The sequence below is a fragment of the Tamandua tetradactyla genome, chromosome 14 (assembly GCF_023851605.1).
Source record: "Tamandua tetradactyla isolate mTamTet1 chromosome 14, mTamTet1.pri, whole genome shotgun sequence".
Taxonomy (NCBI): domain Eukaryota; kingdom Metazoa; phylum Chordata; class Mammalia; order Pilosa; family Myrmecophagidae; genus Tamandua; species Tamandua tetradactyla.
Genome location: NC_135340.1, coordinates 35568383 through 35636741, shown reverse-complemented (window position 1 = coordinate 35636741; position 68359 = coordinate 35568383). Strand labels below are relative to the sequence as shown.

General features: G+C 43.3%; 6 protein-coding genes and 1 non-coding gene across 27 annotated transcripts; 4 read left to right on the top strand and 3 right to left on the bottom strand.

Moving 5' to 3' along the window:
- The first annotated feature begins 14636 nt into the window (after positions 1-14636).
- Positions 14637-20586, top strand: METTL17 (methyltransferase like 17). Of its 3 annotated transcripts, none has more exons than XM_077127308.1 (14): positions 14638-14768; positions 14920-15073; positions 15159-15290; positions 16173-16254; positions 16564-16645; positions 16956-17029; positions 17486-17580; positions 17944-18014; positions 18203-18310; positions 18590-18658; positions 19322-19372; positions 19617-19709; positions 20032-20216; positions 20337-20586. In XM_077127308.1, exons 1-14 carry the CDS (start codon positions 14688-14690, stop codon positions 20440-20442), a joined length of 1383 nt encoding a protein of 460 aa, XP_076983423.1. In that variant the 5' UTR covers positions 14638-14687; the 3' UTR covers positions 20443-20586. The 3 variants fall into 3 exon arrangements, with proteins under 3 accessions (XP_076983424.1, XP_076983423.1, XP_076983422.1); XM_077127307.1 differs by having other exon boundaries at positions 20032-20225; XM_077127309.1 differs by lacking the exon at positions 19617-19709 and having other exon boundaries at positions 14637-14768; positions 20032-20225.
- A 95-nt stretch (positions 20587-20681) lies between these two features.
- Positions 20682-23906, top strand: SLC39A2 (solute carrier family 39 member 2). Its single transcript, XM_077127310.1, has 4 exons — positions 20682-21966; positions 22134-22264; positions 22496-22549; positions 22977-23906. Exons 1-4 carry the CDS (start codon positions 21852-21854, stop codon positions 23607-23609), a joined length of 933 nt encoding a protein of 310 aa, XP_076983425.1. The 5' UTR covers positions 20682-21851; the 3' UTR covers positions 23610-23906.
- Positions 23907-29962: 6056 nt separating this feature from the next.
- Positions 29963-38732, bottom strand: NDRG2 (NDRG family member 2). Of its 14 annotated transcripts, XM_077127293.1 has the most exons (18): positions 37997-38060; positions 37256-37286; positions 36987-37052; positions 36195-36275; positions 35817-35858; positions 35317-35422; positions 34964-35084; positions 34707-34769; positions 33692-33752; positions 33391-33477; positions 33107-33163; positions 32829-32932; positions 32309-32353; positions 31988-32039; positions 31684-31731; positions 31419-31454; positions 31202-31253; positions 29963-30959 (listed from the first exon to the last, which is right to left on the bottom strand). In XM_077127293.1, the coding sequence occupies exons 4-18, from the start codon at positions 36267-36269 to the stop codon at positions 30793-30795; spliced, it is 1116 nt and encodes a 371-aa protein (XP_076983408.1). In that variant the 5' UTR covers positions 36270-36275; positions 36987-37052; positions 37256-37286; positions 37997-38060; the 3' UTR covers positions 29963-30792. The 14 variants fall into 14 exon arrangements, with proteins under 14 accessions (XP_076983408.1, XP_076983409.1, XP_076983407.1 ...); XM_077127294.1 differs by lacking the exons at positions 37256-37286; positions 37997-38060 and adding an exon at positions 38646-38732; XM_077127292.1 differs by lacking the exon at positions 37256-37286 and having other exon boundaries at positions 37997-38094.
- TPPP2 (tubulin polymerization promoting protein family member 2) lies at positions 35823-43950 on the top strand. 2 transcript variants are annotated; one of them, XM_077127304.1, is made up of 7 exons: positions 35823-35938; positions 40031-40126; positions 41812-41946; positions 42077-42162; positions 42382-42622; positions 42896-43049; positions 43676-43950. In XM_077127304.1, exons 5-7 carry the CDS (start codon positions 42450-42452, stop codon positions 43859-43861), a joined length of 513 nt encoding a protein of 170 aa, XP_076983419.1. In that variant the 5' UTR covers positions 35823-35938; positions 40031-40126; positions 41812-41946; positions 42077-42162; positions 42382-42449; the 3' UTR covers positions 43862-43950. The 2 variants fall into 2 exon arrangements, with proteins under 2 accessions (XP_076983419.1, XP_076983420.1); XM_077127305.1 differs by lacking the exon at positions 35823-35938 and adding an exon at positions 38402-38490.
- Positions 43947-66860, bottom strand: RNASE13 (ribonuclease A family member 13 (inactive)). Of its 5 annotated transcripts, XR_013162272.1 has the most exons (7): positions 52773-52834; positions 52359-52469; positions 47742-47781; positions 46962-47221; positions 46740-46834; positions 44472-46085; positions 43947-44146 (listed from the first exon to the last, which is right to left on the bottom strand). XR_013162272.1 is itself a non-coding variant. In XM_077127303.1 (6 exons), exons 4-6 carry the CDS (start codon positions 47129-47131, stop codon positions 45619-45621), a joined length of 732 nt encoding a protein of 243 aa, XP_076983418.1. In that variant the 5' UTR covers positions 47132-47221; positions 56048-56227; positions 62763-63053; positions 66783-66860; the 3' UTR covers positions 44202-45618. The 5 variants fall into 5 exon arrangements, 1 of the variants encoding a protein (XP_076983418.1); XR_013162274.1 differs by lacking the exons at positions 47742-47781; positions 52359-52469; positions 52773-52834 and adding exons at positions 56048-56227; positions 58619-58652; XR_013162271.1 differs by lacking the exon at positions 47742-47781.
- LOC143655816 (ribonuclease 7-like) lies at positions 56454-58243 on the top strand. The gene is made up of 2 exons (XM_077127306.1): positions 56454-56707; positions 57222-58243. Exon 2 carries the CDS (start codon positions 57262-57264, stop codon positions 57733-57735), a length of 474 nt encoding a protein of 157 aa, XP_076983421.1. The 5' UTR covers positions 56454-56707; positions 57222-57261; the 3' UTR covers positions 57736-58243.
- LOC143656629 (U6 spliceosomal RNA) lies at positions 60195-60298 on the bottom strand. Its single transcript, XR_013162544.1, has one exon. It is a non-coding gene; the product is annotated as a U6 spliceosomal RNA (small nuclear RNA).
- Positions 66861-68359: the final 1499 nt, after the last annotated feature.

Genomic DNA, 68359 nt, shown 5'->3' with positions numbered 1-68359 from the left:
CTGGGTTTGGATGTCGGGATTTGCGCTGGTATTAGTTCTTTGGGGTTTCAGTTTGTGTTTGTCTTTTTGCTTACGTTCATATTATGTTGAAGTTAAGTTTAAGATGAGGTTTTTTCTGAAATATTGCAGTCATAGTAAAAAATCTTATGCTAGTTAATGGATCCAGGACCATTCTAAGTTTTCCAGACAAGTTTAGGTAATGGTTCATCTAGCTGTAGTTGAGTACTCTGGAGCAATGTTTTTTTTCACCAGCAAAATTGCTTGAAAGTGAATGGAGCTAGTAAGTCAATGAGCTCTCAAAACACACTTACAGAGCCCTCCTCTTCCTCTTTCTCCACCGGCGCTCCTGCCGCCATCCAGCCCTCCTCTTCCTCTTTCTCCACCGGCGCTCCCTAGCCATCCAGCCCTCCTCTTCCTCCTTCTCCACCAGTGGTGCTCCCGCTGCCATCCAGCCCTCCTCTTCCTCTTTTTCTGCTGGCGCTCCTGCCGCCATCCAGCCCTCCTCTTCCCCCTTCTCTGCCAGCGGCGCTCCCGCCGCCATCCAGCCCTCCTCTTCCCCCTTCTCCGCCGGCGCTCCTGCCGCCATCCAGCCCTCCTCTTCCTCTTTCTCGGCCGGGGGCACTCCCGCCGCCATCCAACCCTCCTCTTCCTCTTTCTCCGCTGGCGGCACTCCCGCCGCCATCTAGCCCTCCTCTTCCTCTTTCTCCGCCGGCGGCGCTCCCGCCACCATTCAGCCCTCTTCTTCCTCTTTCTCCCCCGGCGCTCCCGCCGCCATCTAGCCCTTCTCTTCCTCTTTCTCCGCCGGTGGTGCCCCTGCTGCCATCTTGTCCTTCTCTTTCCCTTTCTGCTCCAGCGGCGCTCCATCCGCCATCTTATCCTTCCCTTACTCCTTCTACTCCAGCGGCTCTCCAACCACCACCATGCCCTCTTCCGCCTTCACCGGCTCCTCCGCCACCATCCTCGACAGCCTTGCCACCCTCACCTTTCCTCCCCCAGAACTGCTACTAGGGGAGTTGAAACAATACAGAACAGCTCCCAGAGCCATGACAGAGATCAAAAAGACAGCGTACCCCATCCTGGAATGGCTGACTGTCTGGGAGAACCAGCTCCGGTGAGATCGCTGAGGGGCACGGGCTTTCCCGGGCAGGGCAGCAAGTGGCCGGAGTCCCTCCCTTCCTCCTTCCCAGGCCAGCTGGCAGAATTGGGCAGGCGGTCCCCTCAAGCCGCGGTGGCTGGCACTCCCACCACGTGAGGCCCTCCGGACCAACTGAGAGAATTGGATCAGAAATCCCCAGACCGCGGAAAACGGTGACCGGGGAGGTCCCTTCCAAATACATGACTCCCCAGGCCGGCTGGGAATGGTGCACTCTCCCGGGCTGTGGCGGCTGGTGCCCTCCCACCATGCTTGGCACCCCAGGCCGATTAGGAAATTCTGACGGGCACTCTCCCAGGCTGCGGCAGCCGGCGACCTTCCCCGCGTTCGGCCCCCGGGCCGGCTGCCACTCTTCCAAGCCACTTCGGCTGGCGAACCTCCCCCACAGCGAGAGTTTCCCAAAGTTAAAGGACCCACAGCACCTTTTATTGGTGGGACCCACAGACAAACGTGTGCCACGAGCGCCACCTACTGGGCAGGATAAGAAAAACAGAACCCAGAGATTTCACAGAAAAATCTTTCAACCTGTTGGGTCCAACACCCAGGGAAATCTGACTAAATGTCCAGACACCAGCAGAAGAAAACGGATCATGCTCAGAAAATTGAAAATATGGCCCAGTCAAAGGAACAAACCAATACTTCAAATGAGATACAGGAGCTGAGACAACTAATGCTGAATATACGAACAGAAATGGAAAACCTCTTCAAAAATGAAATCGATAAATTGAGGGAGGACATGAAGAAGACATGGGCTGAACAAAAAGAAAAAATAGAAAAACTGAAAAAACAAATCACAGAGCTTATGGAAGTGAAGGATAAAGTAGAAAAGATGGAAAAAACAATGGATACCTACAATGATAGATTTAAAGAGACAGAAGATAGAATTAGTGATTTGGAGGATGGAACATCTGAATTCCAAAAAGAAACAGAAACTATCAGGAAAAGAATGGAAAAATTTGAACAGAGTATCAGGGAACTCAAGGACAATATGAACCACACAAATATATGTGTTGTGGGTGTCCCAGAAAGAGAAGAGAAGGGAAAAGGAGGAGAAAAACTAATGGAAGAAATTATCACTGAAAATTTCCCAACTCTTATGAAAGACCTAAAATTACAGATCCAAGAAGTGCAGCGCACCCCAAAGAGATTAGACCCAAATAGGCATTCTCCAAGACACTTACTAGTTAGAATGTCAGAGGTCAAAGAGAAAGAGAGGATCTTGAAAGCAGCAAGAGAAAAACAATCCATCACATACAAGGGAAACCCAATAAGACTATGTGTAGATTTCTCAGCAGAAACCATGGAAGCTAGAAGACAGTGGGATGATATATTTAAATTACTAAAAGAGAAAAACTGCCAACCAAGACTCCTATATCCAGCAAAATTGTCCTTCAAAAATGAGGGGGAAATTAAAACATTTTCAGACAAAAAGTCACTGAGAGAATTTGTGACCAAGAGACCAGCTCTGCAAGAAATACTAAAGGAAGCACAAGAGTCAGATACAAAAAGACAGAAGAGAGAGGTGTGGAGAAGAGTGTAGAAAGAAGGAAAATTAGATATGATATGTATAATACAAAAGGCAAAATGGTAGAGGAAAATATTATCCAAACAGTAATAACACTAAATGTTAATGGACTGAATTCCCCAATCAAAAGACATAGACTGGCAGAATGGATTAAAAAACAGCATCCTTCTATATGCTGTCTACAGGAAACACATCTTAGACCCAAAGATAAACATAGGTTGAAAGTGAAAGGTTGGGAAAAGATATTTCATGCAAATAACAACCAGAAAAGAGCAGGAGTGGCTATACTAATATCCAACAAATTAGACTTCAATGTAAAACAGTTAAAAGAGACAAAGAAGGACACTATCTACTAATAAAAGGAACAATTAAACAAGAAGACATAACAATCATAAATATTTACGCACCGAACCAGAATGCCCCAAAATACGTGAGGAATACACTGCAAACACTGAAAAGGGAAATAGACACATCTACCATAATATTTGGAGACTTCAATTCACCACTCTCATCAATGGACAGAACATCTAGACAGAGGATCAATAAAGAAATAGAGAATCTGAATATTACTATAAATGAGCTAGACTTACCAGACATTTATAGGACATTACATCCCACAACAGCAGGATACACCTTTTTCTCAAGTGCTCATGGATCATTCTCAAAGATAGACCATATGCTGGGTCACAAAGCAAGTCTTAACAAATTTTAAAAGATTGAAATCATACACAACACTTTCTCGGATCATAAAGGAATGAAGTTGGAAATCAATAATAGGCAGAATGCCAGAAAATTCACAAATATGTGGAGGCTCAACAACACAGTCTTAAACAACGAGTGGGTCAAAGAAGAAATTGCAAGAGAAATAAGTAAATACCTCGAGGCGAATGAAAATGAAAACACAACATATCAAAACTTATGGGACGCAGCAAAGGCAGTGCTAAGAGGGAAATTTATTGCCCTAAATGCCTATATCAGAAAAGAAGAAAAGGCAAAAATGCAGGAATTAACTGTCCACTTGGAAGAACTGGAGAAAGAACAGCAAACTAATCCCAAAGCAAGCAAAAGGAAAGAAATAACAAAGATTAGAGCAGAAATAAATGAAATCGAAAACATGAAAACAATAGAGAAAATCAATAAGGCCAGAAGTTGGTTCTATGAGAAAATCAATAAGATTGATGGGCCCTTAGCAAGATTGACAAAAAGAAGAAGAGAGAGGATGCAAATAAATAAGATCAGAAATGGAAGAGGAGACATAACTACTGACCTCACAGAAATAAAGGAGGTAATAACAGGATACTATGAACAACTTTACGCTAATAAATACAACAATTTAGAGGAAATGGACGGGTTCCTGGAAAGACATGAACAACCAACTTTGACTCAAGAGGAAATAGACGACCTCAACAAACCAATCACAAGTAAAGAAATTGAATTAGTCATTCAAAAGCTTCCTAAAAAGAAAAGTCCAGCACCAGACGGCTTCACATGTGAATTCTATCAAACATTCCAGAAAGAATTAGTACCAACCCTGCTCAAACTCTTCAAAAAAATCGAAGTGGAGGGAAAACTACCTAATTCATTCTATGAAGCCAACATCAGCCTCATACCAAAACCAGGCAAAGATATTACAAAAAAAGAAAACTACAGACCAATCTCTCTAATGAATATAGATGCAAAAATCCTCAATAAAATTCTAGCAAATCGTAGCCAACAACACATTAAAAGAATTATACATCATGACCAAGTAGGATTCATCCCAGGTATGCAAGGATGGTTCAACACAAGAAAATCAATTAATGTAATACACCATATCAACAAATCAAAGCAGAAAAATCACATGATCATCTCAATTGATGCAGAGAAGGCATTTGACAAGATTCAACATCCTTTCCTGCTGAAAACACTTCAAAAGATAGGAATACAAGGGAACTTCCTTAAAATGATAGAGGGAATATATGAAAAACCCACAGCTAATATCATCCTCAATGGGGAAAAATTGAAAACTTTCCCCCTAAGATCAGGAACAAGACAAGGATGTCCACTATCACCACTATTATTCAACATTGTGTTGGAGGTTCTAGCCAGAGCAATTAGACAAGAAAAAGAAATACAAGGCATCAAAATTGGAAAGGAAGAAGTAAAACTATCACTGTTTGCAGATGAAATGATACTATATGTCGAAAACCTGGAAAAATCCACAACAAAACTACTAGAGCTAATAAATGAGTACAGCAAAGTAGTAGGTTACAAGATCAACATTCAAAAATCTGTAGCATTTCTATACACTAGTAATGAACAAGCTAAGGGGGAAATCAAGAAATGAATCCCATTTACAATTGCAACTAAAAGAATAAAATACTTAGGAATAAATTTAACTAAAGAGACAAAAACCTATACAAAGAAAACTACAAAAAACTGTTAAAAGAAATCACAGAAGACCTAAATAGATGGAAGGGCATACCGTGTTCATGGATTGGAAGACTAAATATAGTTAAGATGTCAATCCTACCTAAATTGATTTACAGATTCAATGCAATACCAATCAAAATTCCAACAACTTACTTTTCAGAAATAGAAAAACCAATAAGCAAATTTATCTGGAAGGGCAGGGTGCCCCGAATTGCTAAAAGTATCTTGAGGAAAAAAAATGAAGCTGGAGGTCTCACGCTGCTGGACTTTAAGGCATATTATGAAGCCACAGTGGTCGAAACAGCATGGTACTGGCATAAAGATAGATATATCGACCAATGGAATCGAATAGAGTGCTCAGATATAGACCCTCTCATCTATGGACATTTGATCTTTGATAAGGCAGTCAAGCCAACTCACCTGGGACAGAACAGTCTCTTCAATAAATGGTGCCTAGAGAACTGGATATACATTTGCAAAAGAATGAAAGAGGACCCATATCTCACACCCTATACAAAAGTTAACTCAAAATGGATCAAAGATCTAAACATTAGGTCTAAGACCATAAAACGGTTAGAGGAAAATGTAGGGAGATATCTTATGAAACTTACAATTGGAGGCGGTTTTATGGACCTTAAATCTAAAGCAAGAGCACTGAAGAAGGAAATAAATAAATGGGAGCTCCTCAAAATTAAACACTTTTGTGCATCAAAGATCTTCATCAAGAAAGTAGAAAGACAGCCTACACAATGGGAGACAATATTTGGAAATGATATATCAGATAAAGGTCTAGTATCCAGAATTTATAAAGAGATTGTTCAACTCAACAACAAAAAGACAACCAACCCAATTACAAAATGGGAAAAAGACTTGAACAGACACCTACCAGAAGAGGAAATACAAATGGCCAAAAGGCACATGAAGAGATGCTCAATGTGCCTGGCCATTAGGGAAATGCAAATCAAAACCACAATGAGATATCATCTCACACCCACCAGAATGGCCATTATCAACAAAACAGAAAATGACAAGTGCTGGAGAGGATGTGGAGAAAGAGGCACACTTATCCACTGTTGGTGGGAATGTCAAATGGTGCAACCACTGTGGAAGGCAGTTTGGCGGTTCCTCAAAAAGCTGAATATAGAATTGCCATATGACCCAGCAATACCATTGCTAGGTATCTATTCAGAGGACTTAAGGGCAAAGACACAAACTGACCTTTCCACACCAATGTTTATAGCAGTGTTATTTACAATTGCAAAGAGATGGAAACAGCCAAAATGTCCATCAACAGAAGAATGGCTAAACAAACTGTGATATATACATACTATGGAATATTATGCAGCTTTAAGGCAGGATAAACTTATGAAGCATGTAATAACATGGATGGACCTAGAGAACATTATGCTGAGTGAGTCTAGCCAAAAACTAAAGGACAAATACTGTATGGTCCCACTGATGTGAACGGACATTCGAGAATAAACTTGGAATATGTCATTGGTAACAGAGTCCAGCAGGAGTTAGAAACAGGGTAAGATAATGGGTAATTGAAGCTGAAGGGATACAGACTGTGCAACAGGACTAGATACAAAAACTCAAAAATGGACAGCACAATAATACCTAATTGTAAAGTAATCATGTTAAAACACTGAATGAGGCTGCATCTGAGCTATAGGGGTTTTTTTTACTATTATTATTACTTTTATTTCTTTTCTCTATATTAACATTCTATATCTTTTTCTGTTGTGTTGCTAGTTCTTCTAAACCGATGCAAATGTACTAAGAAATGATGATCATGCATCTATGTGATGATGTTAAGAATTACTGATTGCATATGTAGAATGTTATGATTTCTAAATGTTGGGTTAATTTCTTTTTTTCCATTAATTAGTAAAAAAAAGAGGAAAAAAACACACACTTACAAACTTTCTCACATTTTACTTGGAAACATTATATTGCAATGCTGTTTTTCATTAAACGTGCATGGAAATATGTGGAGATATTATTACTCCGTTTTTGAAACAGATTATGGTAATATTAGTGTTAGGCTCAGGGTTAGGTTTAGGGTTAATGTATTAATGGCATTGGTGTTAGGTTGTGGTTTAGGGTTAGGCTTAGGTTAGGGTTGGGATTTAGATTATGCTTAGGGTGGGATGAAGATTGGTGTGAAGCATCATGTTGATTTGAGTTTCTTGTTGGATTTAAGGTTGTCATAGGTTTAAGGGTCGTGTTAGTGATAGGTTTAGATTAGGTTTCGGTTAAGGATAGTGTTCTCTGCAGAAAGTATTTTCAGTCCAAAAAGTGCATGAAAGTGAGTGGATACTTTAAGTCTTTTAGCTTTCAAAACAGTATTAAGAAAGTGATTTGTATAGCAATTGCTGAGTTTTCTGTGAAAATGCTGGTTTTCACGCAAAACATACATCAAAATGAATGGAGCCAGTATGTCATTTAGTTCTCCCAACACATTCACAAATATTTTCAACTAGATTTAGGTGAGATTTGTTTGACAGGCTTGTTTTACACTCAAACTATATATGGACGTGTGTGAACCAAGTACATTACTCAGTTTCGGAAACAAATTATGTTAAGGCTAGCCTCAATGCTAGGGGTAGTGTTAGGTTAGGGTTAGGGCTAGGATTGGGTCTAGGGTTGGGTTTAAGCTTGGACTTGGGTGTAGGGTTGTTGTAAAATTTAGGGTTGTGTTTAGAGTTGGTGCTGGATTTGGGATTCGGTTTACATTTAGAGTTGGGGTTAGGGTTGGGGGTAGGGTTATGTTTAGGGTAAGGGTTAGGGTGAGTTTTGGCTTGAAGTTAGGCTTGGGGTTGATTTTGGGGACTGGGTTTGGAGGTGGGGATTAGTGATGGTATTGGTTCTTTGAGGTTGTTGTAGTTTTAAGGGTAGTGTTAGTGTTAGCTTTAGGTTAGGTTTAAGGTAAGGATAGTCTCTGAAGAAAGCACTTTCAGTCCAAAAAGTGCATGGAAATGAATGGATCCATTAAGTCTCGTCGCCTTCAAAACAGTATTAGTAAAGGGATTTGCATAGCAATTCCTGAGTTTTCTGTCAAAATACTAGTTTTCACGTAAGGCAAACATCCAAATGAATGGAACCAGTATGTCATTCAGTTCTCCAAATACATTCACAGATTTATTTCAAGTAAATTTAGGTGAGATTTGTTTGACAGTGTTGTTTTACTTTGAAAATATGTTTGGACATGTGTGGACCAAGAACATTACTCAGTTTCTGAAACAAATTATGTTAAGGCAAGTCTCAGTGCTAGGGTTAGGGTATAGTTATGGCTACGGTTAGGGTTAGGGTTAGGGTTACAGTTAGGTTTAGGGATAGGGTTGGGGCTAGAGTTAGGTCTAATGTTGGGGTTGACTGTAGGCTCAAGTTTATACTTGTGTTTAGGGTTGGAGCTGAGTTTGGGGTTATGGTTAGGGTTATGGTTGGGGTTAGGATTGGGATTAGGGTTAGGTTTAAGGATGGGATTTGATGTAGGATTGGATTCAAGTTTACGGATGTGTTTAGGGTTGGTGCTGGGTTTGGGGTTAGGGTTAGGATAGGGTTGGGTTAGGTATGGGGTGAGGGTTATTGTTAGCTTTTGGGTTAGGTTTATGGTAAGTGTAAGTGTTAGGGTTTGGGTTGAAGTTAGGCTTGGGTTGATTTTGGGACTGGGTTCAGAGGTGGGAAATGTGATGCTATTGGTTCTCTGGGGTTTCAGTTGGTGTCTGTGTGTGTGGTTGCATAAGCTTTATGTTGAAGTTACATTAAAGTGAGGGTTTTCTGAAATACTGCAGTTATAGTAAAAAATCTTACACCAGATATTGGAACCAAGACCATTCTAAGTTTTCAAAACAGCTTAGGTAATGGTTCACATAGCTGTAGTTGAGTGCTCTGCAGAAATGTTGTTTTTCACCAACAAAATTGCTTGCAAGTGAATGGAGCTGGTAAGTCAATGAGTTCTCCAAACACATGTACAAAGTGTTCTCCTATTTTGCTGGGAAACATTACTTTGCAATGCTGTTTTCCATTAAAAATGCATGGAAATGTGTGGAAATACTATTACTCCGTTTTTGAGACAGATTATGGTAATGTTAGTGTTGGGCTCAGGGTTAGGTTTACGGTTAATGTAAGGATAGCATTGGTGTTAGGTTGTGGGTTAGGGTTAGGCTTAGGCTAGGGTTAGGATTTGGATCATGCTTAGGGTGGGATAGAGATTGATGTGAAGCATAGGGTTAGTTTGTGTTTGTTAATGGTTATGAGGTGGTTGCAGGTTTAGGGGTAGTTTTAGCGTTAGGTTTCAGTTACATTTAGGTTAAGAATAATGTTCTCTGAAGAAAGTATTTTCAGTCCATTTTCAATGGAAGTGAATGGATCCATTAAGTCTCTTAGCTTTCAATATAGTATTAGGATAGGGTTTTCATAGCAATTGCTGAGTTTTCTGTGAAAATGCTAGTTTTCACGCAAGACATACATCATAATGAATGGAGTCAGTGTGTCACTCAATTCTCCAAACACATTCACAGATATTTTCAACTAGATTTAGGTGAGTGTTGTTTGACAGGGTTGTTTTATGCTAAAAACATGCATGGACCTGTGTGGACCAAGTACATTACTCTATTTCTGAAACAAATTATGTTAATGCTTGACTGAGTGTTAGGGCTAGAGTTAAGGATAGGGTTAGGGTTAGTGTTAAGGTTTGGTTTTGGTTTAGGATTGAGGATGGGATTAGGGTTGGTGCAAAGGTTAGGGTTGGTGCTCGGTTTAGGGTTAGGTTTTGGGTTAGGGTTGGGGTTAGTGTTGAACTAGGTTATGGTTAGGGTTTGAGTTGGGTTTACATTAAGGATTAGGGTGACGGTTTGGGTTGAACTTAGGCTTGGGGTTGATTTTGGGGCTGGGTTTGGAGGTGGGGATTTGTGCTGGTATTAGTTCTTTGGGGTTTCAGTTTGTGTTTGTGTTTATGGTGGCATTCTTGTTGTGATGAAGTTAAGTTTAAGGTGAGGGTTCTCTGTAATATTGCAGTTATAGTAAAAAATCTTACATCAGTTAATGGAACCAGGACCATTCTAAGTTTTCCACACGGGTTTACATAATGGTCCATGTAGCTGTAGTTGAGTGCTCTGGAGAAATGTGTTTTTCACCAACAAAATTCCTTGAAAGTGAATGCAGCTGGCAAGTCAATGAGCTCTAAAAACACATTACAAACTGTTCTCCGATTTTGCTTGGAAACATTACTTTGCAATGCAGTTTTCCATTAAAAATGCATGGAAATGTGTGGAGATATTTTTATTATACAGTTTTTGAAACAGATTATGTTAATTTTAGTGTTAGATTCAGGATTAGGTTTTGTGTTAATGTAGGGAGAGCATTAATATTAGGTTGTTGGTTAGGGTTAGCCTTAGGCTAGGGTTAGGATTTGGATTATGCTTAGGGTGGGATTAAGATTGGTGTGAATGGGTGGGCCACAGTGGCTCAGCAGACAAGAATGCTTGCCTGCCATGCCAGAGGACCCGGGTTCGATTCCAGGTGCCTGCCCATGTAAAAAAATAAATAAATAAATAAATAACACCTAAAAAAAAAAAGATTGGTGTGAAACTTCAGGTTGGTTTGGGTTTGTTGTTGGTTTTTAGGATGTTGTAAGTTTAGGGGTAGTGTTAGTGTGAGGTTTCGTTGAGGTTTAAGTTAAGGATAGTGTTCTCTGAAGAAAGTACTTTCATTACAAAAAGTGCATGGAAGTGAATGGATCCATCAAGTCTCTAAGCCTTCAAAACAGTATTAGGTAAGGGATTTGCACAACAATTTTTGAGTTTTCTGTGAAAATGCTAGCTTTCATGCAAGACATACATCCAAATGAATAGAGCCAACGTGTCACTCAGTTCTCAAAACACATTCACAGACTTTTTACAAATAGAATTAGGGAGATTTGTTTGACAATGCTGTTTTACGCTAAAAATATGTGTGGATGTATGTGGACCAGTTACATTACTCAATTTCGGAAACAAATTATGTTAATGCTAGGCTCAGAGTTAGGGTTAGTGTCAGGGTTAGGTTAGGGTTAGGTTGTGGTTAGTGATAGGTTTAAGGTTGGGTTTGGTTGTAGGTTTGGGATAAGTTTAGGGTTGGGCTTAGTGTTGGTGTTGGATTTGAGATTAGGGTTGAGGTTAGGGCTGGTGTTAAGTTAGGAACTCAGGTTAGAGTTAGAAAGAGTTAGATTTAGGGTTTGAGTTAAGGTGAGGGTTGGGGTTTAAATTAGGTTTGTGTTGGTTTTTGGACTGGGTTTGGAGGTTGGGATTTGTCCTGGTATTGGTTCTTGGGGTTTCGGTTTGTGTTTGTGGTTGCATTAGTGTTATGTTTACGTTAAGTTAATTTGAGGGTTCTCTGAAATATTGCAGTTTTTTGTGAAAAATCTTATTCCAGTTAATGGGACCAGGACAATTCTAAGTTTTCAAAATAGGTTTAAGTACTGGTTCGCATAGCTGTAGTTGAGCGCTCTGCAGAAATGCTGTTTTTCACTGACAAAATTGCTTGGAATTAAATGAAGCTGGTAAGCCAACAAGCTCTCAAAACACGTTTACAAACTCTTCTCCTATTTTGCTAGGAAACATTACTTCGCAATGCAGTTTTCCATTAAAAATGCATGGAATGTGTGGAGACTTTATTATTACATGATTTTTGAACCAGATTATGTTAATGGTTAGTGTTAGACTCAGGTTTAGGTTTAGGGTTAATGTACGGATAGCATTAGTGCTAGGTTGTGGGTTAGAGTTAGGCTTAGGCTAGGGTTAGGATTTGGATTATGCTCAGGGTGGGATGAAGATTGGTGTGAAGCTTCGGGTTGGTTTGGGTTTGTTGTCAGTTTTGAGGTTGTTGTAGGTTTAGAGGTAGTGTTACTGTTAGGTTTAGGTTAGGTTTAGGTTAAGGGTAGTGTTCTTTGAAGAAAGAAACTTCAGTCCCAACAGTGCATGGAATTGAATGGATCCATTAAGTTTCATTGCTCTCAAAACAGTATTAGGTAAGGGATTTGCATAGCAATTGTTGAGATTTCTGTGTAAATGCTCATTTTTATGCAAGATATACACGAAAATGAATAGCCAGTGTGTCACTCAGTTCTCAAAACACATTCACTGAGTTTTTCAAATAGAATTAATGATAATTGTTTGACAATGCTGTTTTACACTAAAAATAGTATGGATATGTGGACCAAGTACATTACTCAGTTTCTGAAACAAATTATGTTAAGGCTAGGCTCAGTGTTAGGGTTAGGGTTGTGGTTAGGGTTAGGTTTAGGGTTGGGGTTAGGTGTAGGGTTGATGTAAAGGTTAGGGTTCGGTTTTAGGTCAGTGTTGGGGTTGCAATAGGGTTAGGTTTGGGGTTTCTGTTGGGGCTAGGTTTAGGGCTAGAGTAGGTTTAGTTTTAGGGTTAGCGTTAGGGTGAGGGTTTGGGTTGAAGTTAGGCTTGGGGTTGATTTGGGGACTGGGTTTGGAGGTTGGGATTTGTGCAGGTCTTGATTCTTTGGGGTTTCAGTTTGTGTTTGTGGTTGTTTTAGTGTTATGTATAAGTTAAGTTTAAGGTGAGGGTTCTCTGAAATATTGCAGTTTTAGTAAAAAAAAATCCTAAGCTAGTTAATGGAACCAGGACAATTCTAAGGTTTCAAAACGGGTTTAAGTAATGGTTCACATGGCTGTAGTTGAGTGCTCTGCAGAAATTCTCTTTTCACCCACAAAATTGTTTGAAATGAGTGGAGGTGGTAAGCCAATGAGCTCTCAAAACACATTTCCAAACTGTTCTTATATTTTACTAGGAAACATTACTTTGCGATGCTGTTTTCCATTAAAATGCTTGGAAATGTGTGGAGATATTATTATTACTTGATTTTAAAACAGATTATATCCATGTTAGTGTTAGGCTCAGTGTTAAGTTTAGGGTTCATATAGGAATAGCATTAGTGTTAGGTTGTGGGTTAGATTTAGGCTTAGACCTAGGGCTACGATTTGGATTATGCTTAGGGTGGGATTAAGATTGATGTGAAGTTTTGGGTTGGTTTGGATTTTTAGTTCATTTTGAGGTTGTTGTAGGTTTAGGGTTAGTGTTAGTGTTAGGTTTAGGTTAAGGATAGTGTTCTCTGAAGAAAGTACTTTCAGTCCAAAAAGTGCATGGAAGTGAATGCATTAAGTCTCTTAGCCCTCAAAACAGTTTTACGTAAGGGATTTGCATAGCAATTGTTGAGTTTTTGTGAAAATGCTAGCTTTCACACAAGACATACATCAAAATTGATGGAGCCAGTATGTCCTCTGTGACTGTAAAACCAGCTACTCTCTTTCTCCACTCATTTTTTTAAGGAACTTGTAGGCTCCAATGCAAATGACGAATTTGAGTCAGCCATTAATCAGTTCCAACCCTTCATATTTGTACATTGTACCGGGAATACTATGCTATTGAAACGGTAACTTTGCCTCCCTTCCTTTCAACTTGCACGTGTGTGTGTGTGTGTGTGTGTGTGTGTGTGTGCACATGCGCGCGTGTCTGCTGCACGGCAGGGTCACATAACATTCTTTTTCCATGAGTATACTTCTATTGCAGCACCATTCGTTGAATTTTGTTTGGTTGGTTTTTTGTTTGCTTATTTGTTTTTTTGGGAAGAAGTGCGTGAGACGGGAATCAATTCAGGTCACCCACATGGCAGGTGACAATTGTACTATTGAACTACCCTCGCACCCCGTCAGCTTGAACTTTTGAAATGTCTCCCTTTCTGCTTAGATTTGATTATCTGAAACTGTAACGACTTCATCTCCCCTTGCTAAAATCCATAAAAACCTTAAACCCCCCAAATTCCGGGAGACAGACGTTGGGCCACCAACCCATGTAATCTCTTGCTTGTGCCTAGCAAAATAAATTCTCTCTCTTTAAAACCCGGTGTCCTTTTTAATTAATAAAAAAAAAAAAGTAGAAAATTATGAATATATTATGTTTACTATGCTGAAGATACATAAACTGACCTAATGATTTGATGCAATTCTAATAAAAATCCCAAGAGGCTTTTTAAAAAAAAAAAAAAAAAAAAAAAAAAAAACCCGGTGTCTTAGGAATTGGTCATCTGAGCACTGAGACAAAAGAATCTGCTGTTTTTGTCACCGTGGGTCACCTAAATCTGGTATTTAAGGTCGTCTTCCCAGCACTGCATTTTACCCTTTTCACAACCGGAAAAAAAAAAAAAAAAGACAAACAAGACTCAGAATTCTCTAGACAAGCAGTACAGATTGCTAACACATCCACAAATGGTCTTAGCTTGTCACTGCCACGTTTCTAGGGACCCCCTCCAAAGGACCCGCGCCCGGACGCACCCTCCATTTCCAGACCCCGCAGCAAGATTCTACGCAACCTCGCTTCTGGCTGTTTTCGCAGGAATTGCGGCCCAAGTCCCGCCTACGCACGGTTTCCGCCCCAAGAATATCATTTATTGGCTACTAGCAAGCACTCGCTCTCCTCATTGGCTGATACTGTCCCAGGCCGTCGTTACACGGCGGATGATCACCTCGGAGATGTGAACCCGAGTGTCACAAGCATCTGCAGTTCCGTTTCCGGTTCGCCTCCGGAGCCATGGCGACAGCTAGTGGATTGAGGGTCCTGCCGACTTTAGGCGGATGGAGCCACGGCCTTGGAGTAGCTCGCCAGTCCCGGGTGAGCGCCTATTTTCCTTGCTCTCCAGAGACCCCGTATCTCTAGAGAACAGCTCCGCTCGGAGGAGGTGTGCTCTCGGCACCCCCTCCCTTTCTGAGTGCCCACAATCTTCCCTTCTACCCTGTAATGAGCTTTTCTTTTCTGCCTGCAGGCGCTTGCCGTCCTCGTGCCTTGCGTTACCCAGGTGGATAACAAGTCCGATTTTTTGGGAAACAGGCCCCATCGCCAGCACCCGGGCATTCTGCAGCTACCGCGTGTGAGCCTGCCCCAAGCGCTGAGTGATGCTGCGCAGTTACTGTTGCGCAGTGAGTAATGGGGGAAAGGGAGACCCGAGAAAAAGCAGGGATGAGGCCCCCTCTCATGATTGCACTTTTAATTTTTGACGCAAAGCGAACTCGGTACCAAATATGGAAAAGCAAGTACAAACGCTGACCAATCATCTCTGGAGCAGACATGTACCTGTGGAGCCAGAGGAGTTGCAAAGACGGGCAGCAGATCTTGAGAAGAAACTGGGAAACGCAGGTAGAATTTAAGAATGTTTAAAGAAGAGACCAAATAGAAATGTCAGTGGAAAGTGAAAAGCGAGAAAGTACAGTCTCTCAAATAGGTACTGCAGCTTCTTTTTTTTTATTTTCTTGCCAGAGCAGTCATTACAAGAAAGCCTTTCTAAGAGAAAATAGATTATTCCAGAAATTGACCTTGGAGTTTGGGTAAAAGTCAGAGGGTGCGGCAGTATTCTGTCAAAATCTAGATCTTTGCTTTTTTCCTGCAAGTCCACTGAACTAGGACCGTCTATGTGTTTATTCTGGTGAAATAAAGTCCCTGTATGGTTCCCTGTCTACTATGGAAACACTCCTAGGGATAGGAGAAGTATAATTCATCAAGTTATTGGCATGAATTCTTTCATATTACAGACCTTCTTTTTATTCTTCTTGTATTCCCTGCACTTCCCACAGTACCTGGCTGCAGGGAGGCACTCAGTACATACTTGCCAAATAATACTGAACTGAACACAATTGTGAGACTTAGGATTTTTCAGTCCGTTATCTCCCCATAGGAACATAGGAAACGTCACAGTCTTAAGTTTCAGGGAAGTGGGAAAATCCACAAAATACAATCCTTATCCTATTCTTTAAATCTTTATCACATTTCACTTTAATGTAGAACAGAAACTGTGGGATAGGGTTGGTTAAGTTGGATAAAGCACTATTAGAGACATAATACTATCTGATATACTATGGCTGTTGTTATTGTTGTTCTTACCTGGGATTTTTCTCTAGGTTTGACTTCTTTCTTAAGCTTGGAGCCTGTGGGGACAGGGGGTAGGGGAGAAATGTATTCAGCTATTGGATCTGAGCCCTGCTTTCCCCAGGTTGTCACCTGCAGTCCTTATTCTTGCCCCAGACTCATCCCAGGCAGAGGAGAAACTTCGTGGAGCTGTGCTACGTGCCCTGCGCAAAACTACCTACCACTGGCAAAAACTGAGGTGAGAGGGACGAAAAGCCTACAAAAGAGAGAAAAGTTCAACTCTAGAAGGAGAGTTGGGGAAGTATAATTACACAGTATAGTTTTTAAAAAAGTTACCTGGAAAATAAAATAAAATAGTAAAATAGCAATATAAATTAATTAAAAAGTTACCTGAATTGGGAGGTTCCCCAGGACCCTTGTGTGGAAGAGTGAAAAGGGTGAGCTGGAAGAGCCTTTTGCAAAGATATCATTTCCTAAAAATCTAGAAATTAACTGTGAGATAGAGGTTATTTTCCTAGTGAATGTTACTCTCTAATTCTTCTGGCAGCTACAATGAGAGACTGAGCCTGGTGTATATGGCAGCAAGACTGGATGGTGGCTTTGCAGCGGTCTCCAGGGCATTCCATGAGGTGAACGTTCCTCAGTTTCCAACCTGGTCCCTTTTACCATTAGTTTCCTCGTTCCTAATGTAGTGTTCTTGGGAAATGATTCTTGGGACATTTCATGTGCATTTTTTGTGTGTTTGTTTTTGAAGCTTTTATCATAGAAAAGATTTCTGTGACTCAAGAAAAGTTCACAACCACTGTTTTAGGAGCTTCTTGTTCTCTTAAGAATTTTTATTAAATCTCGAAAGACATTCACATCTTACTTCCTCTAACATGATCCCTACTTCATATCTACCAAGGCCCTAAATGAGTAGAGTGTTATTTATTTCTTCAGATCCGAACTCGAATCCCAGAGTTCCAGCCACAAACCTTGATGGATTTTGGTTCGGGTACTGGTTCTGTCACATGGTAAGTAACTTTCTTCAGCCCTGTTTCTGCTCATTTTAACTCTAGGGAGTCATACTTGTACCATTCGGATATCAAGGGACTGGGGAAGCAGAGGGAGAACAGAACAGTTGGAAATTAGAATGCTTCTTCCCTCAGGTTGGGCAAAGCAGAAGAAAATATGTAGACTGGGACAAAAGAAATGTCAAGTGAAAAAAAGCCCATGTTTTGAAAGATTAAAAGAAAGAAGATTAGTATAGATCATTATTCAACTATCAATCAATTTTTTTCTGTTTACAAATTGTTTTTTGAGTCTGCCTTTTTTTTAAGGAGTTGTAAATGAAATAAACTAACTATTAGTTTTTCTAACCTTTTTAGCATAGTACTCTGTTTCTCAGGGGTTGGGGTGAGGGTAGAGAAGTCTCTTGTAGGAAGAATACTTTGTCATGAGATTTGGTGATTTACATTTTGCTATCTTAGGGCTGCGCATAATACTTGGGGTCAGAGCCTACGTGAATATATGTGTGTGGACAGTTCTGCAGCCATGTTGGGTTTGGCAGAAAGGTTACTGAAAGGTAAGGACAAGATATAAGAAAGGACTCTTACAAAGTTGAGAAAGTTAAGAAATTAAAGGGGTACTATGAAGGGTGTTTCATTGGGGTGTAATGGTAAGGGTAAAAAGTTAGGATGACCTTTCCAGTGTTATAGTCTATCATAGTAGGGTTGAGGCCTTTGCAAGACTGTGGATAAGTTGGGTGAGGTTAACAGGACAGGGGCCCCAGTATTCTCCTTGCTTCTGTAATACATGCTTAACTTATCATATTTCACTCTTATGTAATGTTTTTCTTTATTTTTGGACCATGTTTCTTATCTGGATATCACTTTAGTTTATGACTGTGGCAGTTAACTCACAGTTGCCTCATCTCTTTCTTCCACAGGTGGTTCAGAATCTGGGGACCCTTTTATTCCAGGTGTATTTTTCAGACAGTATCTACCTGTCTCACCCAAGGCAAGTGATAGTATTTAAAGTATTCTAAATGTGGAATGTAGCAGATGGAAAACTATGGCCTCAGCTTTGCAACCCAATATTGAGAAGATAATAGAAAGCACTAAAGAAGTTTAGAGGTCAGGATTTCTCTTGCACACTTGGAAGAGGGAGATGTCTTGGACTGTCACGTTCCTTGTGTTGGCTTTCAGGTACAGTTTGATGTCGTGGTATCAGCCTTTTCCCTAAGTGAGCTGCCTAGCAAGGCTGAGCGCACTGAGGTTATTCAGAATTTGTGGCGCAAGACAAGTAATTTTTTGGTGAGTCAAGATTCCTTTCCTTTTCCCCTTCAATTCTCAAAGATGCTTCATGAGTTTTCTGCCTTTCCTTCCCCCCCTAGATGCTTATGTTCATTTTTGACCATTTTCCTCTACTTAGGTCCCTTAATCCCACTTTAGGAGTTCCATCCACATGTTATTTATAATGCCCATTCCTTTTTAGAACCCCCTACTCCATCTGTGAGTGCTCTTATAGAATTGCTGACATTAATGTTTTCTTGTAATTCAGACCTCCTGCTTATTTTCCCCCTTTTCCAACAGATATTGTTAGAGAATGGAACAAAGGCTGGGCACCGCCTTCTCATGGATGCCAGAGACCTGGTCCTTAAGGTGAGGTTCATTCTCCTTCCTTCACTTCCCACCCATCTGTCACCAACTACTGGTGACAGTAAAAACTGAAAAGGCACTGCCATGTATTGGTAAGGATGACTCTTCAGAACTGGGCATATAGTCATTATTAGGTAGGATGGTGGTTGGCAGACTGGGGCCTAGGTGTCAAAAGGGCCCACCACCTGTTTTGGCATGAGCCATACTCGTTTATTTCGAAGTTGTCTGTGGCTGTTTTCACACTACACAGAGCAGAGTTGAGAGTTGGGACAGAGACAGATTTTGCCTAAAATATTTACTGTTTGGCCCTTTAAAAAAAGTTTGCTGACCCCTGATCTAGGACATCACTGAACCAAGAACCTTGTCTCTGTGGGACAATATGAGCCAGTCTAGAATCATAAATTCGGTTGTCCTGGAGTGGCATTTTTCTGAGAGGGGAGGTTGCTGACAAGGGAGCACACCATACTGTGTGCCAAGCCCTGCCTTTCTCTTGCTGCAAAGAGAAAGTTCTTTGTTCAGAGTATTAGAGAAGTAGCCAGATTAACTCAAAGGGCATAGTTAATAATGATCAGAATTGAATGTTAAAAGAGTCCTCAATTTACTAAGTGCAGAGAGTTAGTTATGAGAGTAGACCCCTTAGACCCAACTTTGTTTCTTTGGTTTCAGGGGAAAGAAAAATCACCTTTGGACCCTCAACCTGGTTTTGTCTTTGCCCCAGTGAGTATTATTTTTACCTTTCCCAGAATGCAAAAATCTGAATTCAGGGGTAGCCAAGAAAAGTAAAGATGAAACTAAGCCGCTTTCCCCTGCCTTGTTTTCCTATCCAATTTAACTTGGTGTTTCTCCTTGCTTTCACTATCCACTGCTCCTATGCTCCCTTCTTCCTAGCTCCTCTTGACTTTCTCAGTTTTGTGCTCTCTGGTTGTTTCATCTTATCTCATGTCTTCATCTGTGTTTACAGTGTCCCCATGAACTTCCTTGTCCCCAGTTGACAGCCTCTAAGTCCCTGGCCTGTAGCTTCTCCCAGGCTTATCATCCAATCCCCTTCAGCTGGGTATGTATTCTAGGAATATTTGGGCAAGGAGAAACTGGGAAAGCAGGAAGAAAAAGAATCAGAGGTGGGAGGAGAATTCAGAAAATAGACTGGAGATTTTAGGGTCTGCATGTGTATGATTTATAGAATAAAAAAGATTGATTGCAAAAGTAGGGGTCAGGGTGGCTCAACTGTGGCTCAGTGGTGGAATTCTCACCTGCCATTCCAGAGACACTCGGGTTCAGTTCCCAGAGCCTGTCCATGTAAAAAAATAATAATAGGGATCAAAAAGGTTTTTTCCCATATCTTTTTCCTCCAAACAGTCTCTGTATCCTTATCTTAGAACAAGAAGCCAAAGGAGGAAAAATTTTCTCTGGTAATCCTTGCCCGGGGCTTTCCAAGGGAGACTCATTGCTGGCCCCGTATCACTCAGCCTGTCCTTAAACGGCCACGCCATGTGCATTGTCACCTGTGCTGTCCAGATGGGCATATGCAGCATGCTGTGATCACTGCTCGCCAGCATGGCAGGTATAAGAGGTGCCTTATTATTTTTATTTAAATAATAAAAATAATTTATTATTATCAGAATAAATGGGGTAGGGGGGTTGGCTAGAGTATATGGTCCACATTGTCAACTCTTTTCCATAGGGATTTGTACCGCTGTGCTCGTGTCAGCTCCTGGGGAGATCTTTTACCTGTACTCACACAGTCTGAGCTTCCTCCATCCCCTGCTCAAGATCCCTCTGAGAATTGACAAGAATATGTAATAAGTATTTTCTTCTATCCTGCCTGCCAACGCTGAAGCTTCCTGGTATCTAGGATGAGAGTGCTGGTACCCCCATATATTGGAGTTTGAGGTTTTAATTTTAATAATAAAATGCTTTTTTAAGAACAGAAATGAATTTTGTGATTCTTAAAAAGTAAAAGGCCCATCCTATAATGAAGAGAATCTTCACATTTTCTTTTAGTGCCAGGTTTCCCTCACAAATCTCAAGCACACCTTATCCTCTAAGAATATTTCTGCTTCTGTCAGGGACCAGGATTTCTTCCCCAGTGAAGGTTATCTGGGAGTGAGGAAAGCCACCCCCAGCTCTCTGAGAACTGGCTCAACAGGTCTCAGAGTTGTTATGTGGGCCACTTAAATAGGGAAACCAGCAGCTGCCTAGCCTCTATTTTTCTCTACAACCCTCTCTTCCGTCCTTCCCAGGTACCCTCAGCTACTCTAAAATTTGCCCCATATGTGTCCCTCAGGAGTTGATCCCAGTCAGGACTGAATCTTCTTCCTCTCAATCCCTGTATTCCCAGGCAGGATCCTTCCATTTTTTTGGTTCCTTTCTCACTTTTCCCCTAGGCCTTGCTATTTTAGGGCTAGAGCAATTTCCTTTTGTCTTAAATCTCTCAGTTCCTCTCCCACAATTCTTATTAGGAAACAGAGACTCAGTCAGAAGTTGTGACAGTATCAGTGTTGTAACACTGAAATCTTGACTCACCACAAGACATTTCCATTCCTGCAGCTATTTTTTTCTGGGGTTACAGGAAAGGGAAGTCCTCTCACCAACCTAGTTTCTACTGAGTGGTAGCAGCAAGCCTCTCAGCCCCACCTCCTCATTACTCCCAGGTGGCCCCAAATCCCCTCTGAAAGCGTGCGGTTCAGGTGTCAGCGTAGCAAGCTGTGAGGCTTGGGATGGGGTGGAGAGAGTATGGAAGGCTTAGATCAAATGTCCTGAGTGAGGCAGGACCAGATTGTCCCCAACATAAAACAGCTGGGAGATAGTTAGCCATAGACTGCCCTGTTCTGGGTTAGACCAACCCGAGGCATGAACTAATACTGTCCACGGCCCTTGGATTAGTCATGGCATTGAAGAGGAGAAGGCACACAGTACTGGGCTATGCCTGGCAGGGAGTCTGGAGTTTCTGGTTTCAAGGCTCACGAAAGCAGGGGAGGAGCCTCCATGTAAGTGAAGGGCGGGAAGCTGGGGCAGGGCCCTAGTCAGTATGCAATTCTGTGCAAGCAGAGGCAACACAGAAAAGAAAGGATGCCAGCAGTCTCCTAAGACTCAGGAGTGAACGTTCCAGCTTTGGCCACCTAAAGTACCACTCCTGCTCCAAAAATTATAACTCCATTTGTCATTTTGGAGGTTCTGCTTGTCCTGCACCAGAGGGATGGAGCCACTACTAGGAGTAAAAATTGGCTGCCTATTTGCCCTCCTGGCTCTCACTCTGGTCTGTGGTCTTACTCCCATCTGCTTCAAATGGTTCCAGATTCGTGCAGCCACAGGTATCTATCCCCATAATTTAAATTTGACCTCAACCCTATCCTGATACCTTACTCTTAATTCTCTCACCATCCCCAAACTTGGAATCTTGGGTGCTTCCTGTTGTCCTTTAGTCACCTTTGTCTATCTCCTCATTGTCAACTGGAATGTAACTTCTGCTTTTTATTAGGTCATCACCGCCGGGTCCTTAGCCTTCTGGGCTGTACTTCTGCTGGTGTTTTTCTGGGAGCAGGGTTCATGCACATGACAGCTGAAGCCCTGGAGGGAATTGAATCAGAGATCCAGAGATTCCTGTTGCTGGTGAGCAGCAGAGATACTGAGCTGCAGGGCTGTGAGACCAGAACCAAGGGAAGAAAGGAATGGAGCCAAGGGCATGGGTGGAACTACAGAAAGATGGGAGTTCTTGTGCTGTGTGAAATGATGAAAGAAGATCAGATTTGACTTTAAGGAAAGCAGTGGAACTAAAGGGACAGGACAGAAAGCTGAGCTGCTTTATCTCCACCACCCTAATTCCTGCTTTCTTCTCCCTAGAACAGGACAGAAAATGAGGGAAATTCTTCTGATGCTGCTGATTCAGCTCATGTGGTGAGTATCCCACCTGAAAGAACCAGAGACTTCTTTCATACCCACACCCTTTTGAGGGCAATATATAAGGAATACCAGGAATCCTTCTGCTCCCCAGCTCAGACATTGTAAAGGAAAGGAGGAGTCAACCCAATCCTTTGGGTTTATGGAACTCTCCAGAAAACTCTTGCTTTATCCTTTCATTCTTTCCCTGGGTATTTTGAAATGGCTCATATTCTTTTCCATTTCTAAACCTATTGATACTGGGTCCTTTAGTCCCTCTGGCCTTCTTTTTGATGCATATCCATGGCTACTCTTAGCTTCATTCCCCCAGCCTTTTTTATGTCCATTACATTTTCCCATTCTTTTCAATCTCCCAATGCCATGACCATCGAATGTATTGTCTTCCCTTCCTTTCCCATCTCATGGCCTCTCTTTCTATCCCTAGATGGAGTATCCCTATGGAGAGCTCATCATCTCCCTGGGCTTCTTCTTGGTTTTCCTTTTGGAGTCTCTGGCATTGCAGTTCTGCCCTGGGACTGCTGGAGGATCAGCAGTTAAGGAGGAAGACCAGAGCACAGTTCATGCCGTTGGACTTCACAGCCATGAACCTCTGCCCTCACCCTCTCAGGGTCCCCTTCGAGCCCTCATCCTCTTGCTGTCACTCTCTTTTCACTCAGTGTTTGAAGGTCTAGCTGTGGGGCTACAGTCAACAATAGGAGCTACCCTGCAGCTCTGTCTTGCTGTCCTAGCTCACAAGGGGCTAGTAGTGTTTGGTGTAGGCCTGAGACTGGTACGTGTAGGCACTGGATCACGCTGGGCTACATTCTCCATACTGGCATTAGCTCTCATGTCACCCCTGGGCCTAGCCCTAGGGTTGGCTGTGGCTGGAGGGGACCCTGAAGGAGGACGGGGCTTAGCCCAGGCAGTTTTAGAGGGTGTGGCTGCTGGCACCTTCTTATATGTCACCTTCCTAGAAATTCTTCCCCGGGAACTAGCTGCTCCTGAGGCCCCTCTGGCCAAGTGGGGCTGTGTAGCTGCTGGTTTTGCCTTCATGGCCTTTATTGCTTTGTGGGCCTGAGTTTTTCTAGGGTTTTCTGAGAGACTAACATATCTTCCCTCCTCTCAGGACACACTTTTCAGATGGCTTTGGCCCTCAGACTTTTCTTCATTGAGATTAAGTGACATTCACTAAGCATCATACCTACAGACCAGACCACAGATTTTCCCTACTTGAAATCCTATTTTTCACCCAGAACTGAGCAAAGGTTGTTTAGACTGAGTGCCTATAATTGGAGAATTAGAATAAAGACAATTGCTTCTTATTATATGTATGCTTTTGTGTGCAATAAAATGTCCATTTTACCCTTCCCTTTCAGCCATATTGTATTTCATTTCTCCCAGTTGCCTAGAAGCTGCCTCATACAGAGGGTGGTAAAGTGGGGAGTGGTAAGGATGAGTGTGGGAAGTAGTATTTTCTTCTGGAATCAAGGCCCCTAGCTATTCTGTCACAGCTTTGGCTCTGCCCCCTACCCCCACCCAGATTACTGAAATTTCAACCACCCTCTCCCACCTTACCCCTAGATGTGGGAGACCCAATACTAAGAGGGAAAGAAGGTTGAAAGAGAAACCATGGAGATCTAGATTTTTACCTACACTACCAGACTGACCCCAACCCAATACCTATTGTCAACCACCCACAGCACACCTATCAGACTCTTGAGATCAGGCTCAATAGAGCCCATTTCCATCTGGTTTCTATTTTTCAGCAAGTCCTGTGTGACCTCAGGGATACTATTGTTCTTCTCTTATCCTCTGTCTGGCTGCCTTGTGCCCAGGGATTAAGAAGCAATGTGTTTGGACAGGAAGAAAGGTGCCAGATAAATGCCTGGGGTGATTTCTTGGCTCTCCCACCGCTTAGTGGCTTTCCTTCTGCCTACCCTACTTGAGTCCTGTCTCTGCATCTCTGACCCCTTACCACCAGGCCACGTGTTCTACAGTTTAAGTAACACCTACAACTTCTTGCTTCTTTTAAAAACTGCTAAGGACAAATACAAAAGCAGATTATTTGGAATTGAGAAGGAGCAGATGACTGTTGCACAGCCCCAGCCCATGAAATGGAGGAATATTTCAGACATGGTGGAAAAATAGAACAAAGAGACAGTGTGCGCTGAGTTCAATCACCCTCATCAGTTTGCCTCTTTTCATAGTTCTAGTGTAGAAGCTCAAGAGACCTTGACATGGGGTGGGCCACAGTGGCTCAGCAGGCAGGAATGCTTGCCTGTGATGCCAGAGGACCTGGGTTCGATTCCTGGTGCCTGCCCATGTTAAAAAAAAAAAAAAAAAAAAGATACCTTGACATGGAAAGGTCTCCTAAGTTTCATTCTTGTTTCCTGTCTACCCTGTACTTTTCCCCACAATATAAGAATTATAAGTTTTCTCACAAGTCCAACTTACACACTAGGGACCAGTAAGCAGGCAAGCTTCAGGAAAAGAAAAGTGTCTAAAGGAAATAATCTTCCTGAAGCACCATCGTATTCTGTTTTCCCTTCAGCATTTACTGTAATAACAATGTAGTACACTGAGAACAGAGCCTACACTGTAGTAACAATATAATTTCTACATTTGAGTACCTACTGTGTGTCAGGCACTGTTCTGTTGCTTTTATGTGTATTATCTCACCTTCACAACCCTTCCAGGTACATATTATCCCCATAGTGAGTCTGATGAAACTGGCATTCAGAAAAGTTAAATATCGTGATCATTTAGTTAGTGGAGGTTTAAACCCACTTTTCTGTGATTCTAAGACAAGCGCTATATATTATTCTCTTTTCTTTCTTTACCTATACCTTATCATCTCCCACCTCACCATCCTATACGTTAGGAGCAAATTTGAGGCAAATTTAATAAAAGGAGTGTTTTGTAAAGTACAGGCAGTGTTTGGAGAAAGCAACAAAAGATGGTGTGATACGCAGGGGCCGGGTGATAATACTATTACCACCCCTAGGCTGAAGAGGTAGAAGCAGTTATCAAAAACTAGGGAAGACATTTAGCTCTGTGGCCTTTGGAGGTGGAATGCAACCAACCTGCAGAGACCTGACAAGAAGGGAGCCAGAAGAATAGCCTCAGTCTCCTATGCTTGGATCTGTAGCCATTATCTCTTATTAGCCAAAACCAGATAGAAGCCAGAGGACAAAAATCTCTGGGTGCATTGCAGACAAGTCAGTCTCCTATAGCACAGAACATAATAGAGATTTCTAGAGAGGCAATCAAAAGACATCTGGCATAGCATCATTCTTTGCTGCTTTCAACTTAATTTGTTAGGACTTTGAAAGGGATGAGTTGAAGGAACAAGATTATGTGGAAGCAAGAAAGCTATTTCTAGAGCAGAAGGTTTGCATAACTATAGAAAGGAGACTTAAGGAGAAGTACATTAAACTGTTGGGACTTTTCACTATGTTCCTGGGTCACTGATGTTATCAGCATCTGAGATAAATGAGGCACAGATTGGGATATTTCAGGCATGGATGGGTCTTACACTTTTTGCCTTCCTTCATCTCAAGAGTCCTTGGATTCCTCTTTGGCCTCCTCCACTTTCAGCCATCAATAATACTTCCTTTCCTTCAGGATCATTTTCTTTCCTAGAATTTTTACCAACCTGGGTAGTTCTTTAGTTTAAACTATATTGTATCAAGAGCCAGAATAAGGCTAGAGAAAGGCTTCATGGAGATACTAAAAATGGCGACAAAGTCAGGATCAGGAAAAAAGAAACAATGTTATTTTTGAAAGATGTGAATTTCCAGCAAGGAGCCAAAGAAGATGACTGGAATTTCTGAATGGGATTCAAACAAGGACGACAAATAAGAACAGGCATAAGAACTATAGGTCAAAAAGGAGAGCTGAGATAACGGGTGTAATGATTAGAAGTCAAATTCAAGAGTGAGCCTTAATTCATTCAGTCTTGCTAGGGAGGCTATAACTGAAGGTAGCTAGAATCATGAGAGTTGAGAAATAAATGTAAGAAAATATGCAGGATGTGAAAAAGAATTGGAGGGGAATCTAGTTACAAGAATTTATGTGAAAATTTTTCAAGTCCCTTCAATCCGGTTCCCCTTCTCTACCCCTCATACATGTATTTCTTATATATTTAAACAAGGGGGAAAGCACACACACAGAGAATGAGCCCTCCAAATGCCCTCCTTCCTGGAACCAGCTTTCCATTCCTGCCACCAAAAAACTGTTCTCTAAAGTAACCCTGTGAAACTCCCCCACCTTTCCAATTCCATCAAGGCTGATGCTTTGAGTTGGATATTGCAGTTGTAGGATGACAATTTGTGAATAAAGAGGGATGGGAGTGATAGGGGATAGCATCAAAAGAAATCAGAGTTTAGGGACTATCCCAGAGCAGGGTGGGAAGTCAGAGATTGACACATAAAGATAAGAAAAGCCTTCAGGAAAAACCAAGAAGCTCTAGACAAACTCTTGTGAGACAGTTCACGCAATAAGAACTCGCTTATCCCCTGAAGGGCAGTTCTGGAATGCCTTGCCTCCTTTACTGTAGGAAACACTCACTTGCTCCCAGTTCCAGTGTGATAGAGTAAGGAAACAGCTGTCAGAATTTTAGTGGGTCAACATGTGTGAGTGTAGCAACCAGCCAGATACCCTCTCATTCCCCACACCAACCTGAGAGTAGAGGCCATTGCCACTAAAAAGGGTGAAAGAAAAGTTATGCAAGCAGGGATTGTATGTCCAGGCACTACTCATCAGGGGTGCTTAAAAGACAACAGTTGTAGATTTTTATTTAAAATTTTGTTCTTCAGATTTGTTGAATTTCAAATACAGCTCATTCTACTCTTACTATATATGCATCCAATTTGGGGGAAATTCTGATGTTAGTGAAGAGAGGGTACAAGTTACATCGCTCTAAACACAATTTATCCTCACCACACCCCTGGCTTCTAGTCAGAACTGACTTGCTTTCCATTTAATTCTAAAAAATCTCACTAGAAAGGTGGTGTCTTATACTCTCACATTTTCCCAAACTGTTACAGGAGAATGCACTCTAATATAATACCTATCCCTCCCCACTGCCACGGTGAAGTTTCACATTTGTGTGTATCTTCCAAGGATCACCTTTAAACTCTTCGTGTAATCCAGGATTTTAAAGTTGAAACCACAAAGCTCTTCTCACAATATTCTTCTAGTTTTATGCTCTGTCCCACTGAACTCTCTCTCAGCCGTTTTGGGCTTTTGTCACTAATGTCTAGGAAACATCTACATTCTTTGAGAATGAGGGGAAGAGGAAAACAGGAGTCCAAAGCCTGAAGCAGAGACAAGAAGTAGGAGGCTTGTAGTTCGGCTTCTATAAAGCCACTCCTCCTTTCCTCTGAGCCCTGTAACTCTGATCTTGAGGATGGCAAAGTGCAGCAGGTCACAATCTCTGGGCCTGCCTATATAGCTACCACAAGGAACCACAAAGAACAATGAGACTGTAGGACTGAGGAAAGTTAGGAAGAACCAAGTGCCGACCACAGGGAGGCACTGCGATCTCACCAGCTATGCTAGCGTGTCTAGGCCAACAAAGTGGGGAGGTCAGTCAAGGACAGCAAATCCTATCTCCCTTGTACCCAGTAGAGTGTACCCTACTTACCTAACTCTTGGATTTCTTATAGACATCTATAAGGAAGACATACTATCACCACCCATCTCACATGCCCACCTACATGAGAGAAATACACACACTCACATATATACACATAAATGTAAGTTGCTCCCATTTCTGAAGAGCACCTTACTGTTATCTGTGTAGGCAAATGTGCGGAAAAGGCCTGCCTTCCCTTTCATAATGCGTAACAGCAGCTATTGCTTGTAAAGGGTGGTACCAATTTTGGTTCTTTGCCTTCATGTTTTTCTAGGAGCTTCATGGTCCCATTGATCTCAGTTATATCCTTTTGATTTTCTTTAAGCTGAAATAAATTATTTAATGTGGTATTTAAGCATTTTTTAATGCCTTCTTTCTTGGGATCACCCAAGAAAGAAGGCTTAGATAACCATCCCATGGCTAGCTCCATAACCCTGCTGCTCACCCTATACCACTACCTTCTTCTGACCCTGACTTCTTACGTTTAAAGCAGACTCAGTCCTGTGGGAGAGGAATCAAGAATCAAGAATATATTCCATGCCTCACTTCTATGTCCTCAGTGTGCCAGCACTAGACATCAAGCTGAATTCCTCAGCTCAACTTCAGTAGTGAAAGTTTACAATTGCTTGTGGGTTTTCTGCAAAGCAATATGGCAAATAACCTTAGTAATATTCCATCCACAGTATTCTTGCCAATAATGCTACAAAGTGCCTTCTTTTATTACTTCTTGTTCCTCAAGAGCTCAGGAATCAGCTTGCAACAGCCACAAAATATCTGAAGTCTTCCTGATGATCATTGTTCATATTTGTTAAAAAGCTTCTCCGAACCACAAACATAATCTAATTACCAGATCCCATGGATCCCATGGGGTTGGGGAAATCCCCTCTTGCTGTAACTTTCCTGATAGAGTCTTCAGATTGGGGTGAACTATGAACAGCCCAACTGCAGGATCCCTGGTCTACTGATTATGCTGAACCATTTAAAATGAAATCTAGGTGTGTGGTGGTTTGAAAAACATGTTCTTAAATTTAATCCATTCTTATAGATATGACCTCATTGTAAGTAGGATCTTTTGATGAGGTTATTTTGGTTAAGGACCAATCTGGATGGGTCCTTTATAATTACCAGAGTCTTCTGTAAGTGGAAGGAATTCAGACATCAGAGAGAGAAAAGCCATAGGACGCAAGAAACTGAAATGGAGCCCAGAAGAGAGGAAAGATACTAGGAGATGCCTCCATGTGCCTTGTCATGTGACAGAGAAACCTAGGATCACTGAGAACAGGCCCCAGAATGCCAATCTTCAGGGAGAAAGACTTGACTTGTACATTTTCCCGGCCTCAAAACTGTGAGTGCATAAATTCCCATTGTTTAAGCCAATCCATTGCACAGTATTTTTCTTAAGCAGCCCAGAAAACAAGAACAGTGACCCCTTGGGAGAAATCTGCAGGAAGGCAAGCCACAAGGTGTCCTGAGGTGTTTCAGTTAGCTTTTTATACTTTCTTCTCTAAGATCATGATGTTAGTGGCATTTCTCAAAAATCCATAACTGATAAAGAAGTCTTCTAAGATCCAAGTGGCCCCTCTCACCAAAGTTTGAAAATATTGGCTCTCAATCCCAAAGATAATACTGGAACAGGGCCAATAACTGTGTGATCACATTTTGTGACGTGTCAATGCTACATAAGGCCTCTCCCATGGTTTATGTTACTTCAAGAAGAGAATGTGATTTGGGCAGAGGGAGGATATAGAAAGGATATGATGTAGACATACCCAGATAAAGAATAATAATAGTGCTCAGATTCTGCTACAGTTTATTGTTACAGCAGGAATTGTGGAAGACAGGAGGGCACCCTCCACACATAATACAGTGTGGTCATAGCCCCAGAGGAGCCCTTCCCACCCCTATGCCAAGCCCCAAGAAGCCCCACCCAAGCTCAGCTCCCTCCCCCTTCCCACTCTAGACACACATTGACAGCTACTGAAGTTAGTGCAACCAAATGGCCCCAGGCCCCTTCCTATTGCCCCAACTCCAGTCCTTCCCCCACAAGCATTCATTGCCTACCACCTCCCATTCCAACTTTCTTGTTGCACACTGGACATCCTATCACATCTTGCGGGACACTAATCAAATAGTAAGCCTCCCCCTGACATACATTCATTGATCAGGCCCATGCCCTTCAGAGATCTAAAGGGTTAATGAGAAACCATATCAGCTTTGGTGAATGGATCCCCAACCCCAAGTCCCTTCTCCTTGCAAGGAGATAAGTAGGGAGAGGCTGATGGAGGCACCACAGACAATTACAGCAACCTCATATCCCTCACCTAAGGACACCTGGAACAGGGAGAAGGGATACATGCCCTCTCCACCTTACACCAAAATGGGTGATGGGGAAGGATAATAGAGAAGTCTGGGTCCCTAAGAGATATTAGGGCATCTCTTCCAGGAGCTGAGGGGAATCATAGACTAGAGGTCAAGGTTAGGGTAGCAATCAAAGATCAAGGACATTTCCCCACATGGTCTGCCCATCTTCCCTTGATCACTCTGGCCCAAAGCCCTGATGCACCTCCCAGGTTAGTGCGGGGGAGGTAAGGGCTGGGTCCCACAACACAGCAGCAAGGGTCATTCAACAGGAGACCTCCATGGTATGGCCAGGGGGCCCAGAAGGAAGAGTCCCAGACTCGCTGCTCTGGGACAGGGTGCGAGCACGGGAGCGGTTGCCATCAATGGATGCTGCACTGGTCAGAGAGGCCGTGCGAGACCGAGACAGGCGAGTCATGCAAGAAGAGGCCACTGTGGAGACAGAAGGGGAACCGATAGTGAGAAAGGAGAAAGGGAAGGGAGGCTGGCAACTCAGCTTTCAGGGGTACTTGGATGGAGATGGGAGTTGTAACTGGGAACCAAGTGCTTATGAGCTTCTTTTAGCAGGTGTTAGTAATCTAGGAATTAGCCTGAAATGGTTCCACCCCTGAAGAGCCCATCCATCCTCTCCAGCACTTCTTGTCTTTATAATAGTCTCTGACCCCCATACTCACTGTAGCCCATGCCTTGCAGGAAGTACTTGAAGGCCTCAGTCAGTTTGCCCGGCTGTGGAAGCATGATGAGGAGAGGGAGGGTGTAAGGTGAGGTAGAAGGTGAGCTGGAGCCCAAAGCTGTGGCACATATGGGGAGGATGTGTGTGGAAAAGGGCAGAGTTCTGTTCCACTAACATCCCATCCAACTTCCCCTTCCTATGTAGGGCAGGGTGCTCACCTGAGTCAGCTGGGGCTGACCTCCGGAGTCAGCCATCTGTACAGAGAGTGACACACACATAAAGAAAATGAGCCATGCAGAAGAGTAGGAAAAGTTCTCTCTTCCCTAGCTTCCTCACTCCAGCCCCTTAGGATTTTTTTTTCCTTCATTCATCCTATTTTCTCTTATGCAGGACTTTGGAGGCCTAGAAGCTGAATCTAGAGAGGGTATAAGGCTTGGGCCAGAGGACCAGGAGCCAGACTGGGCATGGAGTAGGGTTACTGACCTTGAGGAAAGAGGTCTGGGTGGGGTCCAGTTTTGAGTTACACTCCACCTAGAGTAAATGGGAGTCTGAGTGAATGAGGCCACACACTCCGTGGCCCTACCACTCCAAGGGAACCAGGGACCAAGACCCCAGTCCCTTTCCTATCAGCCCCCTATCCATTTCCTCCATATCAGAAATCAAGCTGTCAATTCCCCAAAGTTGTTCTCCCACTTCCAAACAGAATTTGTCCCTTGGCAAGATACTCCTCTGACCACCACTCTAGGACTTCAACCTTCCCTTGCCCACCCCAAAATTCCCTACTGACCACAGCATCTTCATGGGGTGCTTGGTCTCCTACCACCAGCATCACAGGACACCTAGGGGCAGAGGGTCATGGAGGAAGCAATGAGGCCCTCTTCCCAAAAGACCAGCTGGAAAAATATCTGGGTCCAGAGAGAAAGAGACTTTTAAATCTTGCTAACCCAAGGATTCAAAGTGCAGGAGACCTAGAGGGAGGTAATTTGCTAAATAGATGGGGTAGAAGATGGCAAGAAAATTCCCTGATAAAAGACTCTCCGCCTAAGGAGTATACACTCTTAGGGAAGAGCCAAGGAGAGGAGCAAAGCCTTATCTCTTAAAGACTTACTTGAGTGTGATATCACCTCCACGCTCAAAGTTTAGGTCTCGGCGACTAGAAAACAATTAAAAGAGAGAGGATAAGGAATTTTAGGTAAGCAGTGCCATCCATCCAGATATAAGCTATCTCACCCATGAGATTCTCTTCTTCCCAAAAAATAGTGGTCAAATATTGATGATTAAAAGTGAGAATCAAAGGGGAAGGTGGCAGGCAGGCCCTAAATACAACTTCTAGTCATTATCACTGGTGCCCTAGATGCCTGGTCAGAAGGCAGCAAAGGGGAAGGAAAGGCACAAGGACAGGAGATCATCTTACTTCTAGGGATCCAAAAAGCCAAGGGAGATAAACATGAGAAAAGAAACAGCTCCTAACAACTACTCCAACTGGGTCTGTCCTGTAGCTGCCTCAGTTGCACACTGAATCTTGCCCTCCTTACATACTGCCTACTTCTCAGACTTCACTGTCCACTTCTGTGCCTCCCCATAATACCCACTTATTGCTTCTATATTTCTCTTATATGCCCACTCACTTGTTGTAGCTGTTCCAGTACAGTTCGATGTTCTCCAAGTTGGGTGCATGTGTAATGGTATTTCTATACTTTTGTACCAACTCGGAATTTCCAGACAGCTCTTCCTGAAGGAGAGACAAGGGAGAGAAATTAGGGTTGGGGAAAGAAGTCACCAATTACTGTATAAGAATAAGCAAGGCTCTTTCATTCTCAGATCCTGTCCCAGCTGGAGCAGTTATCCCAAGCATACAAGTCCTTGCTGATACCCTCTATTCCCTTCAGCTTCCACAACAACCTACTTGGCTAAAAAGATGTCCAAGAATCATCTCCGGAATGGAAGAGGTGAGTCCAGTTAGCTGTGAGGAAAGGGCAGGAAAGACATTGCTCACGGGAAAAGGGACCCAGGCAAAACCACCAGCCCCACCTTGGTGGGTACAGTGACACAGCTTCACTTTCCTGCCCCATCACCACTTCCTTGTCCTACTTGAAGTTCAGAAACCATTCTGTTATGCTTGTGGAGCCCAGATGGACATATACAAGGAAAATTCCCACCCTACAAATCAATACGTAGGCCCCTCCAAACCTTGTGGGCTGCCCAATCCATCCAACCCTTGGCGTTGGGATCAATGTTGATGAGAACAAGGCCCTCGACTGTGTCTGGGTGGGTAAGCTAAGGGTAGCAGAAAGAACGTAAATCAGAGAAAGGGCGTAGCCTTATCCCCTTCTTCACTGAGATTCACCCACTCTTCTTCATTCACTCCCCTAGGACCTACCTCCCCTCCCTTCATCCATTTCCCATCCCACTAGTAAACAATACTCTCCAAATTGGTCCACCAGTGCCCCTGAACCCTCCTTTCCCTCTTCTGGGATTTATAATCTCTTACAGAATATCGTGACAAGATGTAGGCTCCAGCTCCAACACCAACTCCAATTATGGTGGAGAAACTGTGAGAGGGAAATATGTATCTAATAGACCCTGGTATCCAGAACCTGCCACAGCACAGTCTCTCCAAATTCCTCACCCTCCTTCCCAAGGCCATGGCACAAAGGATAGAAAGCGGCCTTTTCTGGGGGGAATGCTGAGAAAGTAAGGTGCCAAGGAAGTAAAGATTGGCACTAGTAGTCAGTGTAGAACCCTTCTACACTATCTATCCCAGCTCCCTATTTGACAGCTAGTATCTAGAAAAGAAATACCCATCTGCCTTAACCAACCAACCAGACACATTGTTTCCCTATGTAGCTCTTTGTTCTTTCTCAATTTCCAGAAGCTATTTCAACTTGTATTGTTTTAGTTCCTGGTCCTTCCACTGAAATGGGAAGAAATGAAAAAGACAGCTTTAATGTACAGCAGGAAGAATAGGGGAAACTGAGGCAAAGAAGCAAACCAGGGCCATGCTGCCTAAGAAAAGCCAAGCCAAGAACAGAGCCCAGGAGTCATCAGCATCTCACTTTGCAGACTAAGTCTGATTTTCTCTTCCTCTTCCCACTCTTTCACAAACACAGGGCTCCCAGTTCCCCAGGTGTGTGTGTGGAGGCGAGGGGTAGGGAGTGGGGAGAGAGGGATGGAAGAGACAGGTCTATCTGGTTCTTCAGGAATTATGTCATCCCCCCTCCTTTAGCTTCCTGATTCAAGAAGCCCCTCCTCAGCCTGAAACAGCACCAAGCAAAGACCCTTCCCTTTTCCTTTCCTTTACCTGTTAGGGCTACTCTGCTAATCATAGTCAAGTTCCCAAATCTACTCCTTCCTCTCAACAAACAAGATGAGAGCATGGAGGAGGAAGAACACATTTTGACCAGAGACCAAAACTAGGCCAGGAACTATGGTAAAAACAGAAGTCCTAAGGACCTCTTTGTGTTGAAAAGGGAGCTCTGGTTTGGAGGGGTTCCCAGGCCTCTCACTTTAAGTACTGCAGGATGCAAGGGATCATGTCCGCAAGCTGGTCCAGTGATGGGTACTGATATCTGCAGAAGAGGGGAATGTTAAGGAAGATACACACCTGCCCCCACTCCCCCCCACCTGCACCCACTCCCCTACCCGTCAAGATGCCCTACTCATCCTCTCCCCAAATCAAACTGCCCTCCTTTTCCTCCACTCCTGGCCCCACATATTCCCTGTGCCTCACAGTATGGTGACAGGGTAAGGATTTAATTCTTACCCCAAAGGGAACACAGGAGCCCCCTCTTCCATTCCAGGGGCATTCACATGAACCCGCACGAAGTTCTGAATGATTTCCTGCATATCTCCAAACTGAAACAGTGGCTGGAAGCAAGTCTTATCTAAAGAGAACCCACATAACCCAAAAGTGGAATCAGAAAGGGAAAAGTGTCCCCCAAGTCAGAACCCTCTCTCTTTTATTCATGCCACAGCCAAACTAGCAGAGAGCTTCTCTTCGATGTATTCCATGGTTCCCTTCCTGCCCACACTCACCCCTCACCCTCATTCTTGGCTTTTCCCCCCCCCCCCCCCCCCAGCCTCATCCCAGAAAAGTGTGGGAATGAAGTTCCTTACAGTTGAGTCCCACATCATGGTAGGTGAGTATCACTGGGCGTTTGGGTTTGGGGGTGCCAAAGACAGTAAAACTGACAGAGCCGTAAGGTGTTTCCACAGAGTGAGTCTGCAGGAAAACAGGTCACCATCAGGTAGGAGTTAGGCTGAGAGGGGAAAAGACAGGAGAAAGGACTACACACGAGTCAGCAAATCATAATGGGGGTGTAGAGAGAAGAGAACAGGGAATGAAAAAAAGATGGTCAGCAAGAATTAAACTTCCAAAAAGATGACAGTGGAAGATGAGTTTGAGGGTGGAAAAGAATAATGAAGGATTGAAGAGCTTCAAGAAACCCTGAGATGGTAAGAGAAAGGAATGAGGGGGGAGGAGGGAAAGGGAAGGGACTGTAATAGAAGGAAAGGAAGCAAAGAGAAGAGAAAGAGGCAGGTAGGGCGCCCCGCCCCCTCTAGTCAGAGGAGAGGAGGGCCCCTCCTCCCTCCCTGGGACTGTCCCAACTTGTTACCTGTCCCTGGTCCAGGAGGATTCGGGCAGCTAATTCAGCCTCCTGGCGACAGACATATACAGACAGAAAAACACGACCACACAGAAAGTCACAGATGGAGAGACAGACACAGATAAAGAGAGGTAGGTAAAGAGACACCAACAGAGACCAAAGACAGAAAAAGATTGACAAAAAAAAGACATGAAGAAGAAGGTTAGTGTAGTAATAGGACAAGGGCCTGAACCCCAATTGTGGTATAAGGGAGAGCAACATGGGAAGAGATGGAGAAAGTACGGGTGTGGGTTAGAATGAGGTCAATGGGTTTGGGTAGGCAGGACGTGAGGAGAATGGCTGGAAGCACAGAATTTGGGCAAAAAGAGTCAGAGGATCTCTAATAACCTTGACTGCTTCAGGTGTCTGTCCTGGCAACAGTGGCTTCTCCTCCGTGATCTGCACCTCCTGCAGCTCTGCCATAGTGGCCTGACAGGGTGAGGAAACAAGGAGACTGAGGGAGGTTGCCTCCATACCCTCTTATCTTCCAGAATATGTGGCTTCCTCTCTCAGCCCAAGGCAATGCAGGATGCTGAGGAACACAGGAGTTGAAGACTCGAGGACACACACACATAGCTTTTCCACCCCCAAGCCCCATTTCCAGGCCAAGTGGGAGGAGAGTATGTGAGAGGGGAATCAAGCCACCAATTTTCTCCAGACTTGCCATCCCCACTGCCACCTCCTCAACACCCATACCTCCGGAGTCCCCCTCCCCCATCCTGGAAGAAATACCAGGGTGGGGCAGCAATGCAGCTCAGGTTTCCCAGGCTATATTTAAGGGCCACCCCACACTCCCAGTTAGTTAGGAAGAGGGTAAAACTTGTGGCTCAGGGACCAGGTACTCAAAGGATACCAAGGAACAGGGTGGTGAGAGTTCCCAATTAACTGTGACCTTCAGCTAAAGCCCCAAGGTTAACAGCTCAAAGGGAAAGGGGCTAAAAATGACCAGAGTAATATGACCAAGGTGGGGGGCGGAGTGCAAGAGGCCATTCCCCTGTCGTCTTTTCTTCCAAGGCTTTTCCCTCTGGACTGTGAATAAATTAGCATACATTCAACTCTAGGAGGGTGGGTGAGGAGCAGAGCACCTGTGCAATCCTGCAGGGAAAGGAGCCCCCAGCCTGGGAGGATGAGGTCACTTACTAGGTTCCTATTGGCTAGATGCAGATGGGGAAGGGTCAGAGTTCTTGCTCCTCCCAGCTCTAGGGTCTGAGAAAACACAGCAATAAGGTGAATGACATGGGAGACAGACCCTGGGCCTTTTAGGGACAGAGCACCTCAGCCCAGACCCAGATTCCCCAGGTCACTAACCCTCCCCTGGTCACTAACCCCTCCCAATCTCTACTCCAGAGTCCAAAGAACACATCCTCTCTAGCCTTCAACTAAAATCAATACAGGTTGGAGGGGCCTACCGCGCAACATGCAGAACAGGTATCAGTCCGGCTGTGGGGAGGAGAGAAGGAAGTGCTGATGTGGAGGGAAAGAGAGTGGCCTGTGTCCGAACCTCTGGATTCTAGCCCCCGCTCTGTCACTACCAGTGTGACCTTGCCCCAGTAAGTCACTATTCGTGGCTTCAAATTCCCATCTGCTAACTAAAAGGAGTAACTAGGGAATCCCCAAGATCTTTTGACAGCTCTCAAATATGATGAGAGTAGCAGAGCGTGACTGTTTCCCTCCACCGTTTAAAAACAACAACAAAAAGCCTCCTGCCTTCGCTTCTTTTCTCCACTCAGGTTCTGTGTAGGTCCCGCAAGTGGAGAAAGGGGCGGGGGGCCTGTTCCACAATCTCCTCCCAGGCTCCCACCGACAGCCCGCAGCGGCCGAGCGCCAGGCAACAAGGAATGGGTAGGGCCGATGGGACTGGCCGGGCCCCCACGAGTCTGGACACGCTGCCGGTCCGCGCGGGGACCGAGTCCCGAGCGCAGGCAGTGCAGAGCGCCCTGGACCCTGGACACAACCTCTCGCACGGCCGTAACACGTTCCGCAGCTCACAGAGCCCCAGCCTTTGTGCGCAGCAGCCGAGTGCCCCCGCCCCCTCCATTGCGGGCCCCTTCCCCTGAGCATTCAGCTCCCGGGAATTGGTATCGAACCTCCCCGCAAGCGTGGCGGTCGCCTTCTAGGCCCCGGGGCCCCTCGCCTGCCCCTCCCCCTACCTGCTGTTACCACGGCCGCTTCCACCTTCACTTGCCTTTGACTCTGAGGCCCGCCCAGGTTCGGGCTCCCCACAGACCCGCCCCCGGCCCGCCCCAGCCCTCCCACGGGCCGCAGCTCCCCGCAGATCCGCCCCAGACCCCCAGTAAACACGCCCCCCCCATACCCCGCCCCAAGCTGTCTGCCGCTCGGGGAGGGGCAGACTGGGGGTGGGGAGTGGGGACTCCAAGGAAAAAATACTGCTGGGTGCCTCCAGCTCCGCTAGTGCTCCCCACAACATTCCCTCCAACGAAGCAGTATGGGGTGTACCAGGATCTCTCAGCCCTGTGGGGGATCCCCACTCCCGTCCCTCCACACCGCCCCCACTGGTGACCTGAATCCGCCTGTTGCACTCGAGTCCCTTCCCTTTCCCCTAAACACACTGGTGGGGGCCGGTGGGGCAGACAAACCCACGGTGCTGACACCCTACGACTTCTACTCCGCCTGCCCGCAAACAGTGAGCTAGGATAAAGAAGGAGGAAGTGGGCGGGAATCACGGTTGAGGAGGTTGGGGTCTCGGGAGCTGGGAGGGGCTCAGTGGCCAGCACGGGGTGGGGTGGGGGCGTCGAGGGCGCGGGAGTTCCGAATCCTGCGCACCCAGGGCCCTGGTACCTCCTGTCTGTTCCGTCCCGACGCCTGCTCTCCCGCTGCTGTGAGAAGTTGGAAAACAAGGAGGGGGGGCGGGGAATGCGGGGGGCCGCTATAAATAGAGGAAGATCGCGGGGGTGGGGTGGGGGAGGAAGGCCTATGGGGACTCCCCGGGTCAAGGCCCTAACGGGTTTCGGGGGAGGGTTCGGGGACCCCCAGGGGCTCTGACTCTAGGGCAAGCAGGCACAAGGGCGGAGTTAGCACTGCGCGGGGTGGGGCGGGGGGGGGGGGGGGGGAATGGGGGTTTGGGGAGAACGCCGTGTCCCGGGCTGGGACCCAAGAGACCCTGTGGCTTCCGTGCTAGCCCCTCCCAGACCGGCCCAAAAAAGGAGGGTGAGACTTGCTCGGCCTGGCTGAATCACAACGCTGAAGGGCCAATCTCTTTGCCTGAGCTTACCCTCTGTTTGCCCCTCAGAGGAATGGGATAATTGATTTGACTAAGGGACTCGAAGTTGTCTTTAGACAAAAGTAAACCAGATTGAATCTTTGCACCTGCCCCTCTTCCATCCCCTCTCCACCACCACCCTCCCTCTTGCCGGTCCCGATTCCATCCTTCTTTGGCCTAATTCCTTAGCTTCCATTTCGGGGGCTGGGCACCAAGCCAGTTGGGAACAATGGCCAATGGAACTCGAGCTGCCAACTTCAACGCCTGCACAGACTGCCTCCCCAAGACCCCCAAATTGCCTTTCCCCCTTCTGCCTGGGAACCACCACCCCCACCTACCACAATCTCCCTCCCCCATCCAAGGAGCATCAATGCCCCTTTCATCCCCACTTGGCAGGATCAATTGGAAAGAAGGAGGGGCCAAGAGGGAGGAGGAGACCTAGAGTAGGAGAACTGGTTAAGATGAAGCCCAGCTTTCAGCTCACCCCAAACTAAAGGACCCCTCTACCTCCTCCAATTTGGAGCACCCAAGTTTTCCTTGGGAACATTCCCCCACTCCCTCCATAACTATTTTACTAGAAATTGGCAGAGAAGCTGGGCATCCTGGCTCCTTGCCTAGTCCTTCTCCCCTCTGAATCCCAAGTTAACACTCTCCTGCACAGGAAAAAGTCAGCTGAAATTAGGATCAACGCTAAAGATGCATAGGACAGGAAAGAAAGATTTCACCAACCCTGGTAGAACTGGGGGAGAAAGACAGCTGGAGTTGAGACCTTTTGCCTTCAGCTTTCCTTGATGTGTCTAAAGTAGTCTTACTTGGAGTGGGGGAGGGAGGGGAACCTGGAGGTTCCAGCATCTAAATTCGTCTCTGGGTCAGGATGACTCAGGGGGAACCTGATAAGGGGCCTATGGGCCTGGCTGCACAGGGAGGAGGTGGGAAATTTCCACTGGATCTGTTTGCTTCCTAGGTCAAGGGGTCCCAGCCTACTGTAGGCAGAAGTGAAGCTGCTTAAGTGGGAAGATAGGGTTCCTCCCTGTCAGGGCACCTTGGGGCCTGACTGAGGGTAAGTAGTTCAACAAAGATACTCTCTCTCTCCAACTTCCTTCCCTTGGGATAGAAGCAATATCAAACTATACTGTCGTCTAAGCAGCAGTTTTAAGTACCTACTATGTGCACACCACTTTGTAGAAGAAGTGTAGAATTCAGAGTGAGAAGTCTACTCATACCCTCTCTAGAAGATTACGATTGAATTTTCGAGAGAAGGTATAAAGACATAAAAAGCTAAAGAAAATGATGTATATTTAAGTCAAATTGTTTAGACAGTAAGTCCTATGGCAGTAGTTTCCTATGCTTCTCAAGTGAGAGATGGGAGATTTCCATGCCCACATGATGTTTTTAGTATACATAAAGACAAGCTATGAATGCAGCAATACTTTCAAATAAGTTTGTACACTATTCTGATAATCACATCTGCTTTTATTTTAGTAAGACCTACATGTTCAAGGCATATTTACCCAGTTGACAATCAGTCCTCTTTTCACATGTGGCTTCCAGGGCCCCTTGCAATAATTCAGAAACACTTACCACAGGAGGCGTCAGACCACAAGTTGGGAGCCATTATCTTACTATAATTCAGAGAAGGATAAAGGTTCTGTTCATAGGCTGAACTACCTATGAGGAGTGCAGTGGTGGAGTATTTGAGTGGGAGGGGGGGCATTCTCTCATGGCAGAGAGAGAGCATGAGGGAAAGTTTGGAGAAAGAAATGCACAAGTTATTTTGAAGAATTGAATGTAGCAACTAGGTGCCAGGCGGTTCCCATATATTATCCCCCAATACTATAAGATAAGTATCATTGTCCTTACCATACAGAAGAGGTCTAAAGCTTAGAGAAGTTTAATATTTGCCCAGGGTGACCCAGCAAGTAGATGACATACTGGGATTCAAACCCTCACCCAGATTCATTCCTCTCCAAAGACTAACCCTTGCTTCTGAAGGGCATTTCGATTAGGCCATTATGGCCTGAACTGAAGAATAATGCTAGTGAGAGTGGGTGATACCTGAAAAGGTAGATTGGAGCCAAGTTGTACAAGTCCTTGAATGCCAAGCCAAAAAGGTGGGACATGAAGAGACACAGAATGTTCTTGATCAGGAGTAATGGGTAGAAAATATTATTTTGTGAAAATTAATCCAATGGGAGAACTACAGAGATGGATTATGGAGTGGTTGGAGGTGAAGCATTTGACTTGGGGAAGAGAGTCACTAAAAGCCAGGGTAGTCATCCAGATCTGAATTGACAAGGACTTGAATAAGGGTGGAAGCAATAGGAATGGATTTGGAAGACAAAGAAAAGCCGCTTATAGAAATTGGTGACTGATTAGATAGGAAAGGGAGAAAAGTCACCATGTTAGTTGCTCTATCTTAGGACCCCTCAAGTTTGTCCATCTAAATGGCCTTTGGCTGTAGAGATGCTCAAAAAGAAAAACCCCTGAAAGTATACTTGACCTGTACAAAAACCTGTGTGTTAGATTTTTCGTAGTCTGAGACACCCTTGCCCTGACCTTCCCATTCTCTTTCTATGTTGGGTCCAACACTGGAGGCCATTTAAAGTTCCTATTGGGATTGCTCTGTCAAAGTTGGTGTGACTCTCCATATCAGTCACTACTGCAAGGCCTAGAAACTAGAAAGGAGCACAATATTGGACTGATCCCAACCTGTTTTCATTAACCCCTTCCCTGGGCTCTCTTCAGCTTTTGGCATGGCGCAGAGCAAAAGACAATTTGAGCAGGACCCAGAGGACTGGCAAGCTAGGCTGCTACAATGAAGGAAGTTGGATCATATGGAGAGGTCAGAAGGTCGGCACTGAGATTGTTGCAGTAGGCAATGTAAGGAGACCAAAAGTTCCCTCCCCTCAAAGCAGGGCCATGGCTGGGTCTGGACATGATGTCACAAAACACTGCTGAGGTCATAGAAGCTTCTTTCTCCTCCCCTTTCTGTCTCCCCATTGCCACACAGTCTCCTCAGCCAGCTGGCTCCCACATATCTGCATACACATATATTCAAAGGCTGGGAAGGATCAGACATCATCTGGTCACTCTCAGGTACACAAAAGTGGCAGGGAAGGGTTGGTGGAGGTGATTATTCAGTTTATAGAGTCCACACTAGTATCCCTGCTGGGAAGGGGAAACTGATCTGTAACTGGGCGGGTTGGATGGGAAGCAAGGGGGAAGGGATGAGAGAGCAACAGGGAGGGGATGAGGGCTGTTGTCTTTATTGATTCTGACTTTTATCTTAACCCCCCCATCCTCATTACTCCTCAGTCCTCCCTTCCCCTCCTCCCTCACCCCGAAGTCTGCCTCCTGCTGCCCTCCTCCACCTCCCATTGACCATGGCATCAGAAGCAGAGAAAACATTCCAACGGTTTGCTGCCTTCGGAGAATCATCAGGCAGTGGCATTGAAATTACCAACAAGAACTTCTCCAAGCTGTGCAAAGACTGTGACATCATGGATGGCAAGAGAGTCACCTCCACTGATGTGGACATTGTGTTCAGCAAAGTCAAGTAAAGAGACCAAAGAAGCACAGGCCCAGAGGGGGGGAGTGGGGAGCAGAATGAGCAAGGTAGTGGAACCTGGAACTTCCATTCTGTTTGTAGGGCAGAACATTTGAAGTGGGCCTACTCAGCACCTATTGGGTGCCCAGTACTGTGCTATGCCCTGCTTTCAAGACACTAAGTGATAGGACAAAAGAGGCCAAATCTGAATTAGAGAAGGATTAGAGCATGGCAGGTACAGTTCATGTTCCAAAGTTTCTGGATTTCTGTCTGAATTTCCAGGGCCAAGAATGCTCGAACCATAACATTTTCACAGTTCCAAGAAGCAATGAAGGAGCTGGGCCAGAAGCGGTTCAAGGGCAAGACCCCAGATGAAGTCTTGGAGAACATTTATAAACTCATGGAGGGCAAGGATCCAGCCACCACTGGTACTACTGTGAGTGACTTTCTTCAACCCTAACCCTTGACCCTATTTGCCTTAATCCCTTCTGCTTCAGTCTCCCACCTTCTGATGTCTCTAACCCCTACCAACAGTATAAGTGTAAGAGACAGAGCAGAAAGCATCCCATGCACAGTGGGTTTGGGGACAGGCTTTAGAGTCATCTAGTCATTTCACAGGTGAGAAAACTGTGTCCTAGAGAAGGGAAGTGGATTGCCCATTGCCTATGGCTATTTTAATAGTAAAATTTAGACTCATTCCTAAGGCTCTAGTATCTGAGCCCAGGCAGCTAGAATTTGCCTAGTGGGTCTGGAGTTGAAATCTTCTGGCAGCAGCTTAGTCACAATAACTCCTCTGGAAACAGAAAAATCCACCTTCCCTCCCTCCCCACTCCCCACACATTCCTGTAACACTGGACTCCGCCTTCCTCATGACTACATGACTAGATTTGCCACAGTTCCTGTCCACAGCTGCAGCCAGGCCCTAAGAAAGCAGCACCATGCCAAGAGGAGAGCAGGAGCTCCAAACACCAGCAGTTTCTAAGGCCATCTTTAGAGAAAGGATATGATGGGGTGGGGACAGGGGGAAGGGAAGAGGGTGCCAACTGATCCTCTGGCTTGCAGAAAGCAACAACAGTAGGTGGAGTGGACCGGCTAACAGACACCAGCAAGTACACTGGCACCCACAAGGAACGCTTTGATGAGAGTGGCAAGGGCAAGGGCATTGCAGGACGGGAAGAGGTGACTGACAGCTCGGGCTATGTGAGTGGCTACAAGGATGCTGGCACCTATGATAAGAAGGACAAGTAGAGGGGAGCCCTACCTTAACCTGTCAGCCCTTTATCCTACATCTTCAATCCTGAGAGCTTGAGAAACAATAAACATTTGTGTGTGCAGCAGCCAATAAGCCTTGTTTTTCACCAGGGTTAGGGACAGCTGGACCCCTTGGTGTAAGGAGAGTGAGAGGAGAAGAGTGTGCCCAAGAAGCCATGTTTTCCAGCCATATGCCCTTCACCTACCTAGCCTCAGGCCTCCCAGCCATAAATTAGCATTCCTCTCAAGAACTCCTTCTAAGACTGGAACTGGAGAATATATCTAGAGACAAGAGATGAACCAGATGTGGAGAACAAAGTATTTATTGCTAAGTTCATACATTGCTTATCCACCCCTTCCACCTTCCAAAAGGGAGTAGCAATTCTTGATTTGACATACTGTAACCCCCAGGTGCCACCTACTGAACCCGTGCTTTCCCCTCCACTTTCCTCATCTGTGGCAATCCAGGTTTTGTTAGGGGAGAAATAGAAGCCCACTAGGGTGGGACAAAGATCTACTCAGCATGACTCCTATTGTGAGTTTATCCTAGAGCTGTGGGGAAGGGAGAATCCATTTTAGGTATTGGGCCCAGAATTAGGTTTCATACCATTCCATCTTCATCATGGTATGCGTAGAGCAAACGTTCCTACTGCCTTCCAAGGGAAGAGAGCCGGAGTTTGGTGTCCTCCAGGCCTTCAAGTGGAGTTCTGGTTCATTGAGGACAAAGTAAGTCAGAACTGAGTTAGATGTGTGGTGATGTTTTTTTTTTTTATTTTTTATTTTGAAATTATTATAGATTCACAGGAAGTTACAAAATGGTACAGACCAAGAGGAATTCCCATGTACCCTTCACCCAGTTTCCTCCAATGATTATATCTTACATAAAACTTTTATGTGGCTATGGCTAGGCCCACCTCATCCCCTGCCATGTCAGCAGATGTTCAGGGGATGTTGTGAGGAGCTACTGGAAGGAAAGGTAATCAGGAACAATTGGGGAAATGGATCACAGAGAAGGTAACCTGAAACGCCTGTGAGCCAGGGTGAGAAGGATGAGAGGGAAATAAGAGGTGGGGAAAGGGAAAGGAAGATAGGATGATCAAAGGAGGCTGGAAGTGTTGGGCAGAGGCAGTGCTAGGCTCCAAGGTAGGAGGAAGGAAGAAAGGGCAGGTTGCATAAAGGGAGAATCAATGATTTCATAGAGAGAAGTAGATTGGGAACTGAGGGAGAGTCTGGGGAGGATAAAATGAGTATCAGTGTCTCAGGGAGATTCCTATAACTAGAGATACCTACTCTGTGGGCAACTTATGGTGGGCAGTTCTAAGGCAAGTGGTGAAGACTGAGGAGAGAAGGGAGGCGGGGATGCAGAGGTGAGATGTGGAAGCCGGGTGCCTGTTGCCATGGTGTGAGCTGAAGCTCTGGGCTTCCATCCAGGATTGAGGATCTGGCCCAGTGTATGGACAATCATTGCCAACTGGCTAGAGTCAGCTTCTTGGGTGGGTGAAACTGTCCCTGGGAGAAGGAGGATGGTGATAGGGGTTGTGGGGAGGTAGTAAACAAGTTGGAAAGAGTTTATAAGAGTTTAACTTCACATGGTGGCCAAAGCTGTGGAGATTTTTCTGACCTACCTGATCTCTTGGGAAGGGACTCTGCCTGCCTTAGAAATCAGGGAGGAAGACTGTGCCAAGGATCAGAATTTTGGGAATGGGAACAGGCTAGCCTATGGTGGCAGAAGTTGGGGGTGGTTTCTCTCTTCCCTAGGAGATGCCAATGACATCTATTGGTTTAGCATCATACTTGCGGGAGCAGAGCAGATAGATCCTGTAGTTGCCCATGGTACTATTGTAGTGGCAACTGGTAGGTGGTTGCTTGGGGGCCAAGGAACAGATCGTGATGGGGTAGGAGTCCTGAGTGACTGTGCAGTATTCATTGTAGTTCTCACAGAAGCTATCAGCGTACTTGCAGAATGTCTGGATGATTGTCCAGGGGGCATGAATCACGTAATGGGTGCTTGGACAATACCAGCTTTTCATTCTGCCCCGCACATAGCCCATCAGACCATTACAGTATCCCTGGAAACCTTCGGGGTAGTTAACCTTGGGGTAGTCGGTGTATATATTGCGGAATTTCTTAATGGCACTCAGCTTGTTAATATCCAGGACCAGAGCTGACTCTAGAACAAGGTAGAAGAAAAGGAGTCTTTTCATAGCTGGAGCCATTCCTCCTGCAGGGAGAGTTGAGATAGTTGGAGGCAAGAATAGGCTTAAGTATAGCTGTTGTACCTTCCCAGAAGCTACAGCATCCCCAGCCTTCCCTATGTTCCTTCCCCTACATTTTTTTTCATTATTTAGAAAACACTTGATTAGTTTCTGTAATCAAACCCATGTAGATAAGACCTAACATATTTAATACAGTGCATTACCCCTGTACAAATGGAAAAAAATAAGTTTAACATTTCTAGACCAATATGGCTGTTAATTCCTGTTCAATACCAATTCAACATAGTACAACTGGGATACTTTTTCCAAAGCTGACAGCACAGCTAAAGTTTAAACAAATTCAAATTATATAAATACATACATATTTTTATTTATTTGTATAAAAAGATCAATAGCAATATGTTATGCATCAATAGCAGCAACGGCTTTTCAAGATTCTGCAGTCTTCTGAATAAAATTATAGAGACATCCAGCACACGCCACTAAAAAAAAGAAGAAAACATCCCCTACACTCTTAAGAGCTAGAAGGTACCATAGAGATCATCTAGCCCAGGTCCTCATGGCCCAGAGAGAGATGTTTGCCCAAAGTCACCCAGCTGGTCAGCCACCTTCAGTCATCTCACCCTCTCCCTGTGTCCACCTGAGAATTTCAGCCTTACCTAGTCTGTGGGCTGCAACACTTAACAGAATAAGAGATCCTCCTGGTCCTTGATTGAGAAATTCCTCCTGATTATTCTTGGCCCCCTGGCTACTCCTTTAGGTAAAAAAGCACACACACACAGAGAGAGAAGGGATAGGAGGAACAGGCTTAGCTGATGATTCTTTGACTAAAAAGGCAGGAGCTGGAAGAGCTTCTTAGCAGGACCAAGGATTCTTCTTACCTGAGGCCAAGAACAGCCCAGAGGTGAGAAGAGGTCAGAAAGACTTCTGGATAAAGACCAGTCTGGAAAGGAGGGAATGTCCTCTGAGTTTGAGCAGTCCCTGTGTTGAGGGGGGTGGGTGGGTAGGGAGAAAGAGACAGGCTATCTGGTCTCCTCCTTTCTGGTGTCATCAGAACACTTAGTGCCAATGTCTTTGCCAAAAGTCCTTAAGTCCATGGGCTTTCTTTGATGTTTTATCTGGCCTGTAGGCCCTGCTACCCCTGAAAGGTGAAAAGGAAAGCACAATCATGTTTCTGAGAACAAAGTACTTCTTATTCCTGATTTTAGGGAACAGTGGGTCTGCTACTCTCATCCCACTCAGAGATGTCCAGGAGGTCATGTGCACAGGGACCTCCCACAGTAGTACTGGGCTGAGAATCAAAGACCTCCATGTGGACTCCTCCCTTCATCACTCTCACTTCAATCACATCAGCCCCATATCTGTAACCTCAGGCTCTTTAAATACACTCCTGGAAATCTAAGCATACTGACCATAAAGCCTGATACTTGCCAGGCTGGATTAGACAGCACAGCCTGGAACTCAGGGCATCTGGGCCCCCTTGTTGTATTTTTGCAATTGGTTGGTTCTTGGGTAGTTTATCAGGCAGAAAGAGGGTCCAACTCCCAACACTCATTTTCATCAATTCTGCCCTTCATCGGAAACCAAAGACCTAGCTTCCTGGAGTCTAGTCCTTGCCTTCCACAGGCCTCTTAGCCACCTGTCCCTGCAGGGTGCTATACCTTGTAATCTTCCTCTTTGGAGAGTCTCATTTCCCTCACTCTAGAGAATAAGAGAGATGAGTCAGAACACAGAACCCTCAGTGCTCCAAAGCCCAGGATATAACTCAGGGCTGCATCTTGGTGTTCCCCACTTCACAGGCCTGCTAAACATGCTCTTCCTGAAACAACAAACTAGAGTCTAAAACTGAACCTCTCCTCCCCACAACTTGTTTCTTCCATGGTTTCTATCTGAGTTTTCTCAGTTACCTATGCTAGAAACCCAAATGACCCTACAACCTTCTCCCCAACCCCATTGGGAGGCACTACTGTGTGGTAGCTAGAATTGAGGCTTTTGAGTAAAACAGACCAGATGTTGCATCCTGGCCCTGCTGCTTATATGCTGTATACCTTCAACTTAAATTTACTAAAAGATGTTAAGCTCTGATTCCTTCATCTGTTAAATGGGGTACTATATCTCATCGTGGTCTTAGGTTTCAATTAAAATGTATAGAAAAGGTTCTCAGCTCAGTGCCTAGCCCATGGTGAGTATTCAATATAAGCATGAGTCCATAAGTCATGAAGCCCTGGCAATCTAACCTAAAAATTTTCCCAAATAAGTCCCTTTCAATCCTATTTCTTCCCCTCCTAAAGCCCTCCTCTCTCCTGGACAACACACACACTCCAACTCCACTAAGGTTCAACCCATATTTATCTTTCACACCAACTGCCAGAGTTAAAACGTAGCCCCCTCTGTTGCCTAAATCTGTGGGATGACTTCTTATTTCTCATAGGATACAGTCCACACTGTATTGCATAGGACATAAGATCTTCTATTATCTGGTCCCCTGCCCTTCTGTCCAACTTCATCTCTTTCCCTGCCTGGTTCCCACTTTGTGACCCCATCCCACCTCCTTGTTGCTCATGCTGCCTCCTCTGCCTGGAATGCTGATCCACCTCCTCCGCCCTCACTCCTATCCATTCCACTGAGCTAGCTCATAGGAAGACTCAGTCCAGAAGTCTCCTAAGAGGCCTCTGCCTAGAAGATCCTCCTGGGGAAGTGCACACAGACAACCAAGTGACGGTAAAGCCCACACAGGCAGGTGGCTCATTTGCATGCATCAGCTTATGTAGTAACACTGGCTGATTTGGACTGTGCTTTGAGGAAGCTGACCACATTGTGATCCCACAACACATGACACCTCTTCCCTATTCCCTGCAAGGCTGCAGTTTCCTTGAAGGGGAGAAGGGTTTCATACCTCTTGGTCTTCCTCTTCCTTCATTCCCCACCCCCTACCCCCTCATCCACCACCACTCAGGACTTGAAACTGGATGACCTACTGAGCTTCTGTTTCTTCTTCTGTAAAATGAGGATTCTTCCTTACTTTATGAGGCTGCTTCTCCTCCAGGAGGAAAAGAAGACAGAAAGCATGAAAGCGCTGTTAACCATAAAACTATATGAATGGATAACAATAAGGTCTCCTAGATTCTACAGTAACTTTTTCCAACTCACCTCCTTTTTTTTTTTTTTGCATGGCACCAGGAATCATACCTGGTCTCCCATACCTGGGCCTCCCTCATGACAGGTGAGAGTTCTGCCACTGAGGCCACCTCACCCTTTTAAAAATGCAATTTTGTTGAGATAGAGTCACACACCATACAATCCATCCAAAGTACACAATCAGTGGCTCACAGTATTATTACATAGTTGTGCATTTATCACCACAATCAGTTTTAGACATTTTCATTCCTCAAAAAAAAAAAAAATAGAAAAGAAAACCTAACCATCCCATACCCTTTATCCCCCCATCATTGACCCCTAGCATTGGTCCATCTTTAACTGTTAAGTATAGTCCATAGTTTGCAATAGGTGCATTCTTCCCATATACCACTCTATTATTAACTCCTTGTAATAGTTCCATACATTTGTTCTAGTTCATGGAAGAAATTTTTTATATATGTACTGTTAATCACATCATCATCTGCCACAAAATTTACTGTGTTATATAGTTCTATGTTTTAACCTCTGGCTTTTCTTCTGGTGACACACATGACTCTCAACTTCCCCTATCAACACATTCACAACCAATTCAGCACTGCTAATTATACAATAATGTGCTACTATCACCACTATCCATATCCAAACATGTAAATTCAACCTGGTTAAAAATTATGCACATATTAAGCAACTGCTCCCATTCTCTAGCCTCATTCTATCTCCTGGTAACCTATATTCTAGATTTTATGTCTATGAGTTTACATATTATGATTAGTTCATATTAGTGAGATCGTGCAATATTTATCCTTTTGCATCTGACTTATTTCACTCAACATAAGGTCCTCAAGGTTCTTCATTGTTATTGTATGCTTCATGACTCTATTCCTTCTTACTACAGAATAATATTCTATCATGTGCATTTACCACATTTTGTTTATCCATTGACCACCTGATGGACACTTGGGTTGCTTCCATCTTTGGCAACTGTGAATAATGCTGCTATGAACATTGGTGTGTAAATGTTAGCACACATCCCTGCTTTCAGTTCTTAAGGTATACCACCACTCACTTTTTTAAATCTTTTTTTTATTATTATTGTCTTACTACCAAATACTTTTAACATGAGCAAAGCTTCTTATTTCCTTAATCACCCTAAGGTCCCTCCCCCATCCCTGCTCTGCCAGTCTTCTAATGCCTGGCTTAAAATTCATTGCCATGAAGCTTTCTATGATTAACCGTGCCCTTTGTGATTATTTTAAAATAATTTTTTGAAAATTATTAGACACCATCTTGAAAACAACATGACAAATATGGGAAACATAAGTATAAGACAGTTCCAGTCCAGTTTATAATTCAGTAGGAAAGACACATGTATGAATATTGCAAAAGCATGAGCACAGGGCCAGGAAACGTGCTAGGTGGGGACTGAGAGATGTGCCTTCCCATCCCTAACTGCAATCTTGGTAGTCTGGTCTTAAAAATCCTATTCTAGGGGTGCTTATCCATAGGACTGTGTCATCCATTCTGACATTGTTGTCATGGTTTCTTCTGCTCCCTAAGACTGATGTTGGTGTAATCATTAACCCCATTACACTGGCCTGTAAATATACATGAATTATTCTAGAGATGAAGAAACTAAGTTCTAAAGAGCTTACCGTCCCTAGTAGCTTGCTCAAGGTCACACATTTAATTCAGTGGGTCTCAACCAGGAGCTCTTTTGTTTCCCATGGGACATTTGGTAGTATGTGGAGACATTTTGGGAGTTCTACTGGCATCTAATAGTTACAGGCTAGGGATGCTTGCTAAACATCCTACATTGTGCAAGACAGCTCCCCACAAAGAATTATCTGGACCATAATGTAAATAGTGCTGAGGTGAGAAACCCTGATCTAACTGAAAGAATCAGTTTTCCTAACAAGGGAAGACTTCCTTATTCATTATATATTGAATAGGATTGGTTAACATCTGGGACTTTAGAAACATTTTTGTGGAACAGATTTTGTTTGTTATGGTGCTGGTTCTATCTGGAAAAAGACTACTGGCTAGGATGGCTGGTGCAGACTATGTTTGAGCAAAACCCTAAGATTTTTGGCCTAATTAAGGATTCCACAATCTCAGTAGCAACTATTTTTGCCCCTTCCAACTCAAATTGTTCAAAGAATAAGATATATTCTTGATAGTTCCTGATTGTCCCTGAGCACACACACAAGAAAAGAGCCTTATTCATCTTGATCTTCTTGTTATGACTTCACCTCAATCCTAAGATTGAAGTCTAGGAGGTGCATTGTCAGTTCCTAAATCTGCTAACCAAACCTGGTGTTTGGCGGTGGTCCCACCTGGGACCGACATCATTTAGGAGAAGAGCAAGTGCCTTCTAATTCAGAAGTTGCATCAGGTAGGATCACAGATATGCAAGACTATGCTATGTCCTGTGGGTAGTGTAACAGAAGCATGATAAGTTGTGCTTGTATTTCGGTAATACAGTCTTTCGGTAAAAAGACTGAATACTCTGGAGGGAAAAGATAAATCCAACAATTCAAGGTAGAAAATTAAATATCTTGAAGATAGTAAGTGCTGTAGGAATTTAGAGGTGTGAAAGATCTCTCTGAATTGGGAGGGTCAGGGTCACCTTGGGGCCTTGGTATAGGTCGCAAGGGATTGTTAAAAGTTAAATGGAGAAAAGGAGGATTATGAAGGGCCTGTTTGAGATTACGGAGAAAAACAGACTGACTGGGGTTAAGGTGCTCAGAGGAAACAAAGTCAGTGAGAAAATGGAAAGACTGTTTGCCAGATGGTGGCAGACATTGCATAGCAGATTACATTTACACTTTTATTTTTTTACAAGTGAAAAAAAAAGATACTTTTCCAATAGCTAAACGGGAAGTTGGCAATGGCTTATGAGCAAGAGCATTCTCTGGTGAAGCTCCTCACTCCCAGACCAGGTCTCTCACCTACATGCTGACTTGCCTAAAAGCATTCGTCTGAGAGCCAAGGATTCCAACCTTCGGTCAGTGCTGCTGCCTCCAGACCCACAGCTGTTCCAAGAAAGGTCATGAGAATTCAAAGACCCAAAACATGTCCCACATCTGACCCCAACTTGCTGTATGTTTCACTTTTCCCATCTACAAGAATGTACCCATTACCTTTATTTATCCTAAGATCAACAAAATTTGAATAACAGAACTTGGACCTTCTCCTGCTTGGAGGGAAACACTCATGGGCTTTCCATCGGTATCCAAAGGCTGTATGGAACTCTGGAAGACAGAGAGAGAAAGAGAGAGAGACTTAGCTCTGAAAGGTGGGCCCTGATCCAGGCCCGGCCCTCCTCTCTCCCATTCTCCACAAACCCCCTCCCAATAGCGGCCAGAGGAAGCAGCAGCTGTTGTCCTGTGGGGAAGACCGGCAGAGATCCACCTGGCACTGTTGGGATTTTTACAACACCCTCCCCAATGACTTAAAAAAAAAACAGCAGAAGCTTATGAGAGAGTTTGGGCCAACAGCAGTGACTATGGCCTAGGATTAGAGTAAGAAAGAGGCTAGGGTGGTTACTTCCTTACCCTGCATAAAGCCTGGCTGTTTTGAAGTCCTTTCTTCCCTCTCATCTTCTCCCCCACTGGTTTGTCTTCTGCTCCCCCTTTTCTGATTTTTCTCCTCTCCCTTCTGCCAGACTCTATGACCAGTCCTTGGCCTAATGCCCGACTTCTTTCATTCTTTCTGACCTTGCCCCCCTTCCTCCCTCTTTTCCTCCTGCCCCATGAATGCAGTGACCAGAAAATGGAAGAATTATCCTACCACATGCAAAATGAAGCAGATCTTGGAAGCTGGATAGTTTGGGTAAATAAATAAATGAAATCATTTCCCTTATCTAAATAATTGAGACAGAGTAGGGATTTCAGCTTTAAATGTGCAGATGGTGCACAATCCTCCAATTTTTGTGTTCAAACTTAAACCTTTGCTCTCTTTTCTCTTTGACCTGAGTCAGTAGGTCTGTGTTTATTTTACTTTCACCTAGTATTGAGGCAGCCTTTTCGAGAACTCAGCATAATGGAGTTGAAGACCAAACTAGGATAATTATAATGACAGGAAAACACATGAGCAGAGGGCAGTTCAATCATGGTTTGGAAGCATCTCACTCTAGAATAATTGGAAGTAAGAAGGAGTCTGGGCTAGGAATTCAAATGAGCTCTCCTCCTCCCACCCTCTTTTCTTCCACCTCTTTCCTCCTATTTCCCTCCTCCCCAGCCCAGCTTCCACTCCCAGGCTGGACTGACCCAGGCTGATACATATTCGATCCACAAAGTCTGCTTTGAACCGTGGATTTTTGTCTCCAAAACTTTTGCGTTTCTAAAGCAGTGGGGCATAGTTGTCTATCCACAGTCCAATCTGCAAAGATTCAGGTGCCTTTAGTAAGTAGTAAATTGCTGTCCCCACAGCCAAGTCCTCACTGAGGGGAGACCAGAGGCTTCAGAGAGCTGTTTGTCCTTGTTTCTGATCCTCTTTTGCCATCTAGTGGTGTTTCCCATCTCCAACACCATTTTTTTCTTCTGAACCTTCATGCTGATCCACAGTGGTGGCTCTACATCTACTAAAATAATGTCCTCTTGGCTTCAAACCTCCATTTTCCTGACTCGAAACCTTAATTTCTGGGCCAAAACACAAACCTTATGACTAGTTTATGAGGAACAATTACAATCCACACAACAGCCAGGTGACCCTTGAAACAAACAGACTTTTCATCCCTCTGCTTCCAACCCTCCCAGATCCCACCATTGTGCTCAGAGTCAAAGTCAAAGTCCTTCCAATGGTCTCGAAGGCTTTCCGTGATCTGGCCTCCAGTCCTTCTTTGAGCCCTTCTTTGCCTGCTCCAGTCACACAGGGCTCCTTGCTCTTCCTAAAACACGCAGGCCTTGTCTGCTTTAAGGCCTTTGTCATGGTGCTTTCCTTACCTGGAACATTCTTTCCCTCAGGCAAGCACATGTTCACTCTCTCACCTTCAAGTCTTTGCCCCAAAGTCATCTACTTCAATGATCCTTTTTAAAATCACTGCCCACTCACCCCCACCCTGTTCTACTTCTTTTTTCCTTAACAATGATCATTTTCAGCAAAATTTGTCATTTACATATCATAATTATTTTTTACTGTCCATCTCTCCTCATTGGAATGGAAGCTCCACAGGGATAGGGAATTTTGTCTTTTCTGTTCAGTGAAATATCCCACCTTGGTATATAGTATTGGCTCAGTGTATTAGTGAGGGTTCTCTAGAGAAACAGAATCAACAGGGAACACTCGCAAATATAAAATTTATAGAAGGGTCTCACATGACTGCGGGAACGCAGAGTCCAAAATCCGCAAGGCAGGCTGTGAGGCCGACAATTTCGATGGAGGGTCTGGATGAACTCCACAGGAGAGGCTCGCCAGCTGAAACAAGAAGAGAGTCTGTCTCTTCTGAATAATCCTTAAAAGGCTTCCAGAGATTAGATTGAGCATCACTCATTGTGGAAGACACCTCCCTTGACTGATTACACATGGAATCAGCTGTGGATGCAGCTGACATGATCATGATTTAATTCTATGAAATGTCCTCATTGCAACAGACAGACCAGCACTTGCCCAACCAGACAAACAGGTTCCACCACTTGGACAAGTTGACACATGAACCTGACCACGACACTCAGTAAATATTTGTTGATTGTATGGATGAAACTGAACCAAAGATTCTGAGATCACCTACTAGTTACAGATGAATTCTGAAAATGAAAATACAGATCATCTCAGATTGGAGCCCTCATACCTTGCTATTGGGAATGTAAAATGATTCTGCCACTGTGGAGAAGAGTTTGGTGGTTGTTGAAAGCTGAACAACTAACATATAGCCTTGCAATTCCACTCCTAGTTATATACACAAATAATTGAAAACAGGTACTCAAACAGATACATATTCACAGTAGTACTATGCACAATAGCCAAAAAATAGAAACAACCCAAGCGTCCATCAATGGATGAATGGATAAACAAGATGTGATATATTCATAAAATGGAATGTTATTCAATGAAACAAGTTCTGATATATGTTACAATGTGGGTGAATCTTGAAAACATTATGCAAAGCAAAACAAGTCAGACACAAAAGACCTCATATTGTATGATTCTATTTACATGAGTATCTAGAATAGATAAATCCATGAAGACAGAATGCAGATTGTTGGTTTCCAGGAGCTCTGGGAGGGGAGAGGAGGGGTGAAGAAATGCTTAATTTCTTTGGAGCTACAGAAATATTTTGGAACTAGATAGAGGTGGTCGCACAATTCTGAGAACGTAGTAAATGCCACTGAATTGTTCACTTTAAAATGGTTAATTTTATATTATGTAAATTTCACCTCAATACACTATTTTTTTAAAAGAAAACTATGTCAAACCTGATCTACCACCCTCTAATATCATATAAACCATGTTCGAGTTTTATAAAATTATAAAAAAATAAAAGGAAATAAGATATTGGTCATCTCAGTTTCCCAGGCCTTCCCAACCACAGATACAGCTGCTTCTCTGCCTAAATGTCTCACTTTCCTGAGTGCCATATTCCAAGTTCCTTGGATCCCCCAGAGCAGCACAGATTCGAGCTCCCCACACAGCAGTAATCACTACAAGGAACAGGACATGCAGGTGGAGGAAGGATTAAGGCTGGATGTTGAGAGCAACAACAGCAACATTTTCAATCACAATATTTGAACCATGTCCCCCCCAACTTTCCATAAAGTAAGGAGGGAGAGGGTGAAGAATGAGAGGTATTGTGTGCCTCCTCAAGGTAAATCCAGATGGCCTGGGTTGGCACCTGGAATTGGAGAGGCCTAAGGAATGACTCATTGTGGAAGAACTGCCAGGGATGGGACTAGGTATCATGAAGTGATGGCCACCCAATTCCTTTGAGTCTTCCATTTCCAGCAAAAGAGAAACAGTAACTCCCGGTGACAAGAAACCATATAGTGCAACTTCGAGGCCATTCCATCTGGACCTACAATCAGAAGAAAAGCATTCTTAAAACCAAAGTGATTGGCTCTTCCCAGGATCTGAGGCCAGAGGTCTATTTAGGAGATAAATGACAACTCTCCCTAAAATTGATTTTGGGTTTACACCAGGGTCAGGTGCTCTATTACAGACATTAAAACTATGTGGTCAGGTGGCAAATATACTCTTTGTGAGGATTCAAGCCTCCTCATTGCTAAACACCTTTAGGCAGTTACACTAGCTCAAGGTATCCACTTATTTGGGACACGTAAGGGGAAAGATGGGAACCTGACTCATTTCCTGTTCCAGGGACTGCTCACCAGCCCTGGCCCTGCCCCCAAATAGAAGCAACATAGAACAGGCAGGCTCTGAAGGAGTTCGACAGGAAGAAGAGGCTCTCAGAGTTCTGACAGCCCCGTGGTGGGTGGATGCAGCCTCAGCCTGCTGAGCAGGAGCAAAATCCACAGCACAAGGACTCAGCAAGGAGGTGAGACCTGGGTTAGGAGATAGGTGAGTAGAAAGAAGAGAGCATGGTGGGATTCCATCCAGGTAAGAATATGCTCAAGTGAGTGATAAGATGGACAAAGGAGAGACTCAACATGGGAAGAGAGGAGAATGGTTTGGGGGGATATAGGCAAAAAAAAAAAAAATGGAAAGAATGAGGATATGGAGGAGATGGGGATGTGGACATGGAGGAATAAGATTCAGGAAGGGGGATAGGGACATAGGGGCATGGAGACACAAAGAGGACGGGACTCAGAAAAGGGATAAAACAGAAAGGGAGAGGTGATAGGACAGAATGAAGGGAGAAGGGGATGCAAAGTGATGGAGATGCAATTATAGGATCAGGATGGAGTCACGGTGGATGGGAGCATCTGGAGAGGAAGCAATGAAACAGGGTGAGGGAGGATGGATACAACAGGGTGGAAAGATGATTAACTGGAAGGAGCACAAAAAAGAAGGCTAATTTCTCAACTGAACACCTCCTGCTCTGTCTCCAGCGACCCAGGCCTTCCATTCTGACTGACTTCTGTAAGAAAGATGACACCAGCCAGAACAGGATTCTGCCCTCTGCTGGTGTTCCTGCTGCTGGGGGTGTTGTGGGTGACTGAAGTCCCAGTCAGTGCAAAACCAAAGAAAAAGACTCCAGCTCAGTGGTTTGCAACTCAGCATGTGCAACCCAGCCCTCAAAGATGCAACAAGGCGATGGGCAGTATTAACAAGTACAATAAGCACTGCAAAAACCTCAACACCTTCCTGCATGACTCCTTCTCCAATGTGACATCCACCTGCCAGACCAACAGTATGACCTGCAAGAATGGCGATAAAAACTGCCACAAAAGCCAAAGGCCTGTGTCCCTGACCCTGTGTCAGCTCACCTCAGGGAAGTACCCAAACTGCAAGTACAAAGAGAAGAGCCAGAATGCACACTACATTGTAGCCTGTAAGCCTCCCCAGAAAAGGGACTCTGGGCATTCACCACTGGTTCCTGTGCACTTGGACAGAATCGTTTAGATTTACAGCCTTTCTTGCTCCCTAACTACACCTTAATTTTGTCTTCAGACCTCTACACCATTCCTCCCAAGCTCAGAACACTCTCTTCCTTTCATCACTTGGGCCCTTCCTGGCTCAGGCTCTTCTAGGGGAGGCTGAGAGGAAGCTGAGGCTGACACCTTGGAGGGTTGAGAGAGCTTTGGTGTTGGTCCCTGCTCTATGCCCTTGTACATCTCCCTTCTGCTCCCAGTCCATGACAGTGTGACAAGGGGAGGAAATCAGTGGAAAAGGGATGTTTGGGATTTATGGACAGTGCTGTTCCTGATCCTAAGCTAGGAGACTTCCTCAGCTCTAACAGGAAAGAGGATGGAGAGAGGCAGCAGGGAGGAAAGAAAAAGATAAAAAGGTACCACTTCATGTTTATATAGTCCTTCTTGTCTTTCATTGCACATCCATATGAATCCTCTAATCTCTTGTAAAGTAAACTTGAAAGACTTGCCTTTTTTAGGGATGAGGAAATTGAGTTTCAGAAAGCTTAATTAAAGAGCTGTCTAATTCATTAGTAGTAGAAACTGGACTTGAACCTGCATCTCCTTACTTGAAATGCAATGCACTTTCTACTATACTAGTTGGGCAAAAAAGGAGAGACTTCTCCAGGAACAAGATGAGAACTAGGTAACAGTTCACCCATGAAAAAATGTTCCCTGAGAACTCTGGAGAGCCAGTTACCCTGTGTTGGCTGCAATAAAGGTCATTACCTCTCTAGCCAAGTAACTGTGTTTATGAGGTGCCCCTGGCATCATAATTCATTCTCTCTGCCTTTCCCTCACCCTCTTCCTCTCTCTCACCCTCTCTCCGCCACCCCCTAACTGTCCCTCCTTCCGTAGTCCACTGCTCTTCCAACCTGAGCCCTGGTGCTGGCTGTGGCTAGATCCCCTTGGCCTGAAGGCACAAGGTAAGGGAAGTATCCCGGCTTTATACCCTTTCTCTGAGATCACATTTCCCTTGACCTCAAGGGACTTCCATGACCCAAAGCCTGCTTGTCACAAACAGGCTGGTGGGAGCTGCCGGAGCTTCCTTCCTCTAGATAATGATCTCCCTTAGTGTTTCCCTGGCTCTCTGCTCTGGCAGTCTGCCTGGGCCGAGGGGTTGGGTTGTGGAAATGCCATCTCCCTTTTCCCTTGGACTGCAGATACCATTTCTCCCTCTCTAGCGAGTGGAGCTGGAGAGGCTGTGGCCTTATGTTGGCTCAGTCCTGATATTCCTTCCCTCCTGGCTTCCTTCATCTCAGTTCCTCAAACTGTTCTATACCCCATGCCTACTCTACTTCAAAACCCAACTACCTTGTTAAACTTTCCAGCCCCTGCAGGTGATTCTACTCTCCCTCCCTTGCCTTGGGAGGGCACATGGGGAGCCTTCACAAGAACTGGAAATGTTCTATTCTTGGTCTAGATGGTGATTCATGGGTATGTTTACTTTGTGAACACTCATTGAGCTGTGTATTTAATATTTGTGTAATTTACATAGATAAGTTATACCTCAATAAAAAAAATCTCCTGAAAAATATACTTCTTAAGTGTTATTTTAATTAACTTCAGTGCTCCTCTACTGCTAATAGTCAGAGAAAGCTTTGAAGCCAGACAGAATGGAATGCAAATCCTGGCTTTTTCCTACCTACATGCCCTGGAACAAATTACTGAACCTCTCTGCTGCTCTGTTTCCATAGAGAAAAATAGGAGTATTACTACCTACAACACGGGGTTAAAGAAAGAATTAGAAATGATGTTTATGATGCCCTAGTCAGCCCTTAGACACTGGCATATCTGCTTTTGGCAAACACAGAGAGCAAGGCAAACACCCAACTCACCCAACTTCTGCTAGAGTGATTTTGCGTAAGTGGACTACAGGGCAAGCCTACAGGCAGAGTCCTGCTAAGTGCACTGGGTGCTTTGGAAAGATAGAGGGAGACAGTAGGGAAGGGACAACCAAAAGAGAAGAGCAGAACATTGAGCGAACTGAAGCAGAGCATGAGGCCTGTGAGTTGAAGAGGAGGCCATCACAAAGGCTTTAAAGTAGAGGTGCACGAAATACACACTGTGGCCAAATGCCAAGTGACTGAGAGTAAAACTCAATATTCCCTGGAAATTGAACATTGCCATCAGAGAATGAACTTCTGAGAAATTCAAATAAATCTGAAAATTTATCCTAAATATTACTTTATTTCTTTCTTCTATGGTCACCATACCAGACATTTGCCATTCTAAATGGATGCTTCTTATTTTCAGCAGAGGTGCATAGAAAAGCAAAATACTTGGGGGGCACCTGATTTTTCTCTTTACTTTTTTCTTACAACACGATGTTCTATACTGAAGATTTTTCTTATGGATATTTTGTGGTTTTGGAGATGTCCTCATAATTTTTAAAATTTTTATTTTGGTAACATATTTGCAGTCTAAAATTCCCCCCATCTCTAACCACGTAAAAATATGGAGTGCTTTACAAATTTGTATGGCGTCCTTGCACAGGGGCAACACTAATCTTTGTATGGTTCCAATTTTAGCATATGTGCTGCAGAAGCAAGCACTTCATAAAATTTTGAAGTGGCTGAAGTTATGTTTTTAATGCATCCTCTCAAAATGAGATGAATTTCTGAATAGGAGTTTTTCTTGAAAGACTCATGGCCTAAAATTAAATAACTCAAACTTAAACATAGTTCTAAAGTAATTTATGGAGGTAAGAGGTCAGAATAGTTTTACCCTTGAAAGTGTATCCTCTGGGAGGGAGAATGACAATGCTCTCTGAAAAGCTGAAAATGTTCTATTTTTGGTCTGGATGCTGATTGCATGAGCATGTTTACGTTGTGAAAACTCACTGGGCTGTACACTTAAGACTGTGTACTTTACTGAATGTAAATTATAGCTCAATTTTAAAAATCCTCCTAACATCTATAGGTATTTTACCATGAGAAATTGCTGATATATAATCAATTTTACAAAGGTTAGAATTATGATATAATCTAATTTCGATTTTTCTGCCTTGTACTATTTGTTAAATTAAATTGTGCTCGTACTATCAATAAATTGCTATCAACACTCTGTGCTCAAAAAAGTCTATAATGGTCTTCCTAAAATTTTATAGCTAACACATTTCCTTATATTATTTATAATAGTCAACTCATTTTCCTATTCTTTAACTATGTGACAATTCTTGTTTGGTATATAATATTATGTGCTTTCACAACCGTTAATTATTTGCAGCATTTTTTAAAAAAATAATAAATGTGCATTTACACATCCACTGGCTGATAGAATTTGAACAGTTTTCAAAGTTCATAAGGAGAATTTCACTCCAAGTTACAACTAGAATGTTTACTAATGTATGAAAGTGACTCTTCAGATATTAACAATGTATCCAAATGACTTTCCTGTTGTTACTACTGATGCTTTAACTGACCAGATATGCCAGTCACTCACTCCTTAACATAATCCTAATTGCAGCTGGTTTGAGGGGTACCAGGAATAATCTTGAAATAGGCATTTGGCTATTCAGCCTTCCAAAGACCAAAGCTAAGGTCCAAGAAGCGTAAAAGCTTTGAGCCAAATACCAAGGCTGGCTGAACCTTTATGTACCCCTGCTTGAAATTTGAAGAATGGAAAAAGGAGACTGATTAATTATAAGATATTTCTGTTACTAGAGATAAGAATTCAGAGGGGAAGGGTATTCAGGGGAGTATCGCCCAGTCTTGTGTAAATGGCTTTAAAGAGAATTGTTTCAACCTGGATCTAAGGAGCAGAAATGGAATCCAGTAAAGAAAGTAACTAAGAGGTGGAGCTAAGGGTGAGCTCGTTTTCCTTGGAGCTAGACTGCGTGAAGTGGATTAGTTGGAAGACTTGTCTATATGGACCAGAGGAGTTCCCAAGTTTCCACATCTGAAGTAAATGAGCCATAGACACTATGAAGAGAGTCAGCTGAATCAGTGTGAAGAGAAGGTCAGAGTCCTAATCTCAGGGTCCTGTCCTTTGATCATTTTCAGCTATGGCAGCAGAAAACATACTATTGACAACAACATGCAGCTGGTCTTCTCTTTGGAAGAGCCTTGGCCCATTTTATCACGTTTCCCTTTTGTTCTTTTGCAGCTAGACTTCCAAAAGTGTTTAGAAGAGTTCAGATACTCATTGTTTTAAGTTTCCTCCTCCCCCAACCTCACCTCTGTTATTGAGGAGAACAACTCTTGCCAGGATGTTTACCACTTTGGACTCCAAACCAGGCAAGCTTGAGAGCTTCCCCAGAAGGCATAGGGACATGAAAAAACCCACATTCCTAATGAGGACTTGTAGGAAGTCCATAGTTCACAAGAGGAGAAGTAAGGAAAGATGTCTGCCCATGCTAGGGATACACCCTTTAATAGAAAGGTTTTTTAGAGGAATGGGAGTTTCCTCGTCTCATAAAGGTATCTACTTTATAGGCATATTATGAAGCACTTAGCACAGTGTCTGGCATGTAGAAAAAGCTTGAGATATATTAGTCTTTATATTTATAATTATAGTGTCAAATATGGAATGATCAAACCCGTGATAGATGGAGCAAGTCTAACTTCCATGGCAGAAGAACAAAGAAGTTAAACAAAGGAGCCCTCATCCTCCCTTTGCCAAAAAAAAAAAAAAAAAAAAATGTTCCTAGCCAAGATCAGATAAGGTAAGGGTAAAGGTCAGACAAAAAGGACAATATGCATCAATTTCTGTAGGTAAGATAATTTGGAGGAGGGAGATGCTTTCAATCAGAGAAAAAAAAAAGTTATTGAGTATTTCTGTTAAGACTACATTACTTAAGGGAGGTTTCCTCTCATCTTTACCATCCATGAATACAAAGATATTCAGAGAAGCCAAAGAATTTAGTGCCACTAACTTTTTTAAAAACAAACATTATTATTTTTTACAGTTTCTGCATGATAGGAATTCAGAAGAGCACAAAAGGGACGGTTTTTCTCTGCACCAGCTGAAAGATTCAATGAGTAGGAGCTGGAAGCATCTGAGGACGCATTCACTTACATGTCAGGGGGTTGATACCAGTGTTGGCTGGAATCTAGTTAAGACTGTTAACTGGTTCCATGTGCGGCTTCTGCAGGTGGACTGGGATTCCTCAACACATCATAGTTGGCTTCCAAAAGGCAAGTCTCTGGAGAACCAGATGAAAGCTGATTCCTTGTAATGACCTAGCCTCAGAAGTCACGTAGCATCAGTTCTACCGTGTTCCATTTGTCTGCTCAGTCACAAATCCCCATGCAGATGTAAGGGGAGGGAACCTAATTCTCAGGGTTTGGTGGGAGGAGTGTCAGTTCACTGTGAAAAAAAGAGCAAGACTGTGAGGATCGGCAAGCCCAAATTCCATAGGGCAGGTTGGAGGCTGGGAACTCCAGTGAAGGTTTTCCATGAATTCCCTGGGAAAAGCAGGCTGGCTTTTCTCTCTTCTGACTGCTGAAATCATTTGTTTTTCTTGTTAGGCCTTCAACCTATTGGATGAGATTTCTCTCAGTATTGAAGACAATATCTTTAGCTGATTGTAGTTGCAATCAGTTATAGATGCAATCAACTTAACTGAAGATTTCAACCCACAAAATATCCTCATAGTAACAATTAGGCCAATGCTTCCTTGACCAAACAACTGAACACATTAACCTAGCCAAGTTGACTCATGAACTTAACCATCACACATGGTGAATAATTTTTTCTACCAGTTTTAATAGTGTTCTTTGAGAAATCCTAATTCTGCAAAATGTTCTGCCTGACAGATGCTCTGTGGACAAATGATGATGGTAAATGTTCAAACTGTATTTCCCTGCTGTAACATCTCAATCTGATATATTGAACTAAATGATATATTTCATATTAAATACCTGAGTTCTGTCATCTCTTTCTCCATCTGCTTGGCTGACACCTTTTTCCATCACTATACTCTCTCCTCTAAAAATTAATAGTAGCACTTAATTTTTGGCTTCCTCTTTTGGCCACTAACTTTTGAGGCTGTTCTCCATACCCTTTCCAACCCAGAGTTCAATTATCACAGCAATTGATGGTAAGGGGTTCTAGTGACATTTCCAACTCGACCTCCTGAGATATTTAAACTAGTCCTTAAGTTGGTTTACTATTCCCTCACCCTGGTCATGGAAGACCTCTGATATTTTCCCCATCAAATGACTCAGCCCCATTTTCTAGTTTGTTTTCCATTACTCAAAGCCTCCAGGAATGTCCATGGTTCATGCTCCTACAGTGCTTTCCTATGGGATGGCTACAGTGAAAAAATATTGTGGTTCTTTTTTTTTTTTTCACATTTGAAACATTAAACTAACCTTGGTGTGAATTCATACAAATTCCTGTGTGGGCCACGGCATTTAGCACAAGATGGAACTTTGCATCTACATGGCTTTAGGATTTTTTCAAGGTATTCAGAAAATTGCAATGTTGTAAGAGGCCTTACCCAGTAACCTCAGAGATCATCTAAATATGCATTCCATATTTTAAAAATGAGAAAAGTAAGACTCTGGAGACTTAAACACTTTGCTCAAGATCTCGTGTCTAGTTTAGGCAAGGACTTGGGTTTCTTGAATTAGTCCAGTGATGTTTGCAAACCAGCACTCTAATTAATGGTCCCCGGTGGATCTCAGACATTTTTTCAGCAAACGTGAATTCACAAATCAACATACTAATGGGCAGAGTCCCAGGTTTGAGACAATAGCGTGTTCATCCAAAAGAGTGTTTAGTGCCCGTGATCCTGACATGTTTTCATTCCTGCCCATCACCTGTGGGCCACATTCCCTTAACCTGAATGCTCACATTGTGTGAGTCAGGAAAAAAGTCCAAGTAACCCAAGGACTTGATGATAACTAATATAGCATGTCCCTGTTAATGCCATTGGCCTTTGGAAAGATAAATAAGGGTGCACAGCAAGAACAAAGGCCTTCCCCTCCTGTGTGCTCTTCCAGACCAGGGTGAAACGTTGCAGAGATCCTGTTTGGTGGGGTTCCATAATGGGCCTGAGACATCCCACAGAGTTTTTCTTTTAAAATATATGTGTAACATGAAATTTCACAACCACCACCCATTACTAAAACTTTATCACCACCTCAAACAGAAACTTTATCCCCTTTAAACAATAATTCCCCATTTTTCCTTACAACCTGAACCTTGGTAACCTCTAATATACAAAATCTCCATGAATTTGCTTATTATGTATATTTCACATAGGTGGAGTACAACAATATTTGCCCTTTTTTTGTCTGACTTATTTTACTTAGCCAAGTTCAAGGCTACGTGTTTTCAAGATTCATTGTTGTTGTAGCATGTATCTTAACTTCATTCCCTTTTATTCCATTTTAATATATACTGCATTTTGTTTATCCATTGATGGACACTGGATCGTTTCCATCTTTTGGCTATTGTGACTAATGCTGCTACAAACAGTGTTATTGTACAAGTACTTATTTGAGTCCCTGCTTTCGGTTCTTTGGGGTATATATCTGAGAGTGCAATTGCTGGGTCATCTGGTAATTCCTTGTTTAATTATTTTTTAATTTAAAACTTTTTAAATTTGAAATACTTTCAAACTTATAGGACAGTTAGAAAAATAATACAAATCCCATACAGAGAACTCCAACATATCCCTATCCCCCCAAATACCTACAGCCACCACTTTTAACATTTTGCCACTTTTGCCATATCATTCATTCTATCACTTCATCTATCATTCCATCTATCTGTCAATCCCACAGCATTTTATCTTTGGTTGGGGTCACAATTCCTTATTCTCTACCCTCAGAGGTGGGACATCCCAGGCCAGTTGTTCTGATCATCTAGAACCTACAGGGCAGTGCTCCCAACCTCTCCTGAGCTTTCTCTGCAGTTTCCTTCCTTCATTTAACTATATAGATTAGCTAATACATACACATGAATGTTTTATATATCATCTTAAAATTCCATTTGTGTTAATAATGGGGAAAATGGGGCATCATGTCTGTAAATTATTCTCAAAAAGCTCAGAAACATTAACAAGTGGGGGATCTGAGTAAAGATCATAAGGAAGCTCTGTGTACTATTTCTGAAGCTTTTATATATATTTGAAATTATTTCAAAGTAAAAACATTTAACACTGTAAAAACAACAATTAAAAAGTCATTTGGCCTTTTCCATATCCTCCACCATAAAGTTTGTTTGTTTTAAATTTAGATGGGGGGGAGAAGTTGTGGGTTTACAGAACAATCATACATACAATCCTATACACATGTAAGGATTTCTATACACCATCTTGCATTGGTGTGGAACATTTGTTACAATTGATAATAGCACTTTTTTATAATTACACTCTTTTTTTAACAGTAGTAGCCAGCATTTATTGTTGTAGATACTGTGTGAAGCAATGTATAAGGATTACCTCATTTAAAATACACAATAAACAGCCTGTGAAATATGTCCTATTTTTTTTTAATTAGGAAAGTTGTAGCCTTACAGAAAAATCATGTAAAACTACAGTTTCCATATGCCTCCTTATTGTTAACATTTTGCATTATTAAGGTAACTCTGTTACAACTGATGAAAGAACATTAAACTAGTATTATTAACCATGGTCCGTAGTTAGGCTAGGTGTATTTTTTCCATATACCACCCTATTATTAACACCTTGTGTCATATATTTGTTATAATTCATAAAGGAACATTCTTATATTTGTACTGTTAACTCCAATCCATTATCCAAAACAGGGCTTACTGTGTTATATAGTCCCATGCTCTATGGTCTAATGATTATTCAATTAACATACACAACCCAAAACTTCACCCTTAAGCCCAATGACATACATAATTTAGCATTGTTAATTATACTTACAATGTGCTACCATCACCTTTACATTCAATCTAAATAGAAAAACTGTACAAATTAAGCATCAGCTCCACATGCTCTACCCCATTTATAACCTCTGGTAACCCATATTCTAGATTCTAAGTCTATGAGTTTGCTTATTATAATTAGTTTATATCACTGAGATCATACAATATTTGTTTTGTGTCTGACTTATTTGCCTCAGCATAATGTCCTCAAGGTTCATCCATGTTATTGCATACATCATGACTTCATTCCTTTTGACTGCTCAATAAAATTCCATTCTGTGTGTATATATCACACTTTGTTTATCCATTCATTGGTTGATGGACACTTGGGTTGCTTCCAACTTTTGGCAATTGTGAATAATGCCACTTTAAACATTGGTGTGCAAATATCTGTTCCAGTTCCTTCTTTTTATTTATCTGGGTATATACCCAGGATTGCCAGGTCATATGGTAATTCTATGTTTAACTTCTTGAGGAACTGCCAAACTGTCTTCCACAGAGGCTGTACCATTTTTACATTTCCTCCAGCAATGAGTGTTCTTATTTCTCTATATCCCTTCTAACACTTGTAATTTTCTGTTTTTTAAATAGTATCCATTCTAGTGAGTGTGAAATATCTCATTGTGGTTTTGATTTTCATTCCCTTAATAGCTAATGATGTCGTGCATCTTTCCATGTGCATTTTAGCCACCTCTATGGAGAAATGTCTATATAAGCATTTTACCCATTTTTAAATTGTGTTGTATGTCCTTTTGTTGTTGAATTGTAGGATTTCTGCATATATTCTGGAGAGTATACCCTTATCAGATATGTGGTTTACAAATATTTTCTCCCATTGAATAGATTGTCCTTTCACTTTCATGACAAAGTCCTTTGATGCTCAAAAGTTTTTAATTTTGAGGAAGTCTCAGTTATCTATTTTTATTATCCTTGCTTGTGCTTTGGGTTACCAGCACAAAAAACTATTGCCCAAATGTTCTATAAATGATCATGTTGATGAATACACAACTATGTGATGATATTGTGAGCCATTGATTATACACCATGTATGGACTGTATGTGTGTGAAGATTTGGCAATAAAAATATTAAAAAGAAAAAACTATTGACTAACAAGATCCTGAAAATGCTTTCCTACATTTTCTTCTAAGAGTTTTATAGTCTTGGTGCTTATATTTAGGTCTTTCACTCATTTGAGTTAATTTTTGTATATGGTGTGTATATTTGTTTGTTAAGGCTTCCAGAATGCAATATACCAGAAATGGAATGGCTTTTAAAAAAGGGAATTTATGGTATTACAAGTTTACAGTTCTAAGTACAAGTACTTTATATCCTTAGTGAAACTTAATCTTATTTATTTTAGTTCTTATTGTAAATGGAATTTTCTCTCAATTTTCTCCTCAGATCACTTATTATTAGTGTATGGAAATACTACTGATGTTTGTGTATTGATCTTGCATCCAGTAATTCTGCTGAATTCATTTTTTATTAGCTCTAATAGAATTGTTGTAGATTTTTCAGGACTTTCTATAAATAAGATCATGTCATCTGCAAATAGGGAGAGTTTTCTTCCTTTCTAATTGGGATACCTTTTATTTCTTTTTAGTGCTTGTGCTGGTTAGAAATATTATGTACCCCAGAAAAGCCATGTTTTAATCCTGAGTCCATCTTGTGGGGGGCAGGCATTTTTTTAAAGTCCTGAGTCAATTTTGCAGAGCAGCAACCTTTGATTAGATTATCTCCATAGAGGTGTGGGTGGATCTTGATTAGT

Bases quoted from the DNA above. Each gene is read 5' to 3' on its own strand.
- NDRG2 (XM_077127294.1), bottom strand. From the start codon at position 36,269: ATGGCAGAGCTGCAGGAGGTGCAGATCACGGAGGAGAAGCCACTGTTG. The intron at 33,478-33,691 runs GTAAGAGATTAT...TGCTACCCTTAG, and splicing joins ACATCTTGTCACGATATTCT to CTTACCCACCCAGACACAGT. The intron at 31,455-31,683 runs GTCAGTAACCCT...CTCTCTGTACAG, and splicing joins CCCAGACCTCTTTCCTCAAG to ATGGCTGACTCCGGAGGTCA.
- LOC143655816 (XM_077127306.1), top strand. From the start codon at position 57,262: ATGACACCAGCCAGAACAGGATTCTGCCCTCTGCTGGTGTTCCTGCTG.
- METTL17 (XM_077127307.1), top strand. From the start codon at position 14,688: ATGGCGACAGCTAGTGGATTGAGGGTCCTGCCGACTTTAGGCGGATGG. The intron at 17,581-17,943 runs GTAAGGACAAGA...TTTCTTCCACAG, and splicing joins GGCAGAAAGGTTACTGAAAG to GTGGTTCAGAATCTGGGGAC. The intron at 18,659-19,321 runs GTGAGGTTCATT...CTTTGGTTTCAG, and splicing joins CCAGAGACCTGGTCCTTAAG to GGGAAAGAAAAATCACCTTT.
- RNASE13 (XM_077127303.1), bottom strand. From the start codon at position 47,131: ATGACACCAGAAAGGAGGAGACCAGATAGCCTGTCTCTTTCTCCCTAC. The intron at 46,835-46,961 runs GTAAGAAGAATC...TTTTACCTAAAG, and splicing joins TGGGCTGTTCTTGGCCTCAG to GAGTAGCCAGGGGGCCAAGA. The intron at 46,086-46,739 runs GTAAGGCTGAAA...CTCTCCCTGCAG, and splicing joins TGTTGCAGCCCACAGACTAG to GAGGAATGGCTCCAGCTATG.
- TPPP2 (XM_077127304.1), top strand. From the start codon at position 42,450: ATGGCATCAGAAGCAGAGAAAACATTCCAACGGTTTGCTGCCTTCGGA. The intron at 42,623-42,895 runs GTAAAGAGACCA...CTGAATTTCCAG, and splicing joins ATTGTGTTCAGCAAAGTCAA to GGCCAAGAATGCTCGAACCA. The intron at 43,050-43,675 runs GTGAGTGACTTT...TCTGGCTTGCAG, and splicing joins CAGCCACCACTGGTACTACT to AAAGCAACAACAGTAGGTGG.
- SLC39A2 (XM_077127310.1), top strand. From the start codon at position 21,852: ATGGAGCCACTACTAGGAGTAAAAATTGGCTGCCTATTTGCCCTCCTG. The intron at 22,265-22,495 runs GTGAGCAGCAGA...TCTTCTCCCTAG, and splicing joins TCCAGAGATTCCTGTTGCTG to AACAGGACAGAAAATGAGGG. The intron at 22,550-22,976 runs GTGAGTATCCCA...TTCTATCCCTAG, and splicing joins CTGCTGATTCAGCTCATGTG to ATGGAGTATCCCTATGGAGA.